Below are 72,089 nucleotides of genomic sequence, written 5' to 3' on the forward strand. Positions count from 1 at the left end.
TGCCTATAGGCCTCAGTCAGACATAAGAGCCGAATGAGGGCTCCTCAAAGACCAGTCTTTAACATTCTGTATGAAGCATTGCTTGAATCTTCAGGAAAAGGGTGTACAAAGTGGGAAATCCTTCTTAGGATTCAGGCACATAAGACATCCTTCCTCTAAGGTCATGCTAAGAGACTATTACATAAATATGCCTCTTCCAAGAGGTCTCTCTTTTCTCAGTTTCTGAATTGGCTGGTGTGGGTATAGGTGTCCCTCACGGACCACTGCATGGCAAGTTTGGCAGAAAGCAGCCCAGCCTCAGTGGTTGCTATGAAGAGTCATCACACGTCTTCATAGGAAAACAGTTTAAAAATAGAGTGGGGAGAATTACAGTGAGTGGTGCACAGAACTATGAGAAAACTTGTTCAGAAGAACCTATGAACTGTCATCTAAAAGTTCTTAAACTTGTAAGTTTTGGAAAGGAGAGGATTGAGGAAAATGTTAGAGATTCTGCGAAACATGTTAGACCACAGCCAACTTTTAAATGCAGTAATATGTGTGGATGTGTATGTATAAACATATGTATGAATGTATTCAGCCAAGTATGTACCCAAAGGAAATGAATAAGTATGTCCAAGAGATTTCTACATTCCCATGTCTACTGCAGTATTTGTCACAAGAGTCAAGATATGAAATCAAGGGACCAGGGTGATGGCTCAGCAGATAACAGTGTTCACTGTGCAAACATGAGGACCTGAGTTCATACCTTAGTACCCAAAGAAAGAAAATACAGTCTGACCTAAGTTACGCATGGGCTATACAAGCTGAACACGCAGGGGCAGAGAGTAAAGTGTAGGTACCGGGGGCTAAAGGTGAGGGTACGTTTGGAATGATTTAGTCAAAGGATATGAAATTCTACTTAGTAGAAACATGCTTGGGAAGTCTGTTGTACAACATGGTGATCATAGTTAATAACAATGTATTTTATTCTTTTTGTTTTGGTTTTTCTTTTCTTAAAACTTTTTATTGGAAACTTCTATACTATAGACAATAAACCATGATAATTCCTCCCCTGCCCCACTTTCCCCTTCACAATTCCACTGCCCATCATATCTCTTTCCTTTTTCTATTAGTCTCTCTTTTATTTTGATGTCATCATCTCCTCCTATTATGAGGGTCTTGTGAAGGTATTGCTAGGCACTGTGAGGTCATGGATATCAAGGCCAATTTCTTTCTGGACAGTGGCATTGTAAGGAGTGGTACCCTTCCTTTGGCTCTTACATTCTTTCTGCCACCTCTTCCATAATGGACCCTGTATTTTACTCTTTAAAATATTTTAAAAAAATATTTTATTTTTATTTACTTATTTGAGAGAGGGAAAGAGACAGAGAGAGAGAAAGAGACACACACACACACACAGAATGGGTGTGCCAGGCTTCCAGCCACTGCAAATGAACTCCAGATATATGCGGCACCTTGTACATCAGGCTTACATGGGTACTGGGGAATCAAACCGAGGTCCTTTGGTTTTGCAGGCAAGTGCCTTAACTGCTAAGCTATCTCTCCGGCCCCTCTTTAAAATATTTTATCTATTTTCAAGCAGAGAGATACAGAAGGAGAGAGAGAGAGAGAGAGAGAGAGAGAGAGAGAACATGGGTGCCCTAGGGCTTCTAGCCACTTAGCCACTGCAAATAAACTACAGATGCACCTTTGTGGATCGGGCTTTATGTAGGTACTGGGGAATCAAACTTGGGTCCTTAGACTTTACAGGCAAGTACCTTAACCACTGAACCATCTCTCTAGCCTTGTATTGTATTCTTAATACATATGAGCAGAGTAGATTTTAAATGTTTTAACTATAAAATGTCTCTGAAATATTACATAAATGGCTTTAGCCATCCCATAACATATGCATATATCAAAACATCATGATGTAGACAATACATACATACAATTTTGTCAATTAAAAATTAAAGAAATATGAAGCTGGGGTTTTAGCTCAGTGGTTGATTTTGGAGATAGCATGCACTAGGCCATGGATTTGGTTCTCATCTTTCATACAGTAGAAACCAAAATTTAGTTTAAATAAAAATATGCCAAACTTTCTAGTATATATAATGGCACTATCTTCCTCTTCGTCAGTGTGATTATTCTAAACTTATTCTGGATGCTGAAACACCACTAGAAGTGGGAAAGGATACAGTGGTGGTGCCCAGGGGGACAGAAAGCAGAAGTGTGTACCGGGAAAACCCAAGCCAAAACAAAAACACTGAAAGAAGCCCAAGGAGAAGACTCATCCGCTCATGTATAAAGGGGAAATTATGGTAATTCTTTGCTGGTATTATGTAACGTATGGAATACCCAAGGGAATCAGTACTTGAGCATGTGGAGGTTCTTTTTGGGTGCCAATATCATGCTTATCCATGTAACAACTTCTTTAGAAGGTAGCGGAGCATCAGAATCAGACAGATATGGCCTCAAATCCTGAAGAGCCTCTACTAGCACTGCAGTGATCATGGATGGGTGACACCAACTTTCTGAACCTCTGTTCTTCATTTTTAAATGTGGCCAATCCTGTATGGGAACGGATGTAATAATGAGAGAGCACCGTGCTGCCATATACAGCCTTTGACTACTTTGTTCACATTCAGTCCAGTTGTTAAATGTGATATGTAAGGCATAGACCTTTGTGGGGTTTGAGTTTGACAGATGGGACCCTGCCCATTGATTTCGTAAAGCAAATGGGATCTGTGAAGCAATATGTAAAATGCATAATGCAAACTAAGCCAACTCCCAAGAGAAGAGGCCACCCTCTGTTTCTTAAGTATTGATGTCACCCAGAAGTCTTGCAACTTCAGCCAAAGAACAGGACCTGTATCACCAATGCCCACCAAAGTCAGTCTAGTAACTGCCCTAAAACAGACAAATACCACACAGAAGCTGAAAATGTGAACAGCCTGTGGTAAATAATAAAGAGAAAAGTAAGAAGGTCATACTTGTCAAAATGTTTACATACGACAAATAACATAAGAGCAGACAACATAAATGATCTGAAAAATGGATAAAAGACCAGAAGCAGTTACCAAAGCAGTTTGCCTTTGCAAAACCCAGCCAGCGTTTCAAGACTATGTGAACAATTTACAAGACACTTGTGGTGTCTTTTTCAGTATTACTGATCTGTTTCTGATGGGACTTGAAGAACAAAAGAATTTGCTAAAGGAAATGAAGGTACAGAGTCCTCCTGTCATCAGTTTGAGGCCAGCGTGGTACATAATGAGTTCTAGGCCAGCCAGTTCTACACAATAGTAAGACTCTGTCTCAAAAGCTGAAATAACAAATAAATAAGCAAAAGACACATCAAAAAAAAAAAATCGAACCTTGGGGCTGGGCGTGGTGGTGCACGCCTTTAATCCCAGCACTCAGGAGGCAGAGGTATGAGGCTCGCCACGAGCTCGAGGCCACCCTGAGACGCATAGTGAATTCCAGGTCAGCCTGAACAAGAATAAGACTCTACCTCGAAAAACCAAAATTTTAAAAAAAAAATAGTTGTCATCTCAAAATGCGAGAGATCAGAATCTCCAGAACCAAGAATGTTAACAGGGTAGAGTAAGAAGAGACATGTTCAAGTACGTAGCTAATGTGTGGAGGTTGTGATCACCTGGGGCAGAAGGATGGAAAGTCATCTACCTGGTGACAACAGATTTGAATTCTTGAACCCCACACTGAAATCTGGGACTTCCATTCCCGGTTATTTATGAAAAGCTCTCTCATGTCGACCATCAAATGTCTGTTCCTGATCTTCTTGTGAACACTCTGGCAGTCACTTGAGTCCTGTGTCATTCTACTCTTCTCTTTTGGAAAGATTACAGCAGTTTTGTTTTTTTTCTCTTTCAAAATCCTCATTACCTTTTGCTTTTCTGGTTGGGAAAGAATACAAACAGGAAAAACAACGAGAATGGGTGGAGTAAAGGGAGGCCCATTAGAACTGCCTGTAATCACAGGTGCCTCATTAGGACTGATTTATGTTTGGCCAAGTTAGAAAATGTTTTAACCAAAACAATCCAGTCCTAATTCTTAGAGCTGTGTAGCCTTTCACCCTCAATCTGACTTCAACCACTAACATGATTTAAACTCTGCAATGCACACATTGCCCCAGGCAAGGATTTAAAGTTAGAGTCAAGTTTGCAGTCTTTTACAAAATATACTTTCTCACCCCCTGTCACTTCTCCAGTTACCAAATCTTTTCCAACCTGTCTGGACCTTCTGGGGCCGGTGCATAAATCAGGAAAGATTTGGTGGAAATGGCTTCCTTTTCTTCAAAGCAATATGTACCCACCTCAATGGAGCGCTAGCAAGCCATAATGGTGCATGTGGTTTCCATTATTCAAGGGAAGCTTGTCCTCACTGCTCCACGGTCTGTGTCCCATGGCATGGCTGCCTCTCCTCTGGGAAGCCCTGTGTAGAGTTCTGAAGCCCCTAGGCTAGAATCAGAAAGGAACCATCTAGTCTCTCAGATGGAGTCTCTTTTTTTATTCTGACAGACACAGATGGCTATGGCGGCTTGGCATGGCTTCTGAAAAAGATTTTTCTGACATTAAATACCACTATCCTTTAGGGATTCCAGACTCCTCTAAGGCTGTTTGTAGCCTGAGCCAGTGTGGTCATGGAAGGTCTGGGAACAAACAAGAGACTGAGATGTGAAACCTTGAAGTAGAAGTGGAGTGTTCATAGTTTTCCTTTATTTGTTCCCTGTCCTATCTTCTCTTTTTCTGTCTAGCCTTCCCCTCTCCACCTTCCTCTCTCCTTCCATCATCTCCCCTTTCCTTCATCAGTATCTTTTGTACTGCTGCACTGAATTTTACTTTTTTAATTTTATAGCACACCCAGATGCCAGGCAGGTGGAAGAGGTTAATAAACAGTCTACATTTTTCAAATGCTCCTTGTTTTCCTGAGCACATATATGTTTTTTATTTTACCGTGGTAAGGAACAGCACTGAGGTTCATAGACAAGTGGATCACTATATGTTTGTTATTCAGAGTCATCTAGCAGGACTTCCAAGGGTGCACTTTCCAAGGACCTCACAATGGGTGCACCAAGAGACATATACATAAGCCCTGTTTTCCAATGAATTACAGTCTATTGGGAGGGGGAAAAGGTAGGGGACCAATGTTTTCTGTGCATCAAATCACCAGTTCATTTCATGAGCATTATTTGAGTAACTGTTACTCTAGGAACTCTGTGAGAGTCCCAAGGTAAGGTTGAAGGCACCAAAACAAAGCATTACTGATTCACTGTGTAGTGTAGGGGCCAGGCATTTTGTATATGTAACTTTATTTGATGCATCCAAGGACTCTCCAAAGTAGGCAATATTATTCCCAGTGTATACATGAGAAAATAAAACCTCAAAGAGGTTACATTACCACAGTTTATTAGGGAAAAGGGTCGGACTTCAAACCAAGTCTGTCTGATTTCAAAGCCTGCATGTTTTCTATGACATCACAAAGTATTTAGAGACAAATGAAGTCCTAAAAGATACCATAGGGAAGGACAACTAGGTTAAGTGACAATGGAGGAATCTGACCAAGGGCAGGCAAGGCCCGTGAGAGTTTTATGAAGGCACTCAGTCTGAAGGATAGACAGCAGGGACATGAGAAGAGAGAGGGGAGATTGTGCACAAAAGGGAAGAGATGGATGGCTGTGGCCCACTTGTGAACAATGTGTAGAAATGGCTTAAATGAAAAGTGATTCTCCCAGGAAGAAAGTAGGAGGGAGCTGCAGAGGAGAGTCTAAAACAAGTTGTGGTATGCCTAGGACACCAGAGTTTGCAGACATCTTAGGGCACAGAGTGTGCCATGTTGACCTATATGATACCAAATATACTCTTCCTCTATGACTACTTACAAGATTTCTATCTTTTGAAGTTATTATCTGTGAAATAGAGAATACTTTTAGATGACTTCAAGAGTCAACAACTAATACAAAAAAACTTTGTAAATTGCTACATAAAAGGGTAAGCATATCATTAGGTTTCCACTCTGTATATGGTTTTTAATACCCACTCAGATTCTTCTTTGAGCAGGCTTCGTGTTCATATAACTGGATACATAAATATTAAGCCAATAAAACTGGTGGAAGAATGTGAGAAATTTATCCACTCCATGAAGTCATTGTTTCATATTTGTCTGAAGCTCCCAGCGGACTCTGAATACCAGATTCTCATTCCCCTCTGCTTTCCACATTGCTTGTTCCCATGAGGCGATCCTTTTGATACCAGCATGGGGTATATGGAATTCTTTGGAGGTGAAAGGTGTTCTTTCTATTACAGTAACTTTTTACTTAACCAGTTCATTTCCACACAAAAAATGGCTATTGATGCAATAAAAGTTGAAGGGGCACAGCAGACCTGTTTTACTCCTCTGGTGGAGTGAAGTTGCTGGGCAAATTTGTTGAGCAGCTGGAATTGTTAAGGTCACACTAACATTGAAAAAAGAAGGTCCTGACACCAACATACCCAAAGATCTGAATAATCTTGGGCTGCTTCCAATTTTGAAATCCATTTCTCTGGGCTTCTCATTTCTTCCTTTCTTTCTCCCACAGTGGTTTCTGACTCCTCCCCAATTCCCTCCTTTTTTAATGAGCCCAATTCTATGTGGATTTTAAAATTTTTCCTGTTATAATGCAAATAGTTCCTACAGTATAACCTTTAGGTCAACTCTACCAAGTATTATATGCTCTGTCTGCTAAGGGGGAAAAAAAAAAAAAAAAGACTCCTTTCTTCTGCCCAGATCTTGTGTAAATGCATGAATTCTCTGATTTACTTGGCTCTGCAAATCCATCCCAAGGTGCTCTGACTGTAGAGATGGAGGAGAATTCATTATACATTCCCTGTTGAAATACTGACCTGCAAATAATGATGGGGAAATCAACCTTGATCACCCATGCTTTTCCTTTAGTCTAATTTCTTCTGAACTTTAGACTGTAACTTGTTTTTTGGCTGGATAACCCCAGGATATACTGGAGTCTGACCAGGCAAGTGGTGAGACCTGGATTTTCACACCATGAAGCTGGTAACAGTTTTGACTTCAATGCCTTGAAAAGTAGGTGATTCCAATTGCCCTGTTTCCTTTCAGGGGGAAAATGCTTTCTTTGCACCTAAACAACCTTCCGGTGGGTGTCTTTGACTGACAAGCACATTGTTATGATTATAACTGGACTTTTTGACTCCTGCAGGGATAGTATTTAAAACTGCCTGAGACTGGCACAAATCAAAATATTCATCAACTTAAATTATGTCAGCTACAATGGAAAAGCCAAAATTGTAGTGTTTTATATCATGTCAGAAGTCCATGAACACAGTTTATAACCACTTAACTCTTTCCCTGCCTAAGGAAAACTCGATACCTGGAGACTTGTTTTTTCAAAGTGATACCTACTCTATAAATATCTTATCTTTTCCTCCTTTTATTATTTTATTTAAATGTTTATTTTTTAAATTCTTTGTTCAGATAGATATTTTGAGATAGATTTATTTTTATTTTCATTTATTTATTTATTTGAGAGCAACAGACAGAGAGGAGAAGGCAGAGAAAGAGAGAGAATGGGTGCGCCAGGGCTTCCAGCCACTGCAAATGAACTCCAGACGCGTGCGCCCCCTTGTGCATCTGGCTAATGTGAGTCCTGGGGAATCAAGCCTCAGAGTCCTTAGGCTTCACAGGCAAGCGCTTAACCACTAAGCAATCTCTCCAGCCCTTGGATAGATTTTTTTCAGATCGATCACTATGTAGCCCACGCTGGTCTTGAACTCACAATTCTCCTGTCTCGGCCTCATCAGTACTGTAGTTACAGATGAATGCCACCATGGCTGTGTTGACAGAAACCCAGCTCTTACCTCTAAGCCAAATATGAGTGACCATGGTCTGGGAACATAGATTCAAGTTGTCCTCAATAACATGTTCTGACATAGAAAGGGGTTACATGAGCTTTTTACAGCCACAGAACAAAAGAAATTCATACATGAATGAATTTACCATATATATTGCTGGGGACAACAGGTAGGCAGAGGGGAAGGGGCTCTCTCCTCCTGACTTCAGATACTCTTTGATAAGAGTCTTGGCTTTAGAGTTGGTGGAAGCTAATTGGCTACCAATTTAATACATCCTAAGATGCTTTAACTTATAGCTCAAAAGATATTATGTCAGGCACAAAAAAGGGATGATAAGTCCAAGATCATTTTGGCTGTCTCCAACATTCCAAACTTCTACCATCAGGACGTCCTGTTCTATGCAATGAGTTCATCAGAATCTTCAACTTCAGTTCACACCAAGTATCTCTCTCCTTTTTATAATGGCCATTGATTGGTTGGACTGACTGATCCAATTAGCTTTTTCCTTTATTCCCCGTTCCCTGTCTGGTCATTCAACGCTGAATTCCAATTGCGTACAGGGCACTATTTTCCCTTGTGGGAAAGAGGAGTTAAATTTGTGAACACAATTTGCTGGTGATCTATTTGAAAAGACATCTCCATAAATAGCTACAAGAAAAGCAGTTTAGCTGCCATGTAGTACTTATGCCATGTGCATAAATTACTAATGTGGTTCACTAAAAAATGGAATCACTTCCTCCTAAGGAATAATAAACTAGACACAGAAGAGGTTTATCTGCTCAGTCTCCCCTTTTTCAAGAAGTTTCTTTTCCTCCACTGGTGGCAGACACTTTGAATTTCTTTTCTGCCAGCGCTTTTTTAGCATCAGCAGTTGACCAGTGACCACACTGGCCCATTCAGAACTGTACACTTAGAATTAGATATCACAGCAATAGACTTTGAACTTCATTGGAGGCCTACAATTTAGGTCTTTCCCACAGAGGCATAGTGAAAGCCAGAGTGCATGCAAAGCCAACATGTAGAGAAGAGCAGAGAACAAAGAAAACATGGACAAGACAAATCTCATGATCGATTAGCACTTTTAAGAAGCAAGAACTCTACTTTTTCCCACTCTTTTCACTAGCACTTGAATTTCACTTTCTCTAGGGAATGAGGCAAACAGGAATAAGTTGATTTCTATTATTTACCTCCAGAGAAACTTATCTACGGCAGAAGGCTATGTAAGAAAAGGAGATGGGTTCATCTCCCTTTAGCAAATAGGAGAAGAGAAACCCTAATGTAGCAGACTAATATTTTGATGTATTAACCAATGTGTTTTTCCCCATGATTTCCTGTTACCCTTGACCCTCCCCCATCTGGGCAGCTAGACCATGAGTCATTCCTTGCCTCAAGGGAGGGTTGTCACAGCAGAACCAGAGAACAAAAGAGACAAATTCTTGGCTTTGGAGTTTGAAAAGCTCAGCTTCAGGCTTCAGACAAAAAAGATTTGGAAGAATATTTGATCAATTTGGCCAATTTTTTTTTTTTCCTCTGCCCACGTAAGATAAAAATTCCCCTGGCTTGGATACAAGAGGCAATTCTAAGGCAAAGCTAGAGGGCTAGGAACTGTGCTAGTCCCTGGGAAGGGGCTCCAGTGCTCTTCAGCCCCTTACTCTGGTTTAAGCCTTAGCAGAAGTGTGGGATTTTGAAGTCCTGAAAATAAACAGACCTGTGTGTTATTTCCTTGTTGGGATCCAGAAGGTAACAGAGAAGCTGTGAGAACCAGGGCACACATGATGACATATAACTATAATCCCAGCACTTGGGAGGGTGAGTCAGGAGAATTCTAAATCCCAGGACACTATGGACTAAGAGACCCTGTCTCAAAACCAATACACAAACAAACAAAAACCAAAATGAACATCCCTAAGTACCACACCCTAACATATGTTGAAGACCTGTGCGATTTTGTGAAAGTAACTCAGTTTTCCTTTGAGTTGCGATCTGGTCTTAGTGGACTTAAAAGTCTCTCCTATCTGTATTGAGTACTTCCCAGGACACCACATGAAGAAGGCAGAAGCAACCTAAGACCTGAGGCTCAGAAAATAGTACCTCAAAAACCAGTGCTCTGACATGCTGAGCCCCTGCAAGCTGCCTGACAATCCAAGCCTCTTGTTTCTTCACTACCCTGCACAAGGAGAGGCTTTCTGCTTTCCCTATCTTCCTGACCAAGTCCCACTAAAAGACAGAGAGAGAGAGAATAGTTATCCTTAATGTCCTTACTGAAATTCTGTTGACCAAACTCCTATTGCCAAAAGGAAGTCAAACATCACATCACATCTAGAATCCAGGAGAGCTTTTGTTCCAGATCACTGCTTGTTCTTTTAGACCCATTTATCATACGAAAAATCACAATATCCCTCAAAATTGTCTATGCTGATCTTCCCTCTTCTCTATGAAGGGAACATTTAGCTTTCAACTATCTGACTGTGGTGGTTTGAATGTGAATGGATGTCCCCCCTAGCCTGAGGTTCTTTTGATTAAGCTTGCAACTTAAGTCTCCAGCAGCCTGCTGGAGGTGTCCCTAGAGAGGTGGACCTAAAGTCCAGCCCTAAGGTATGTTAACAGCAGTTTGAGCTCTGGCTGTTTCTGTTTGCTGGCTGTTTGGTGGTGTCTCTCTACCATGACCTATGAAAGTGAGCCAACTACTTCTGCCACTGATGGTGTCTCCTCTGGATTCTGTAAGCCTGAAATAAACGCTATCCTACCATAAACTGCTTCTGGCCTGGTGTTTGTCCCAGCAAAGAGAAAGTAATTATAGCATATACTATGTCTCTATGTTTTTGTATGAAAAATTTTTGTGTTTCCTGATCATCTGTCTACCTTTAATTTATTTCATATATTAAAATTATTAACCCGGGCATGGTGGTGCACACCTTTATCCCAGCACTTGGGAGGCAGAAATAGGAGGATTGCAGTGAGTTTGAGGCCACCCTAAGCCTACTTAGTGAATTCCAGGCCAGCCTGGGCTAGGGTGTGACCCTACCTCAAAAAAAAAAAAAAAAATACTGACTCTTATCAAGATGTGGTGGCACATGTCTATAAGCCCAACACACAGGAGGCTAAGGCAGGCAGATGGCCCCAAGCTTGAGGCCAGCTGGTTCTGCAAAGCAAGCTCCAGACCAGTCAGGGCTGTTACTGAAGCTTTAAATGGAAAGGCTGAACTTCCCTAAACTGTCTTCAGAAATTTTCCTATAAGCAGGCTTTAAGACAGTGAGAACACCGGCCTGAAAGAGGGGTGGGGCTCAGGGAAGCAACTGCTTTTGACTTCTGTCTAGATGTAGGCTTGCCCTGAGCCATGAGAGACATTTAAAGCACACTGAAAAGCGTTTCATCCAGGTTTTTGACTAGTTATTACTTTACCTTATGGATAACTGTCCCACATATGGTACAATGAGTTGGTTATCAGCTTTGGGGCCTGTCTACCTGAGCAGCACAGTGGTTGGGAAGGGAAACCCTAGACTAAATGATGGCCAAGGTGTTTCTACATCTAAGTGACACTGAGGCATGTCTGTTAGTGAAGGAAAGACACATGTGGTAAAGATGCCAAAGAATGGAAAGTGACTCAGGGTAACTTCAGCTTTTTTTCCCCCAGTTATAAAACCCAGGTCTGAGCAACTAACTATAATTCTAGCAGACAGTAGTTCCATATATATGCTTGTGGATTTGCACATTTGTATCTGAATTGCTTGGTTTTTGCTTGCCTAAGTAATTGAAACTGCCAATTCTGTGGAGTTTTTAATTAAGTGAAGGCTCTGGTGTAAATACACAGCTTCAGAAAGCTGGAAAAAACTAATGGCCATATGTACTACACACATGGTATTACCCAATAACTGAAATAATCGCTCATGAAGTGATTTTTCTAACTGCAATTATTCATTTCCTTCTCTCTGTAATGGCATTACACTGTACCTTGCAGGGCCATTATTTCACTGCTCATATGAACCTTTAGCCTAGGGACTTATCCCTTGAGACATGCTATAATCACTGAGAAATGTTATCCCTGTCACATCGTATTGCTTAATTATGACTCCATTTTGGGCTCTTAGAGTCATTCAGCTTGGAAAGACTCTGATGTGTGATCTTTGAACAAGCATCCATATTGAGATATCCTTCATCTCTCACTGTCCCATGTCCATCTTGGTCTGGCTTAAATAATAACTACTGCCTTGTGGTTTGACAACACATGAAATATATGTAGTGAACTTTTACAATGATGCTATTCTCCATGTAGAAAGATATAATCAAGTTTGTTTTGTTTTGTTTTTGAGAGAGTGAGAGAGAGAAAGAGGCAGATAGAGAGAAAGAATGGATGTGCTAGGGCCTCCAGCCACTGCTAACGAACTCCAGATGCATGTGACACCGTGTACATCTGGCTTATGTGTGTCCTGGGGATTTGAACTGGGGTCCTTTGGCTTTTCATGCAAGTGCCATAATTGCTAAGCCATCTCTCCATCCCTCATCAACTTTCTGTCAGGACAGTCTCAACTTCTTTCAAGACTTGATGGTTTTTTTTGTGAATCCCAGTGGGTCTCTAACCTTAAATCCATGACATCTAAAACTCTCTTTTCCAATTCATTCTGCTTTCGTGGTTAATTTTTAAATTAAAAATCCGTGCATACTGTCTATTCCCAGTATTTCTGTTTTCTTTTGGTCATGTATGTGTTGCTCTCCCAATGTTCAAAATGAAGAAAAAATACAGTGGTTCTTAGACACATTCACAGATTGCCAAATAAATGGATAGAACATTCAACACTACGACTTCTCATGTACTGTATTCCAACTACTTACTTTGTTTTCCATTATAATAGGCTTTGCATCTGCTTTTATTAATATACATCTTATCCCCTCAATTAGTCTGTAAGGGCAAGGAAAAAAATACAGATCATATACCTTTAAGATAGCAGTATCTATGTAAGTAGCCACGTGCAGTTATTTGATCAATTACATAGATGCCATTGCACTTTCAAGACAGCTGTTTGGGATTAGGAGTTTGCAAAAGTAGCCTAACATTCAGGTAAAGGCAGACTGAAGAACAGTGTTCAGCTTCATGTCCCCAGAGAGTAGTACAAGTCAGGCCTGGGGTGGATCTATGTTGAGAAGAGGTATAATTACCATAGACCCGAGTGGCCCCAGGTCTTGTCTAGCAGACTGAGTTATATCTATCAGAGCCTTTTAATATGCTGACTTAGCTCCTTAGAAACCCAAAACCAAAAACATCATTTATAAAGGTCACTGGGAATGGCCTGGGTCAGAATAACTTGAGTCTGTTTTGTGCCATGAAAGAGGAAGTGGTTGAATCCCTATACACTCTCTCTGAGAGTACTATATCGCTAAATCCAAATGAAAGAGAGAGGGCTATCATTGAGTTTTTACTCTATAACTCAAAAGCCAATGCAGCAATAGAATCTCTGTAGGAATTCCAATCAGAACCTTTTTATCATCTGACTTGGAAACCAGCTGTGCTCGTGGTGAGAACACAGATTTCCCATCTGCAAATGCTGTAACTCAGAATGAGTGAGAGGTGAAAATTTTGAAAAGGAACTTGAAGTATTTTCAATGCAATGAGACCCATGCTTTCAGGAAGTCTGCTTTTTTTGAGGGTCTAGTTAAAAAAGAAAAAAAAAGTAGCAAGGAACTAGGGTTTAAGTATTCTTAACTTCTGGAATTTAATTTTAACCAGATAAAAATACTCTCTGCAATAATAAGTGAATGTTACCACAATCTGGTTAATGCTTATCTTTTAACTAGAACAAGCAAGATAATAATTAGCAATTTTTCTTCATAGAAATGAAAAATTATTGCGTATTTGTGAATTTATATATTAAAGCTGTTCAAATGCATTTTATTTTAGAAGATGTATACATCACAGCTATCCTGGAAAAGCCAGTGCATATGGTCCTTATATCAATGATCCTTATTGCTTATCTAGCTTCTCTAGTTCCTCACACACATGGGATACAGCTGCCTTTGTATAAAAGTGATGCAATATAATTTTGTCACTTATGTCATCACCTGAGTACTCAGATACTATCCTAGGACAGCCAAGCAAGATAGTACTTTTACAATATAATGGTTTCAGTGGACCTGTGATAGCAATTTGAAAGCATAACATACATATAAGAACATATACACATACCCTAAATAGCATTATAAAGCAAAATTATTAAGTCAAAAGATGAGGTGAACTTCATGGTCTGAGATATGTAAACAATACATCAGGAGTACAGAATTGTGCCATGTGTGGTATTGCATGCCTTCAATCCCAGCATTTGAGACAATGAGGCAGGAGGATCACAAGTTTAAGGCCAGCTTGAAATATATCGTGAGACCCTGTATGAAAAAATAAATAAACCAGTATTTGACCAATTAGTTCCTACCAAAATTATATCTGGCTCTCATATTCTTCATTGTAAAATGAGATAACTAAATCAGGTAATCTCTGAGGCCTCATTTCTCCACATAGCTTATAAATATTTAGATTAAGAATTAAGGGAGCTGCCTTCCCTCTCTCCTCTCTAACTCTTGTATATTAGTTATCTTTTTCCTCATTTTCTTAGTGGGCACTGACCTGTAACTCCAAGTACCAGCACAGGGCTACCATCCACAATGAGCTTTTGATCAGAGAAACCTACAAGGTTTCCTAAAAGAATGACAGATTTCTGTCAGAGTACTTGATGACCCACCAAAGGTTAGTGGTAAGACCCTATTGCTGAAGACACCACATGCAGCTGACACATAAAATGGAACTGCATGGCTGGAAGCCAGGAGAGAGTCAGTCCCCAGACAGTCAGCGTGTCTAGTGCCACAAGGTGCTACATGGGTGACTGGGGGAAACGACCAATATCTGTCCAAGCAACTCATGGTCTAACCTATTTAGCAACAAATAACCTGCTGTGATGCCCACACAAGTGCAATAGTGGCACACTGCCATGGAGGGGAACCAACTGCTCTTGATTTGGCTAGCTGATCCCCTCAGTGGTATGGGACCCATAGCTGGAGCTGGGAAACAAGGCAGAACCAAATCCAAACATAAGCCCATTCTCCAATATCAAGCTACCATCAATAGTGGGCTACAAGAGGGCCTACACCTATTAAACTCTCTATTAAAAAAAGTAAGGGTTATCTCATTTGTCCTGGTGCTAACTTACTCTCCGTTGGAGAATCTGCTTCTCTTTTACAGATAGATGCAGATCCTAAGGAGAAAGCTACCCCATCATACCTCAAAAGGGCCCCGGCTGAAACTAAGGAAAATTAGCGAAACAAGCAAGGGTGCTGTTTTCCTGATGAAATGGATACCAGCACAAGGGGGAAGGAGACCAACACAGAAAAATCAACTCCTACCAAATCAGAGAGCCAGAGCCTTAGAGGCCCCCAACACCTAATCACTGAAGCAGACCAAAAATGAACCCAACATGGTTCAGGGAAATTTTGCAGAAGAGGGGGCGGAAAGAATGTCACAGCCACATGTTGGGTCATGATATGCAGAGACATTTATCATACCAATAACTATGGGCTAACTCCACAATGCATGACCCATTTACATCAACAAGGAGGGGCCATTGGGGAGGGGGTAGGTCACAGATGAGCCTAATAATGGTACCAAACTGCCTGTATTTGCTGAATAGAAAACTAATAAAAAAATAAAAAGGAAAAAAAAAAAGAATTAAGGGTACTGGAGAATGTCTTAGCAGTTAAGGTGCTTGTCTGCAAAGCCTTTTGATTCCCCAGTACCCATGTAAAGCCAGATTCACTAGGTGGCACTTTCTTTTTTTTTATTTATTTATTTATTTATTTATTTATTTGAGAGCGACAAACACAGAGAGAAAGACAGATAGAGGGAGAGAGAGAGAATGGGCGCGCCAGGGCTTCCAGCCACTGCAAACGAACTCCAGATGCATGCCCCCTTGTGCATCTGAGTAACGTGGATCCTGGAGGATCGAGCCTCGAACCGGGGTCCTTAGGCTTCACAGGCAAGCGCTTAACCGCTAAGCCATCTCTCCAGCCCACTAGGTGGCACTTTCATGTGGAGTTCATTTGCAGTGGCTGGAGGGCCTGCCATACCCAATTTTTCTCTGTCTCTCTTAAATAAATAAATAAATAAACAAACAAACAAACACCAAATAGCAGCTGACAAGGCATGAAGGCATGATGTGGCTGGTAAAATAAGTACGAAGTTCTTGAGGATCATTAAAAAAAAAAAAAAAAAAAAAAGAATTAAGACTATGGGGCTAGAGAGATAGCTCAGTCGTTAAGACACTTGCCTGCAGAGCTTGAGGACCCAAGGTTCAATTCCCCAGTAACCACTTAAAGCCAGAAGCACAAGGTGGTACATGCATCTAGAATTCATTTGCAGTGGCTAGAGGGCCTGGTATGCCAATTCTCTCTCTAAATAAATAAAGACTTCCTAGCTAGGAAGATGTCCTAGCTAGGAATCAGTCTGTCAACTGCCTGCCACACAGGCATGTGGACATGACTTCAGTTCTTCAGCGCCCACATGAAAGCCAGCACAGGGGTACATGCCTATAAATCCTAACACCAGGAAACTGGAGACAAGAGGATTCCTGGGGATTGCTGGCTAATCTAACATAATTCCTTAGCTCCAGGTTCAGTGAGAGATACTGTTTCAGGCATCTGGAGTTCGTTTGCAGTGGCTGGAGGCCCTAGTGTACCCATTCTCTGTCTCTCTTTCTCTCTGTGTCTTTCTCTTTCTCTCTTTCACTTTCAAATAAATAAATAAAAACAAACAAACAAAAAAAAAGTGATTGAGGAAGATACCTGTCATTGACCTCTTGTCTGCATATACATGTATGTAAACCTGCCCACACGCATGAGCCCAAACAGATGAACACAAATACACCACATATACATGCAAAAAAATAAGATCACACATACCTGAATTATCTTTCACAGATGCTCATGCCTACATATACTATCTGTACTACTACAAGGAGACATAAGATGCATTATTAATGTATACTCTGTTTAAGAGTACATATTGGGCTGGGGAAATACCTTAGTGGTCAAAGGCGCTTGCTTGCAAAGCCAGATGGCCTGGGGTCGATTTCCTAGTACCTATGTAAAGCTAGGTGCACCAAGTGGCACATGCATTTGGAGTTTGTTTGAACTGGAAAGAAGCCCTAGCACACCTATTCTTTCTAGCTCCCTCTCTGTGTCCTTGCAAATAAAAAAAATATATATATTTTTAAAAAGAGTACATATAAAACATTTAAAGCTTGTTGTTATTTTAAGGTAAATGAAAGATCACACTATAAACATCAGGCTTATTTATTGCTTAGAAAAATAAAAATGCCTTAGACAATGAAGCTTTCAATTTATATGTGTGTCATTAATAAATAAAAACACTCCTCTAAATACACAATCCTGTTTAGAGAAGTTAATGATAAAAAAGTTATACTTGTAGATCATTATATAAAAGTACAAAGTTCATAATACTAAAGTATCTTCAGATCTGTTTAAAAATAAGAGGATATAATTGTCTTTATTTATTTTATAATAGTTCCTTTTTATAATTAAAAATGTAGCTTTTTAATTTGGAATTTTTGATAAATATGTCATAATTTAAGGTTGTGATGGATTCTGTGACAAAAGTACAATATTTGTATGCACATTTACATGTAACATGATGTAGTGGTCAAGTATTAAGTAACAGATAATTAACAAACTATTGAAGTCATGAGAAATCAGCATTTTTACAACTAAAATGCCTATGACAGGGTAATTAATGTCCAACATATAAAACACTTATTTTACTGATGGCTTTAGGAAGGAAGTACATCAATTGTTTAGAAAATAAAAATTAGCAATGAGATTTTTTGTTATCATTTTTATCCTCATTTTAGAAATGCTTTCATTGTCTAAGTTTCATTCATCAGCCCACTGATTAAAGAAAACAGAATAGTTTAAAAGTAAAATATGATATGGATACACAGTATATGCATGTTAACTTCAACTAACAAATATTCAGGTTTAAACTAAAACCATTTGCATGCAATAAAGACAAAAATCATGTAGGCTTAAGTTGTCTAATTCTTTCTGTAAACTCTGATTTCCTAGTTGTCCTTTCTAACTGTAGTAAGATCTAATTCATGACTTCCCCTGTACTTTCTTCCCATCTCTTCTTTGGTTTATGTAGTTATTTATGTCTTTTCAATGACTGAATAAAACAGTACCTGTATTCTCAACACTTCTTCCAGAAGTTAATCATGTTTAAGTATTGAGTATTTTTCATTTTGTTTTACTGTACTTACTGGTTCAAAAACACCTTAGCCAAGTAGTTTTCTGTCCATCATTTTTGCTTGTTTTGTAGTGCTAAGGATTCAAACCCATGACCTTGAGTCCTTCCTTTCTTTTTTTTTTTTAATTTTTAAATTTTTATTAACATTTTCCATGATTATAAAAAAAGTCTCATGGTAATTCCTTCCTTCCTTTTAAACCACTTATTTTGAACTCAATAATAAGGATTAAAGGAACACTAAGGGAATTAAGTAAAATCAAGGTGAAATATCCCTACAGGTACAAAATTGCCACAATTTCGGAATTGGGAATGACCAAACCTCTTAGCCTTCTATAACTAATCTTGGTTTTAAAGAGGCTTTTATCAGAAAAGGGGACACAATCCGCAGAAAGTTACATAAGTGACAGCCCCTCATGTAGTCAGAGCAGCAGAAATGCTAAGTTTTAGCACTTCTGTCTGGGAAGTCTTGATTAGAGGTCAAGCTACTGGACTTTTCACATGGTTTGTCTACCTTTGGGGGACCAGCTTGTTCTTGAGGCTTTTTGTTGTCTTTGGCACACCCTAATGACATACCGTCCCCACCAAGCTGGAGAGGCCTCTCTACAGCAACCACTTGTTTCCTTGCTTCCGCTTCCTGTTCCTGTTCCTCCAGCAAGTTTACAACCTCCACTGGGAAATCCAAAGTCTCCTCATCAGCTTGTGCATCCAGCTGCTGCATCAGCTCCTCCAGCTTCCTGGCCTTGCGGAGCTCGTTCTGCTGGATGATAGTGCAGAGGTGTTCTGTGAGCTGTTCTTTGGTCTCTGTCTTGCGCTGGAGATCTAGCTTTGCTGTGATGTACTCAGCTTCGGCCCTGTCAAACCGCTTCCTGTCAGGACACATACAAAGATTGGTTCATTAGTTTTTCATGGAAGAAGGTAGTGAAGGGTCCTGAGATCACAACTCCAAAACTGGGGAGGAAGACACGGATACTCCTACTATACATGTTAGGTAACCTGTATTGTGCATGTTGGTACTGTCACAATGACCTTATTCAGAACAGAACAACATTCTTCTACGACGCATACGTTCCAAAGCTGTGCTTGAGTAAGAGCAGGCTAGGAGGGTTATTTCTGGCAAGCTAGCTCTGGCTGAGGGTGGAGGACAGATAGCTCAGGTGTTTGCTGAGTTCTGTCAATTTCAATCTGGCAAACTTCAAGTGATCCATGTGATATCACTGAAGGCACAATTATGAGATGAGATGAAACGAGACAAAGATGAAAACATGTATATCTTGACTAATGAATTACAAAGACACATGGAGGACATGGACAGTGGCTAGGAGGCAAGTGCAAAAAAGGACAATGCACAGCTAACAAGATGATGGTCGTGAGGGCAAGAGTTGAGTATGAAAGGGCAAGTCCAGGCAGGACTTCTCAATGCTGCCTTGACCGCTTGAACCACAGAATCCTTTCTAGTGAGGACATGATGTGGGACTGCATCACTGGCTTGATCCACCAGCTGCCACCCCCTAGCTGTAGCATCTGAATGTCTCTAAATGTCGCCAACATCTTTTGAGGGAATGGATTCACTTCTAATCAAAGATCCCTGGGTCAAGCTGTTCTCACTTTGTGTGAGGCAACAGCAAACTACTGCACAGATTTCATTACAAGGTTTTAGAGCATGGGACTCTAGATGTAGCTAGGAAGCCCACCATCTCTCTATCATGCATGAGGTGCTGAGGGGCAGAGTATCAGTGGAGCAGCCACCGTGGAAACTCCTGTTGCCTTGTTTGCATTAGGTTGGCAAGTTATCTAGGAGAGGGGTTTTTTTTTTTTTTTGTTTTGTTTTGTTTTGTTTTGTTTGGTTTTGTTTTCTTTCCTATAGGAAAAAAGATTGATTCCAACTTGTCAAATAGTTCTTCAACTTAGCTATCACTAACAGTTGAGAAGGTATGTCAGCTTGATGGCCTACTAACTTCATTACAAGCAGTAAGCAGGACTGGGAGATGGCTTAGTGGTTAAAATGTTTGCCTGCAAAGCCTAAAGACCCAAGTTCAATTCTTTAGTTCCCACATAAAACAGACGCACAAGGTGGCACATGCATGTGGAGTTCATTTGCAGTAGCTGGAGGCCCTGGCACACCCATTATCTTTCTATCGGCCCCCCTCTCAAATAGATAACTATTTTTAAAAATAAGCAATTTGTAGTATAAGATATAGAGCAAATGAAGAAAATTGTTATCTCCTAATGCAGAAGTCTCAATTTTGGAAGAAAATATAGTGAAAATCATGAAAGATTTTGACTTTAGAGAACTCATGGTTCAAAACTTTCCTCTGCTGTTCACTGTGTATGCCCATTTTGGTATTTAGATGCAACAAGTCAAGCTAGTTAAGAAAAAGTAAAATACCTTTAGTACAGGACACAAGCAGACCATGTCATGGGAAGGACACCAGAACCACTGATCACTATCTTCAATGCTTAGAAGCCACTTCACCTCTTCTCTAGCTTTCTGAGCACACAGCCTAATATGGCTCACACATCTATTCCAATCAACTTCTCTGTGATCCAACTCTACATTTATGTCCAGAAGGAGAACCTCAGTTGGCCTATCTTCTCTCAGTTTAAACAGAATTTATAATGTTAGTGGCCAGGAGCCATGTTGGAGTTGGTAGGCCATGTATGTTCGAAGCAAGTATGCTACCAGGGTCAGCATCCCCAGTAATATACTTAAGATTCCTATGGAAGGGGTTGAGAAAATAAGCCTCCAAGGACTGAAAACTCCAGCGTAGTAATTCTGGCAGTGATTTTAGGTGATCTTGGTATACTGGTACAACAGGGATGGTGGCAGTGTCTCACAGAGTGGTTTAGGATTCAGGAATATAAGCAGGCCAAATATCTGGCCTAATGCCTGAGAAACAGAACTTCCCTTTCACAGCACCAGAAGAAAAAAAAAATATTATTACCATATGAATAACAGGTATCTAAAAGGAAAATTTAGGTGTCTGGTGTTTATAATTGAAAACTGTTACTTACAGAGAATTCATTTATCATATTTTTTTTTCTTTTTTGTTGTAGAATCTCACTGTAGCCCAGGCTGACCTGGAATTCACTATGTAGTCTCAGGTTGGCCTTGAACTCACAGCCATCCTCCTATCCAAACCTCCCAGGTGCTGGGATTAAAGGTCTGAACCACCATGAATGGCCATATTTCTTTTTAATTTATTTTAATTGTCACCTAGTCAACATCAGTATGAGAGAACTAGTGGTTTTTAAAAAACATTCTTTGTTAAAGGAATTATTCTAAAAAGACTCTCTGCTGGGTGCCTGAGTCACTGATTTCCCCACTCTGTAATATACCCTGTTTATGAATGCTCTTGAACTAAGTCAAGGGCTCTGGCAACATTATAAATATATGAATATCTACCCCACCCCTGACTTCTCCTCAATGCTTGGTCACTCAGCAGAGATTTACATACTGGGCTCATGAATATTGAATTGAAATGATCATTTGCAAACAGTTCTCTATGTTTCTAATGATTTTTCACCACAGATAAATCACTGAAGATTTTGAATTTTGTTTATTTATGTAAAGTCCATCTGGCCAAGAACATGCACATATATTCTCCTACTGAGTGATTTATGTTTGAAATATTGATTAGTTTCACAAACTGCATGGTTACCCTGGGGGTCTGGTGGCTAATTCCAAATCAAAGTATGATGGCATACTTCAGAATAAAATAAAAGCTGTATACATAAAGTGTAAGACATCTTGAACTGGAAATGTAATTATAGAATCATTTTGTTATTTTAAAGGAACAATGAATGATTTAATGAATGCTATATAAAGTCTTTAGAAACTGTCTCATGGTTTTAGTATTTCTGAAGCTTTTCAGAAACTCAGTTTGTAGCTCTTTTTATGCCATCAGTTAAAGAATCTTTAGTTTATGGTTTCTTTTCAGCAGTTTAAACTATCAGTTTGGACTGATGTATGGCTTGGAAGATTTGAAGAACATAAAAAGTATTCAGATTGTTTCTAGAAAATTAAAGTTATACATGGCTAATGACCATACTGAGTCAGTGAACCCTTTTCTAAAGCTAAGCACATCATCTGTTAGTTCTGTTTTGTTCAAAGTAGAATATCTCCTTAAGAATGTATAATACCATCTGTTGCAGTCAGGTTCACATTGCTCATAGAAATCACCCAACCAAGAGCTGCTTGTGGAAAAAAGAGGTTTATTTTGGCTTACAAGCTGGAGGAGAAGCTCCACAATGGCAGGGAAAATGATGGCATGAGCAAGGGGTGGACATCACCCCTGGGCCAACATAAGGTGGACCATAGCAACAGGAAAGTGTGCCAAACACTGGCAAGGAAAAACTGACTATAACACCCATAAGCCCACCCCCAACAATAAACTCCCTCCAGGACATGTTAATTTCGAAATCTCCATCAGCTGAGAACCTAGCATTCAGAACACCTAAGTATACGGGGGACACCTGAATCAAACCACCGCACCATCTTATAAACTGTTCTTAGATTTCTTTTATATGTGTATGGAAGCCAAAGGACAACCTTTAGTGTCATTCTCAGGAATGCTGTCCACTTATTGATAGGGTCTCTCACTGATCTTTAATTTACCAATTAGGCTAGAATGGCTGGCCACTGAGCCCCAGGGATCTTCCTGTCTCAGCTTCCCTAGCACTGGGATTATGAGTGTTCCACCATGCCAGACATTAAAAAAAAAATTATTTATGAGAAAAGATTGAAGGGTGAAGAGAATGAACATGAAAATGAATGGCCATGCCAGGGCCTCTTGCAACTTCAAACGAACTATAGATACATGTGTCACTTTGTCATTCATTGTGTATATTGGAAAAAGAAAACTGACAGAGAAAGACAGACATTTGCTATTGTTAGACAAGTTAAAAGATGAATGTTATAATAATATAAAATTACTTACTTCCTAACTTTTTATTACTTCCAAGGGGTTAGTTATCAAGTTAGATCCTAACAATAATCATGTATAATCTCTGAAGAGAGATGACAGAAGTAGTTTTGAGAGAGGAGTAGGCAAAGTGACTATGGAGCTATAGAATGGGACTTTGCAGACGTAAGCCAAGGGAAAGCTGTAACTACCAGAGGTTAGAAAAGACAAGGCACAGATTGCTAGGGTCTCTGAGAAAGCATGACCCTGGTAACTCCTTTAAGATTTCCAGTCTCCAGAAATATTGAGATCCAGGAAACTATCATACTACAGAGGCACACTGTCTACAGACAAAGTAGTAACACTAACAGGTAAGTACAATCTGACTATGAGTCTTAAGAAAAACCCACCCAAATGAGATTCTTCAAACTCAAGAATCAGTGAATAAAAAATGTTTCTAGGGCTGGGGAGATGATTTAGTGGTTAAGCACTTGCCTGTGAAGCCTAAGGACTCCAGTTCGAGGCTCTATTCCCTGGGACCCACGTTAGCCAGATGCATAAGGGGTGCACACGTCTGTAGTTCGTTTGCAGTGGCTGAAGGCCCTGGTGTGCCCATTCTCTCTATCTGCCTCTTTTTATCTCTGTTGCTCTCAAATAAATACATAAACAACAAAATTTTTTTTTAAAAGTTTCTAAGGACAAAAAGGAAATAAATTTCCTCACATAACTAATAATTTCAAGAGGAAAAACTTCAAAGAATCTCACTATTTTGTGTTCCTACAAGGTACAAGTGCTTTCGCTCATCCATGTTTCCACTCATCAAGCTATTTTCCATAATCTTACTTTTAAAATTTATTAAAAATTATTTTAAAATATTCGTTCTTATGGATGGTGAATATGTGTGTTTGTACACATGTGCAAATATGGGAATGTCCATTGAACTTATATGATAATGAGAGATAAGTATTTTTTCCTGGTATATTAAGAGTTTCAAAACAGTTTTATAAGCAGGCATTCCCAATGTTTTCTGCATTTTAAGTCAGCAAGAATGTGCTGTTGACATGCCACTAAGAGCAGTGGCAGTTCACTCAAGCTGACAGAGGTATGACTAGCCTAACACTGCTCTATATATGTCAATTTCAGAGAAAATTCTGGCTCTTCACTGTACAGGAACTTCATGTAGATAAGACCACACTGAGAACTATGTTTAAAAAGTCTCAAGGCAATCTCTCACAGGGGATGACTGCCTGGAAAATTACCTTGTAGTAAAATTGTGGGCATTTTATTACTGTTATTTGCAGTGCTGGTGATGGAACCCAGAGCCTTGCACATGCTAGGTAGGTGTTTTATCACTGAGCCACATCTCCTGCTCCACAACATTTAAGTTATTAATTTATAATGTCTCAGCAATCAAAATGCAAATTAGAAAATGTCTTAATCTTATGCATGAAAAAGACACAATCTCAGTTCTATCACAACTGGCCAAGGTTTCTTTCAATTACCTGAAGACTTTAAGCTTTTCATAACAACCTGACCCATGCTACATCCACTGATGTACAGCTGTATCAATATCAGCATCATGAAAAACTGACATCTTTAGCTCACTAAGGATATAAAAATATATGATGTAAAACATTTTACTATGTATCTTCCCCAAAATTTCATTATTAGTAGTTACCTTCCTGTGTTTCTCTAAAAGCTGAAACTAGGGCTGGAGAGATGGCCTAATGACTAAGGACCCAGGTTTGGCTGCCCAGATCCCACATAAGCCAGATGTACAAGGTGGCACATGTGTCTGGAGTTCTCTTGCAGTGGTTAGAGACCCTAGTATGCCGAGTCTCTCTCTACATAAACAAAAATAAAGGCTAAAACTGACATTTCTTATATAATATTCAATGTAAAAATTGTACCTTCTCCAATCTCCACCAGAATTAAAATATAATCAGATTATTTTTGTTAGATCCAGCACTATGCCTGATGTCATATTCATATAAATTCTACAAAGGTATAAAAATGGTGGCCAACTCATGTTATGAAAAATAAAATTGTTACAAGTAAAGGCTAAGTTTAATTATAACAAAATCTTGGTTACTTCTTTAATGATTACATTAATAGAAATCTGGAGCCTTTAGTTATCAGCTACTGATGGCATTAATTTAAGCTGTCCATTAATGAAAGCAACTGATCGCACATGGTAGCACAATTACCAGAATCACGACAACCACAAACCTCTTTCTTAAACAATAAGCAGTGAGTTAAACATTATCATCAAGCATTTCCACTTTATTAAATTGTTATATAAACATTCTGATGTTGTGGCTTGCCCTAGATTAATGAGGCATTCTGATTGATTTCCAGTGTTACAGAGAAACATGCAAAACTGAGTCATTAGCACAGCATTCCCCTGTGAAAAAAAGACAAACCAGGATGATTAAAGCAATGCTGAAGGGACTAAAGCCCCTGAAATTGGCCCCCATTTTTGCCCTTTTATCTGCTTGCAAAGCCCATGTAATTCTTTACATGTGTTTGATCACTTTAAAAATATTCCATGATGATTTTGTTCTTTAAAAAATGCCAATGGCTCAAACTTAAGGCAGCCTATGATATCAAACCATTTTGTACAAAGTGTAATCAAATTAAAATAAAACTTTGAAATTTTTAGAGGGGCCTTCACTTTAAAATATTCATAATCATTTTTTCTTTTTAAAATTATTATTATCATTATTATTTATTTAGTGTTTTTTTTTTTTTTTTTTTGAGGTAGGTTCTTACTCTAGCCCAGGTTCATCTGGAAATCACTATGTAGTCTTAAGCTGGCCCTGAACTCACAGTGATCCTTCTACCTCTGCCTCCTGAGCGCTGGGATTAAAGGTGTGTACCACAAAGCCCTTCCAGTTTTTCATTTTTTTTAAAAAATGTTTTATTTATTTATTTGAGAGCGACAGACACAGAGAGAAAGACAGATAGAGGGAGAGAGAGAATGGGCGCGCCAGGGCTTCCAGCCTCTGCAAACGAACTCCAGACGCTTGCGCCCCCTTGTGCATCTGGCTAACGTGGGACCTGGGGAACCGAGCCTCGAACCAGGGTCCTTAGGCTTCACAGGCAAGCGCTTAACCGCTAAGCCATCTCTCCAGCCCCAGTTTTTCATTTTTTAAAAATTATTTTTGACAAAGTCTTACCATATAATTCAGGTTATCCATGACTTTACAGCGATCCTACTTCAGCCACTTAAGTGCTAGGACTAAAACACATTTCTCACCATGCCTGACTTACATTCCAAAACTTTAAAGACAAATACACTAGATATTCTTACTTTGGTAAAAACTAAAGTGAAAATTTGGCTCCAGTTCCATAAAGGCTTTATCAAATAACCAAAAGGTGTAATGGTAGGAGCATACACAGTTCAATATAATAGAAGGATCACTTGCAGCTTTGTGGCAAGTCACATAGTCACTTAGTATGCTAGATCCAGAAAGACTGAACGTGCCAAGTATTAGATAACTGAAGGGTCATCAAGACAAAAATGGCCTGCAAAGCTAAAGGACCCAGGTTCAACCCCCTAGGACCTACATAAGCTAGATGCACAAGGTGGCACATGTATTTGGAGCTTGTAGCAGCTACAGGACCTGACATGCCCCTTCTCTCTCTGCCTCTTTCTCTATCCTAAATAAATAAAAATCAAGAAAAAGAAAGTCCAAAATGTAAATAAATCATTCAGGAGATGTTTTTAATAGGCATTTACAGGAGGCTAGTAACTAGTAGGGCACACTCAGCCACTTGAATTAGCACAAGAGAGGAATACAATTCTTAATGGGCTGTTATGAGACTTTAATGATGACAAGCATAAAATCTACCACTTAGCTAATAATAAACAATTAGACCTGGCTGCTTGCTTAGAGGTCAGTTTCTGACTCACCTTGCATATGAGTAGTCTAGGCTAGCCTGATCAATTCGGTTTCTGAGGATTCCAATGTCAGCTGACACCATGTCATCTAAAGCCTGCAACTCCTTCTGGATCCGCTTCAGCTTTATGGTTTCGGCCTGAGTTCTTTTAGATCTAGATTATCAGGAACATGAGAGGGGATTGAAAAGACAAAATTTTAACCACATTTCCATACACGATGTAAGTGAAAAGAAAGATAACTGTATGTATAACTACAGTTTATAACTTTTTCCTCTTATTTTAATAAATTTTCTATCACCTTAATATCATTTTCATAAACAAGATTAAAAAATAAGGGCTGGGGCTTGAGAGATGGCTTAGCGGTTAAGTGCTTGTCTGTGAAGCCTAAGGATCCTGGTTCGAGGCTCGAGTCCCCAGGACCCACGTTAGCCAGGCGCACAAGGGTGTATATGTGTCTGGAGTTTGTAAGCAGTAGCTGGAGGCCCTGGCTCGCCCATTCTCTCTCTGTCTCTCTGCTTCTTTCTCTCTCTCTGTCTGTTGCTCTCAAATAAATAAAAATAAACAACAACAACAAAAAATAAGGGCTGGATGGGCTGGAGGGATGGCTTAGCAGTTAAGGCATTTGCCTGAAAAGCCAAAGGACCAAGGTTCTATTCCCCAGGACCTAGGTTAGCCAGATGCACAAGGGGGTGCATGCATCTGGAATTCATTTGCAGTGGCTGGAAGCCTTGGCATGCCTATTCTCTCTCCATCTTTCTCTGTCACATAAATAAATAAAATAAAATATTTTTTAACAAGGGCTGGAGAGATGGCTTAGTGTTTAAGGTCCTTGCCAGGAAAGCCAAAGGACCCAGGTTCAATTCCCTAGTACCCACATAGAATCAGATGCACAAGGTGGCACATGCAACTGGAGTTCATTTGCAGTGGCTAGAGGACCTGGCACACCCATTATCTTTCTCTATTGGTCTCTTTCTCTCTCTCTCTTTAATATATATATATATATATATATATATATATATATATATATATATATATATATATAATTTATTTGAGAACGACAGACACAGAGAGAAAGACAGATAGAGGGAGAGAGAGAGAATGGGCGCACCAGGGCCTCCAGCCTCTGCAAACGAACTCCAGACGCGTGCGCCCCCTTGTGCATCTGGATAGTGTGGAACCTGGGGAACCGAGCCTCGAACCGGGGTCCTTAGGCTTCACAGGCAAGCGCTTAACCGCTAAGCCATCTCTCCAGCCTAAATATATATATTTTAAAGACAAAACAATTCCCAATAAAAAGTTCATTTACAGGCGTATATTCATTCTGTATAGGCAAAGAGCACTGAAAAAAAGAATCTAACTACCTTTACAATAAAGCACCCAACACAGCTTTCTAAAGTTCTAAGATCACATTCTTCCTAAACCTTTTTTCATTTCTGAGTGATTTTCCTGAGATGAAGCAAATTATTTCATTAAAAAAATTTCCTTCCTTATGTCTGAAAATATCCCCTTGTTTTCATATTTCTTATGACCCACCTTTCCATGCTTTTATACTTTTCATTCTTGATTCTAGGAACAACTGTATACAGTTCCTCAGTATTATGTGTGGGATTCAAAAACCCTTTTTCCTTACTTTGAAAGCACATGAGCTTCAACATTACAGTCCCCTCACAACCTTCAAGTACAATACATACTTTAGAAACAGAGTAACAAACACAAAAAGAAAACCTTTAATCATGAATTAATCCTTTCAAAATTTTACACATTCTCCAGGGAGTAGAAACTCCCACATGAAAGCACCATATTGGAATTTACTTTCTCTTGGTTTCTACTGTGTTATGGATTCATCTCTCCTACCTGTCTACAAAGGCACACTAACCAGACAGCTCTTTTAGTTCATGGACTTTGCTACCCTTCATTAATAACTCCATCATATTGCATTTCCCTACATTCCTATCCAGATGCATCTTAATTTAATAGCAGTTAGAGAAGAACTAAGCTTATAATACATTCTTTTCAAGACAGAGGACAATGTAGTCCAGGCTGGCCTAAAACTAACAATTCTCCTGCCTCAGCCTCTTGAGTGCCAAGATTATAGGTGTATGCCACAATAGCAAGCTGCTTTTGTAAAACCCCTAGGAAACATTCTCCTTACTTGGGAAGAAAAGGTTACTATACTTTTGAGAATAATCACTTGTGGGGGGAAAAGAGGAATCTATTCTTTTATAGTTTGTTCTCTTTCTTGAAACATAAGAGTGAGCTGCATACGTCCTATGTTTCATGAAAACAGCTGCTCCAGTTGAAGGGAAAAAATAAATGTCAGTGACATGCATCTCTTTGGTATATAAAATTGTGAATTACTCTTACATCTACCTTCCTCTTACCTCTTCTGCCCTTACATCAACTCAAGCCTCAAGCCATAACAGTCTTGCAGGACTTTTCTAACTGTATCTCTGGCTGGCCTTAGACTCCCTGTATAAACTAAGGTGGCCTTGAACTTATAACAATCTGCCTGCCTCAGCCTCTGGAGCACTGAGAATACAAGTGTACACCGCCATGTCTGGTTGGAGATAATAAAAAGAAAATGCCATTGCGTATTTTCTTGCACTTTGGTCACATTATATACAGCCACGACTTTATGGACTTAGGTTAGTTTCTTAAGTTTGCAAGAGAACAGGAACTACAAACTGAAAGGGAAAGAAGAGTGGTGAAGGGGAAAGAATGGCTCAAATGGGAATGTTGCTGTTTGGGATGAGTACAATACAGTCCAAGAAAAGGGATCACTGCTACACTAACACTGACAGTTGTGAGATAAATCACATTTCAGACAGGACAAGTAATGACTATCCTGAGTCGCCAATATCCTATGGGGTAAATTATTTAAGAAACATGTCAATAAGAAACACAATTAAGATCGGTGACAGTACAAGTCACTGTGTAGAATAACCTTACTCCTCCGTAGGCTGGGTGACTACACTTCTCCACAGCTGAATTCAGAGCGCATCTGCAGCTCATTTACCCACTCTGGTAGCTACTACAGCTTCTTTTGTGACTGTGCAATGACTGCACTGATGGGGGTTCTCGGACTGCAATTGCCTCTATAAATTCATCATGACCTATCTTTAAAATCTTCCTAAGCCTAGAATCTTAGTCTCGCATAATTTGTTTTATTAGTCTTAAGTGATGGTTTCAAAGAAGATATCAGCTTAGTAGATCAGGGATGGGAAAATAAACATCAACACAATAGAAATGATTGCAGATCATAAATCATCTGCCACCACTATGATGCCTCACCTTTCTGCAATTGCTTTAGTCAAGAAAGCTTTCTTACGCTTATTTTTCTCTTCCATTAGTCGCTGTTCTTGTTGCAGGACTTCCCAACGAGATTTTTCTTGCCTAGGGAACAAAAAAGATATAAAATTTTTTTATGAAAGAGACTGCTACCCTACCCCACACCTTACTAGTCTGCCTCCTATATATAAAATTTAATCAGGCAGATTACATATATTTTCCTTCAAAAATGCTCTTAAAGAAACCCATCTGCAGCTCATTATTCTGTTCTAATAGGAACAAAGACCATGACCTGAAGTAAAGAGGCTTACATAAACCGGACCTTTGAAACCCATTAAATGTATATAATCTAGAAACCCACAAACTAGAAGTTGAGTATATGGCAATTGTTTTTATGAGCACAAAGATATGTGTAAGTGAATCATGCATTATGCAAAATAGAGCTTAAAATAAATTGGTCTGTAGCTGATGTCATGTTATATTTTCCAAGTTTTCTCTAGAGTGAAGTCTCCACTACCTTAACATCCACAAGACAACACTCAATGTTTGCTTTATATAGTCTTTCAATTTCCTCATTTTTTTCTTCCTACAAATCTTAAATGTTGTTTTCAATAGAGTAAAGTACTATGAGTTAAGCCAAATGGAATAGGACTAAAACAAAACTTCAAAGATCTGAACACATGTAATCTTCCAATCTGACTAGTTCTGAAAAGGAAGTTCATTAAAATTTCCATAAAGTCATGAAGTTGAAGATCAACCTCAAAACAAGGTAACAGCAACACTACTGATTCCCATTACTGGTCCTGTGTCCAGCCAGTGTATACACAACTCTATTGAAAACCTACTCGCCACTCCTACAGGTCTTCTTTTCTCTCCATTTGTACAGCTTCATAGGGCTGTACACTAGCATTGATCATTTCTCATATTTAACTTATCAATCTCTTCAGCCAGCACTTTAGGTCCAGCTCACTTTCAAGTCTCTCACAAATTGTCTGACACCTGTCACTTCTCTAACCACTACTCGGATCAGGACATGTCTCCCTCTAAGGCCTTGGTATTACACGGCAAGAGGAAGCAGGCACTCTCTTCCTTCCTTCCTTCATTCTTTCCTTCTTTACTATTCTTTAGCATACCTTTGCCTCTTTCAGAAAAGCAAGATGTTATCACAGAGCATGCTCTAGGGTACAGCTCCCCTTTACCTTGAGTATGACCTCAAAATTTCCCCTTTTCATCAATGCCTCCTGAAATTACCTGTCCCATATGAATGTTCTCCCAAGTGAAAATAGGATAATTCTAATAATAGCCAATCAAAATGTCCAACTCAACCATCAATTCAAAAACACAATGGGCTATAAAGTGAGACCAAGTTAGAAAACAAAACAAAAACTAAGCAAACAAATTGTCCAGCTCAAAATAATTCATGTTGGGCTGGAGAGATTGCTTAGTGGTTAGGGTGCTTGCCTACAAACCTTAAGGACTCATGTTCAACTTCCAGGTTCCACATAAGCCAGACACACAGTGATGCAAGACCACAAGGCTGCACATGCACACAAGGAGGCACATGTGTCTGGAGTTCGACTGCAGTGTCTGGAGCCCCTGGCGGTGCCAATTCTCTCTCTCTCACACACTCACATAAAAAAACAAAAAAGACTTGCCTGCCAAAATAAATAAATAAGTAACTCATCTCCTCACCACTGTTTTTACACTGTTGTTGGTAAAATACACATTTTCTTATTTTTTGCAGGTGTATGTGTGGTATGCATGGGTGTATGTATTTATGTGTGTCTGTGGGCACCATGTGTGTATGAGCATATGGAAGTCAGAGGTAAATTTCAGGTGTCTTTCATAATCACTCTTCACTTTATTCTTTGAGACACAGTCTCTCACTGATCCTAGAGCTAGATGCAGCTAGAATAGCTAGCCAGTGAGTCCCAGGGATATCCTGTCTCCACTTTCCTCATGCTGGGATTACAGGGAACAGGCCACCACACCCTGTATTTTACATGGGCACTGGAGATCTGAACACAGGTAGTCATGTTTGGAGGACAACCACATTATTCACTGAGGTATCTCTCTAGCCTTGCTTAAAAAATTTCAAATGTGCACATTCTTTCATTTTTTTGTTTCATAATTTATGTAGTTTTATATATCTTGTCAAAATGAATCCTTAGTCATAGACCTCTAATAGAAAATATTTTTAGCTCATTGTACTTCTGTAGACCAACAGAGATTGGAAATATATTAGAGATTAGGAAAATGTATTTTGAAAAAAAAAACATAAAAACAAGAAAAGCAAAAGCCAATGCCATTCTTTTCCCTCATCACTAAGAATTCCCAAGTCAGCAAATGGTAATTTCTGTAAGAGTATGGGTAAGTTAGTTTTAGTACAAGCATATTTCAACTCTATTACTTACTAGCTGCATATACTTACATACATACATGCTTTAGAAAGATAATAATTTGAGATAGGATCTTGTTATATAGTCCAGGCTCTCCTAACATTCATTACGTAGCTCTAGCTAGTCATAAACTTAAGAGACTCTTTCCTCCACCTCCCAATTACTGGGATTACAGGAATATGCCACCATGTTAATCATGTAACCAGTAACAATGTAACCAGTATTAAATAGATAATTTCTTTACTGAGTCCTGGATAACCCACTGATAATGTGAAAATAACAAACATGCATTGTAAGGCTGTCATGAAGACAAAATGACATATAGAAAATGTCTAATAATGCTTAGCTTACAATATATTTATGTAGTAACTTATTTTCAAAAGTTGGCTGATCGTATTTCTAGGTTTGAATATGGAACAAAGAAAATGTTAAAACATCAACAAAGTATAGTTTCTCAAAGCCCAATGGAGGGAAACAGTAAAATATAAAGTCTCATAGACTTACTAACAATTCCACTTTCTTTGTTTCCAATATGCAATCTGGCTTTGGAGGCAGAATCTCATTTCTGTGACCATCATGGGAATTCTCAAGTCCTTGTTCCCTTGGTTGACTGTCAGTGCCCTGTGGCTTTGCAGTAGGAGAGGGCAGTGCGAGAGGACTAGAAGCAGTAATGGAACAGCGGTGTTGTTCAATGCTAAAGCTCTGTTTTGGTGCAGAAAGCTGCTGCCCAGGAGGTAATGAGGATGGCTCATCTTGAAGTCCAAGTTTTTGGCTTTGCTCCAGAAGGGCTTTTTCTCGCTGAAGTTGTTGTCGGGTTTTCTTCACAGGGAGACGGCGCTGAGGTCCAAATGAATCTATAGGAGAGAGGATGAATGAAAATTTCTCCATGTGATCAGCAAATAACTACAATTTATAAAAAAAATAAAAATAAAGCACTGGCATTTAACTTTGGTAAGACTTCTAGAGGCCCTAGCTGACCAATTCGATATCTTCAAAGTTCCAGGAAGCTATTTTCTCACAATTTGACAGCTCTCTTAATTCTATTAATATATGAATAAAGACTAATCTAGTTCTCAACTTATCTTTATAGTACAGAAATTCTGTTTTATTATGATTTAGGCATGAGGATACAGGACAAGGTTTCCTTTTCAACTTGATTTGATAGCTGTCAAAAATGACTAGTTTTGATTAAACTACATTGACAAATGAATTCTCTACAATGTTATTTGATTTATGGTTTTATGTGCTCTCCAGGTACATTCTGATTAGTTTTAAATGTGGTATCTTCTTAAGTTTTAAGTTTTTAGGAAAATGCTAGCTTATTTAAAATTATCAAAGGTCTATTAGTCTTATGAATAGTTAAGATCTAACCAACTTATTCAAACTAATTTTAATAGCATAAAGCAGCAACAAAGAAAGATAATATAACTAGAAGGAGTTTAAGAAACCAAACATGCCTACATTAGACATAACCCTCATTTCTGGGACATAGAAGTTTCCTGTACTCCAAATTATGAATTAATTATATAAAGTGAAAATCTTTAACGAGTGGAAGCACTTAATTACCAATTACAATTTACAATCTTCTTTTTCTCCTACCATAGAGAACTCCTACATGACAACATCAAATGACAGTGTAGAGCAAATGTGCTTATATAAATGCTACCTGAAAAGCCATGTTACAGCCACTACAGTGGAAAAAAAATCATCATTATTTTAAACAAGTGATAAATTTAAAGTTATTTGTTGCTTCAGCTTAACTTAGCTTAAATGATTTTATAATTACCAGTTTTTCTGAAATTCTCCATTCATCTGATCTTCCTTGATCATATTATCTTGCTACCCTACTTATTTAAGTTTTTTGTTTCATTCCTTTGACATTCTTTATAGATTTCTTAACTTCGGAAACCTCTTTTATATGATTTTGGTCTTATATAAATTTAATCAGACTGTATATATTCACTACGTAAATGAATATATGCCTATTTATGTGTCTACATATACTGCCAGAAATATATACGTATATACTAGGCAAATATAGTACAGTTATTTATCCACTTCCCTGTTAATAGTCATTTGGTTGTTTCTCTCTTTTTTATTATTATAAACAAAATGGTCAAGGCCATTCTTGACTTTGTGCCCAAATGTGCACTGTAGAGCACAATGCACTTATTTTAACTGGCAACTAAAGCAATTTAAGGAAGGGTTTATTTGGTTCACAGTTTGATAGTACAAATCCATCATGGTGAGAAAGGTAGAAACAGGAGCATAAGGCAGTTGGTCACACTGCACCCACACTCAGGAAACACTCAGGATCCTCAGCTTTCTTTCTCCTTTTCATGTAGTTGGGGACCTCAGATGCTACATACTTTTGGGGTAGGTCTCCTCACCTCAATTAACTTAATCGAAAAAAAAAATCCCCAATTATGTACCTAGAGGTTTCTCTTTCATGTGATTTTGTATCTTGTCAAGTTGATATTAACAACCATATGTCCACTTTGTCAATTTCACACCCAAACATATCACTCTTAAGACATATCTTGCACCCTTTGTCTCCAGGGCCAACTCATAATGCAAAAATACATCCAATTTAATTTTAAAAGTTCTATAGTCTTTAAAAGTTCCAACATTTTACAAGTCCAAAGTCTCTTCAGTGATTCTAGGCAATATTGTTATGGCTATCTCCTATATAAAATCAAGCATTGGTAGTGTAAACATCCCCATCCCCAAAGGAAAGGACGGGGCCTACCAGAGAAGAAGACCAAAGCAATACTAAGCCAACAGGGAAAACAAATCCTACAGATCCATTCCTGGCACCAGGGAATCATGAGGACTCCAAAGGGCTTGGGATATCCCATACCTCCAGATCTGCTGCCTGTGGCATACATTCTCTAATGGGCCAGTACCACTCCATGCCTACACATTTCCAGTCTTAGCATCTCCAACATGATTGGGGTTTCTGCTGTAAGGTAGGCTTCATCTTCCCAGTTTCACACAATGGCCTCTCACTACCTCCCTGTAGGGACTCTGACATTGCCACACATTGTCTGGCCTTAGGCCAGGAATTGATACAAGCCTCCGTTGAGCCCCTTTCTCTTGCACCTTTCATGCCTACAAATCCAGGACCACATGAACAAAGCTACCAAGTTCGGCTGCAAGACTGAGATGTTGCCTGGCCCCCTTAGACCACAGCTATATCAACCTCTTTGTGCTGAGCCTGGAGAAACATTTCCCCAAGCAGCTCCTTTTGAACAGCAAACCCATTCAATAGCATATTCAATTCTAGCTCTCTCCTTTCAAATGGATTTGCATTTCTATAAGATTGGAGCCTTCAATGGGTATGATTTTGCCCTGAGTGTACCTTTCCTATTGTCCCAGTAGAGAGCCCAAGGATTTTTCTTCAACAGTGCTAATCTGTTTAATAATTATAGCTGCTTTCTCACTTTTCTCTTTGTCACCAACATTAAACTTGCTTGCACTCTTTTCCTTGTCAAAATGTACATTTTTCATATCTTTGTGCTCACTCTAGATCTGAATGGGAGCAGTGAGCACCAGGCATGCCACAGCCTGAATGCAATAGTGTCTTGAAATTTCTTCCACTGACAAATTCATCCTTTACTTCTGAATTCAGCCTCAATAAAGTTCTCAAAACACATGAAGAGTGAAGACAGAATCTTTGCCAGAATGTAATTCAAGTGGCCTGCAGCCCAGATCTTAGAATTCTTATTCTCTTCTGAAACCTCATGAGCTGGGCTTCCACTGTGCATGTCCCCATTTGCATTCTGGTCTTTCAAATACTTACCAGAACATTCTCTTAGGCTCTGCTTAAAACAATGTAGGACTTCTTTTGTGTATAGCTGCCTGTGAACTCTTCCCCTTTCTTCCTGAAAACCAGTTACAAAATCCCAAAAGCCCCTTGGTCCAGTTTATCACAGCAATAGCTCCATTTTTTGATGTCTAATTTTAATATCCATTACTTTTCTCATTGCTGTGAAAAAAGTATCTAACACAAGCAACCTCTGGAGAGGAAGGTTTATCGGCGTACAGTTTGACGGTACAGTCTGTCACGGCAGGGAAGGCATGGTAACAGGAGCATAAAGCAGTTGATATCATGGTATCCACATCAGAAAAATGAGATCAGTGAATGCTGATGCTCATCTTGCTTTGTCCTTTCATGCAGGCTAGGACCTCAGCCCATGGGACTATATCTATATCACACACGATTAGGGTAGGTCTTTCCATCTCAATTAAGTCATCTAGAAAAATCTCTCACCAGCATACCTAAAAGCTTGTCTTCTAGGTAATTCTAGATCATGTAAAGTTGGCAAGCAATATGATCAACCATTACCAGATTATTTAATTGTATTTTAAAGGTCAGAGAACTTCTGAGAGGAGCCTTAAGATTATAGACTAAATTCCTAAAATTTTACAAATAGGAAAGCCAGTGTTTAAGACCTGGGTTTTTATGCCAATCTCTGTGTTGAACTATAATTATACAAAGATGTTTTCTCTGTCAAGGTAGTCATACATATGCAAAAGTGATGTGGTGCCCATACTCAATGTCTCATTATCTAATCATAATTCTTGAAGTTCAAGTCCTTATCACCCTCTAGCTATTCCAAATTAGAGGTAATTAAAGTATACTTTTTATATAACAAATATATTAACTCCTACATTAAACCTTCTTTGCCCTGGTAAACTCATCTCTGCTAACATACAATTTCAATTTCTGTGCTCTATCTTTTTTTTTTTAATTTTTATTTATTTATTTATTTATTTGAGAGCGACAGGCACAGAGAGAAAGACAGATAGAGGGAGAGAGAGAATGGGCGCGCCAGGGCTTCCAGCCTCTGCAAACAAACTCCGGACGCGTGCGCCCCCTTGTGCATCTGGCTAACGTGGGACCTGGGGAACCGAGCCTCGAACCGGGGTCCTTAGGCTTCACAGGCAAGCGCTTAACCGCTAAGCCATCTCTCCAGCCCTCTGTGCTCTATCTTATACCCATACTCTATTATGGCATTATTTCATGGTCTGTCTCATTACACTACACAGTTTTTGAAGGCAAGGCAGGGATGATGTCTTGTTCATCTTTATATCCCTAATGCAAAAGTTGCATTGTATGAAAGGAGAGAAGGTAGACACTCCTGTAGACACAGATGGAGAGGCCCTAGGGCCTCACATGACAACCCACCTAATGCAGAAGCTGATACTTAGAATTTGAAAGTCAGACCTGAAGCAAAGGTACCTGTACTCTAAAATTTACATATGTGAATAGATGCGGAAATCACATAGCAAAAGAACCTGGAGACAATTAGGTAGATAGAATCAGTTTAACATCCTATAGTATAATCTGTACGATATAGTTTTTAGGGGCCTCTGCACCAGTCAAAATTTGTCCAGTCTAATATCTACCCTGTCTCTGTGTTACTAACTTGCTTCTTGTTGCATTTGTCAGCCTTAGATAATTCTCATATCTAGACTAAAACTGCATGATACCTGAACTGCATCCAAATTTCTTACAAAATAATAAAAGACATGAAAGAATTTAATTTTATCCCAAAACAAGGCATTTCAGCCACAGTATACCAAAAGTGGCAGAAACTTCTTACAGAAGTGATGTGCCCTACAGGGATCACCACATAGATCTTTACGAAATTTCAACCATACACTGCACATTACATGGCTATAGTTTCCCACTCACTATCAGCAGAGTTAATTCAACCAGGTTTTTTTTTTTGTTTTCCAGTCAACCAGATATTTTTAAAAAGCCTATTCAGTGACTATTCCATAAAGCTAGAAGGCCATATGATTTTGACTGTGCCTGAAGTTTGCAGAGATGTGTGTGTGTGTGTGTGTGTGTGTGCGCGCGTACACACACACACACCCTATTTTTCTCCTTTAACCTCTCAAAGACCCTTTCAGTTTGCTGGCTCCCAAGAACTGAAAATAATCACCTGGTACCCCAATGTGAATGGACTACTGCATATGTATTATAAAAACACCATTTTTTTTTGCATTTATTCACCCTTGTGATCACTTCCTTCCAATAAAAATATTCTATAAATTCACCACAACCATAATCCTGTGTGTGCTGGGCTCGCCATCATTCACTAACCCAATCCTGCAACCATTTATTTATGGAGCAAGCGCCCCTGCTGTAGCAAACCACCCAGGCAGTAGGTTCACTTTCTCTTCCAAGTCCCAATGCTTTCAATAGAAAAAAAACAAAACAAAACAAAAAACAAACAAACAACAACAAAAAAACCAGGTCAAATCCCTTCAGGGATCCTAAAGAACTCAAGGCTCCTGAGGTCATCCTCCTGTGGAGCCCCATCACCCCGGCCCATCCACAACGCGAGCAGAGCGTCTTCCACGCCCCCTTCACCCTCACTGCAGGCCCGGCGTGCTTCCTCAGACTCAGCGACCAAATTCTGCACGTACATCCCGTTACCTTTATTCTGCCTCAGTTTCCTCAGCTCCTCCTCAGAGAAGCCCGCCCAATCCTGAGCCATCCGCCCCGGCTACCTGCACCCTAACAGTGCCCAAGTCTCAGAGCCCGGACTGCCAACACGACTCCCTACACGCATACACACACATCCGGGTTCCTGCTTGGACTGACTAACCAGCCAATCAGCGGGAAGAATTCCGGACGCGAGCCCCCCCCCCCCCCCACCTCCCTCCGGCCGGGGCTCAGGCTCCCCGTGTGGCTGGCTCTGGCAGTGCCTGAGCAAAAACACTGGCGGACGGTCAGTTCCCCTGACTCGCGTTTGCCCTCGCTCCTCCCGTCACTGCGAGAGGAAGGAGGACAGGGGAGATGTGGAAAAGAGGCAGCGAGGCCGTGACTGCGACGGAAAGTTGAGGGCCAGACGGCCTGTGGGTCCTGGGCGCAGCCTGTACCTGTGGTCCAGGCCCATCTATCTCCCTGGGGCGGAGGCCTGCTAAGCTATGGGTTGGTTGGAGGCTGAGCTGCGCTGGGAGCATCCTTCCGAATAGCCCATGGAAATAATCAGATTTGGGCTTTGAAAGAATGGGGCTGGAGAATAACAAGGGAACACAATAGCGTCTCCAGGGGTTCCTTTTGCAGCCCACCTGTTTTGTTTCTTTTTGGAAATGCTTCTCACTGTGAAGGAAAAGTTCGCAATAAACAGCTGCACTTACTTCAAACACTGTACAAGGCTGACTGATAGAACTTCCGTGATTGTGGAGAGATGGGATGGTGCAGATTCAGAGCCAAATTATCTTCAGGTATATTTAGCCCCCTTAATAGCTATTTATTGCCCCAACTCTGTGTCTGACCTAATACCCTGTGATTATCAGATGATCAAGTGAGAACTTTGTGAAATGTACTAGTAGACCATCAGCCTCCACCAACCCAAATGTCATCAGGTAACGTCTGAATAGCCGAGATTTCCACCAATGTATGTCAAAAATGCCTTGGTTTAAAACTTTCTTTTATTCTGTAACTATAAAAACTTGATGAAATTATGAACTCGTTGGAACATGGAAATTGATATAACCCAAATCTGTGTTCCCAGATCATATTTGACTCCAGAAGAGACACTCTTGCTGCCTTTGAAGTGAGAGTTGTGTATTTTGTGCCTACCTTACTAATACTTAACCTTACTTCAAAGGGATTTTGCTGAATTAGCACTCAGGAGCCTTCTGCCACAGCCTCTCAAGGGCAGAAAGTACATATCTGCGTCACTGTGCCATGCTCTGAAGTCCGAGTGCGTTAGTTTTTCTGTTGTAAACACTATTTCTTTGAGCTTCAATTTCATCATTTTAAGTAGCATTTATAAAGTTAAAAGATATAAACATAGTTGAAATATGCATAGGTCAAGGTGATTAAAAAGAAATCCTGTTCAATATTTTTATATTTTTCTGTTCACTATTTTGGGTAACAATGGCTAAATCTCATTATCGTACTCTAAATTTGAAAATCCTGTGTTGTCTTGGGCGTGCCAGTACTATTTTTAAAGAAATTGAATAAAGCAATAAACTAGAAAATAAAACATACCAAGAAAAGGATTGAAAGAGTACTTCAGGTTTAAGTTAGAGTTCATAGAGGAAAGGTTATTTTTGCAATCTTCCTGGGAATGGTTGCACTTTGAAAGTTCAAGTGTATTCTAAAATTGTGGATACCGCAGAAGATTACTTTAAATATGAGTTCATTTTTCAATACTTTTAAAAGGTAAAACGCCAACCAAAAGGATTAGTTTCATTTGGGTTGTGAACATAGAGAAGATAGGCAAAATACATTAAAAGTATACAGTATCTAGCTCCAGAAGAGTAGATAGAATCAATGGCAATTTTGTAGCTCATCTAATAACAATGTTGAACAATTTGTGTGCTCTGTGTTAGATTTCATAGATTTTCTTTGGCTCACAAGATGAATTTCAAGATTTACCAGTAATCTTAATAGAGATGGTAATTACAGCATTTTAAAAGGTTTTGCCTTGGCCCTTGAAAGAGAATCAAGGCATGAGCAAGACATAATGAAATCCATCTGTATAAAATTATAATTTCCAATTTGCAGTGTTCTAAATATCCTGGTTGTTGTTTTTATTGGCCTTTCCCCTTGGTAGTTTTTTTTTTTTCAAATGATGTAGAATATTTTAATGAGAGCTTATCTTTAAGGTCTTTGCCCTGTGGGAGTCCTGTGTACTCTGGGTGTAGAGATCAATGTCTACATACTGGTTTTGCAATTAAATCAGATTGAAGGTAATTTTTCAGCTTGTAATATAAATAAAGGTCCTGTTTCCACTGATAATCCAGATTGTGCCAGTTTTGTTTTTCTTATTTTTAGTTTTATTTTTTGTTTTTATTGGCATTTATAACAAGTTTTCTTAATCCTTTTCCAGAGCAATAGGCTGATTTTTTCTAATCTTCATATGATCTTATTTTTTTAGGCTTTTAACCTTAAATTTTATCTTCAAATATATGTATGAATCTTAATCTCTGGTATCTGCATCCTGTAATGTCTGCCCCTTGCATCCTTTTAAGTTCTGTGATACACTGTTTTCATTTAAATAAAAGAAATAAAAGTTATGTATTATTCAGCATTTTTATGTGTTTATGGAAAGGGGACTGTCTGTGACAACTTAGACTATAATATTGTCTCCAGTTGTTTCTCCAAAAGAACACCCAGTCTTAAAAATAAGAATTCAGGGTCAAGCATGAATGCTTAGGCTTATAATTCCAGTGCTCAGGAGGCTGAAGCAATAGTATTGACATGAGTTCAAGACTAGGTTACATAGTGAATTCCAGACTAGCCTGGGATTCAAAGTGAGACCTACTGTCAAAACAAAAATAAATAAATAAATAAATATATATATATATATATATATATATATATATATATAATAATTTTAAAAATCCAATGTGTTTTCAGCCAATTAAAACTACAAAATAGCTCCCCATCTGTCTTGAATAAAACTCCAGTTTCTCCATGATAATACAATCTGACTTCTGGTAGAACCAGAATGTCTCCAGTTTTGGACTTGGATTGCCACTTCATTGTAACTCTCTGTGACCCAGCACTTCCCTCCCAATTATCACTTTCCTGGAATGACCCAAGCCATTTGTCTTATTATCACTTCCCTGAAGTGGCAAGGTGTACCACCCTGCAACCAAAGAATTCCAATGACTCCACAACCCCTTAAGTATCCCCAGTCTGTAAGGCAAGTAGCTTCTGACCTGCCTGGCCAGAGCCCTTCTTAGGTTTTCCCAAATACAGCCTATCTTTGCTATTGAGCTCGTCTCTCATTTCTTTTCTGTTTTCTTTCCTAACTACCTCTGCCTACCTCTCTTATAATAGGCTCCTTTTCACTTTCCTCCACTCTCCCTCAGTGATAGCCAAATTGGATTTCTATTGGGTTTTAAAGTTTGCTGGCTCTCATCCCTCCACCTTTTGCCTGTCTACCCTGACCTTTCCAAATGCCCTTTCTAAGGCTGTGTTCTTCCCCTTCCCCTTTTCCATCTGGCTCTTCCTGCTTCAGATTCTTTTTTTTTGAAACAGGGTTACACTCTAGCCCAGGCTGACCTGGAACTCTGTAGCCCAGGCTGGCCTCAAGCTTGTAGTGATCCTCCTACCTCAGCTTCCAGAATGATGGAAATAAAGGCATGTGCCACAATGGCTGGCTGGCTGGCTTCAGGTTTTTGCCTCAGAGTACACACAGACTTCTTATAACCAGACTTTGTAAGTAACACCCTCTACTTTCTATATTCTTTATAACTTTTACAACCCTGCTTATAATTCCTAAATTATTGAGTTTTGTTTACCTCTTTATTTTGTCTTTCTCCCTGTTACATAATAGTTACAAAATATTATCACTGCATCTTTTAGTAACCCAGTATAAAGCACATTGTGTACAAATGAAAATACTTATTTACTCAATAAGTATTGAAAGAAACTTTTTCTGAGTTTAGTAATGAATTAAGGGGTAGAGAGATGGCTTACTGGTTAAGGTATCTGCCTGCAAAGCCAAAGGACCTAGGTTCAATTCCCCAGAACCCACATAAACCAGATGCACACAGTAGTGCATGTATCTGGAGCTTGTTTGCAGTGGCTAGAGGTCCTGGTGTGCCTATTCTCTCTATATATCTCTCAAATAAGTAAATAATGCACACACATATTTAAAACAATTCTACATTGAATACATTTTGAGATTTATTTCTGGAATGTATGTCTATGATATGAAATACTGACACTATTGGCCACATCTATTTTTCATTCTTCTTGCAGGTATTAACTCATTATTTGATAAAAACATTTCAAAAGTTAAGAAAAGTTCAGATGACGTTACTTTAACATCACTGACTGCAATATTTGACAGAAACAACATAAAATGGGAAAAGTTTATTTTGGATCATGCTTTCTTCCTTGTATTTTTGCATGTGTATGCATGTTTATATGCATGGGGACACACATGTGTCTGTGGGTCACTTACACATGTGTGCATGGGGAAGCCAGGGATTTACATGTGGTGCCTTCTTCAATTGCTCTCTACCTATCATTTGAGACAGGATCTCTCACCAAACCTGCAGCTCATTGCTTTGGCTAGACTAGGTAGACAGTGAGTCTCAGGCACTCCCTCCCTGTCTTTAGCTCTCCAGTGTTGGGATTTCAGACATGCACCACCATGTCTGGCAACTGCAGAGGAACAGGTCTCCCAGAGGCTAATTACTGTTGCAAAGGTTACTAGACCATCATGATACAAAAGGCAAGGCAAAGAAACTCAGTTCATGGTATCTGGAGCATGTAGCAGAAGATGTTAATACCATGAAGGATGAGGAAGTAGGAAGTATAATAGGAACCAGTGTAACTTTTAAAGGCCCAACTCTAGTGACTTCTTTTCAACAGCTAGGCTCTACCTCCTTGGAAAATAGTGCCTCCTCCTGGGAAGCAAGTATTCAAAACACAACCTGTGGTAGACATTTCAGATTGCAGCTATAACAAGCCTGAGGATAGTAATTTCAATTTTCAGCATATAGATCTTGTACCTCTGTCAGACTAATCTGTAAGTAGTCAATATTATACTATTATATACAGCATTATTTAATTTTTAGCATACAAGTAATTAGGTTTCTTTATGGTGTTTTTCAAACAAATTACTTTGTTTCCATTCCCCCATCATGCCCCTCCCATGCCCTCTCCTTGTCATCAGTAGCCCTGCTTCTGATATTACAGGGGTCTTTTGTCCACCTCACCCTTTCTCAATACCTCTTGCTTCCTTTTTATGTCCTTTCATCTAGATTCATAGTTCATACCCACTTTGATGACCCCTAATTACATACATAGAGATATTAAAAGTTAAGATCTGCATATGAGAGACAACTTGCATGTATGTTTTTCACTGGGTGGATTACTTCATTTATTGTAATATTTTCCAGTTTCCCTCCATTTTCCCATAAATGTCATAACTTCTATTTTATTTGAAAGACAGAGAGAGAGAGAGAGAGAGAGAGAGAGAGAGAGAGAGAGAGAGGCAGATAGAGAAAGAGAATGGGTGCACCAGGGCCTCTAGCCACTGCAAACAAACTCCAGATTCATGTGCCACCTTGTGTATCTGGCTTTACCAGGGTACTGTGGAACTGAACCCCCACTTTGGCTTTGCCAGCAAGCACCTTAACTGCTAAGCCATCTCTCAATAACTTTTCTCTCTCTCTCTCTCTCTCTCTCTCTCTCTTTGCGGTTGAATTAAAATCTATTGTGTATCTGTACCACATTTTCATTATCCAGTGTTTTGTGTTGACAGACATCTTGGTTAATTCCACCTCTGAGTTATTGTGCTTCTGCACTATCTGGCATCTAGAGGGTCTGCGTATTGGTAGCTAAAGTCAGTAATGTGAATGCTCTGTGCCTCAGTAAGAACCCTGCACACTTCAGTGCCAGGTGAAATTTCCTGGGAGACAATAGTTACATGTCTTGCCGTATGCTGCTGCTGGTAAAAGTGCTGTCCATGTACATGCATTAAGGGGGAAAAGTGGAGGCTGGAGAGATGGCTTAGTGGTTAAGGCACTTGCCTGCAAAGCCCAACATCCCAGATTTGATTTCCTAATACTCACGTAAAGCACTCTGGCATGCCATTCTCCCTCCCTCCTTCCTTGCCTCCTTTCCTCTCTCTGTCTCTGTCTCTTTCTCTCTCTACTTGCAAATAAATAATTAAAAAAGAGAAAGAGGTGAAAGCTCACTCCTGATTTTTCCTGGATCCCCTAAGTGCCTTTTACCCTTTATGATTTTAATCTATATCCATTCATTGTAAGAAGCTACTGTTTACATGTGGCCAACTTTCTTTTTTCTGTGTCGTTTCTAGTAAATCATCAAACGTGGAGGTGTCTGGGAACTCCCCACACGTCATTTTAACATATGTTGGCTTGGTTGTTGATATTACTTCTCTTTTTCCTTATGCACTGCTTACTTGTGTTTTGTCAATCTTTCTTTTCTGAGCATTCTCATCAGTGAATTATCAGTTTTGTTAATTGTTCTCCAATTATAAGGCTTTGGTTTTAATGACTTTTTAATATTGGTTATTATTTTCTATTTTGTTGCTGTCTACTCTGTTCTTTACTATTTTATTTCTCCTGCTTATTTTAAAATTCTGCTTCATCCCTTCTCTCCCTCTCTTTACTTCTGTCCTCCCCTTGTTTTCTTTCTTCATTATTCCCTTGTCTTTCCTTCCTTCCTTTCTCCCCAACCCCAACTTTTCTAAGTACTTATTTAGTGTAATAAAACTTCCCTCATGTACTACTGTAGGAACATCCTATAAATTTTGATATGTTGCAGTTTTATTTTCTTTCAATTCATAATATTTATTTTATTTTTAAAAATATCTTATTTCTTTATTTATGAAAAAGAGAAAGAGAGAGCAGGTAGACAGAATGGGTACACCAGGTCCTCCAGCCACTGCAAACGAACTCCAGACACATGTGCCACCTTGTGCAACTGGCTTATGTGGGTACTGGAGAATTGAACTTGGGTCTATAGGCTTTGCAAACAAGTGTCTTAAGCACTAAGCCATCTCTCCAGCCCCAAAATATATTTTTAAAATTCCTTCTTTGATTCTCTTTTTGAGTTGCAGATTATTTAAAATTCTGCTAGTTTCCAAGTCTTCTGAAGATTTTTTTTTCCTTGAGGCCTCTTATGAACTCCTGTTGTGATTACACCAGAAGTTTGTATAAACTCAAATCTTTAAATGTGTTGAGTCTTTTTTATTGCCACACAATATAACCTCTCTTGGAAAATGATCTGTGTACAAATGAAAAGAACAGAACATGTATTCTGTTATTACTGGATGGAATGTTCTATCAATGCCAATTATGCCAATTTTGGTTGATTGTATTTTTAAGTCCTCCATGTTGTTACTGCTGTTTGATCTACTTGCTCTACTATTTATCATGAGGTGGAAATTGAAGTATACTACTATAGTTATAGGTTTTTTTCATTTCTCCTTGAAATTCTAATGTTTTGGCTTCATGTGTTTTTAAGCTGTGTTTTGAATTATATATTTAAAATTATTTTATTTTATTTATCAATTTTATATTTTTTGGTTTTTCAAGGTAGGGTCTCGCGCTAGCCCATGCTGACCTGGAATTCATTATGTAGTTTCAGGGTGGCCTTGAGCTCATGGCAGTCCTCCTATCTCTGCCTCCCAAGTGCTGGGATTAAAGGCATGCACCACCACAACTGGCCGGATTGTATATCTTTATTCTTTCATACATTTATTCTACTGGAACTTGGAAACTATGTTGCTTGACATTACTATTGTCACACAGTCATTCTAGGTTTCTTGTGGTGAATATGCACATAAGTACATCTTTTTCCTTTGTAAAATGATTTAGTTCATTTGTCAATTTATTAGCTATATTCTTTATTACTTTGGTGATTGGTTTTAGGTCATAATATACATCCTTAACTATCATAGTCTATCTTTAGGTAGTAAAATACCACATATAGTATAAGAACCTTAGCAATTTCTTCCCATCTAGTCTTTATATTGTTGTTTCATGCATTCTTATTTATACATGTGCTATAAAACCTACAGTGCAACATTATTAGTTTTGCTTATCCTTTATCTTTCAAAGAAAATTAAATAAGAAAATTTTATCTATTTATTAATTGTGTAAATTACTAATTTAATTGTGTAAGTCCAGGTCATATATTATCTTTCCTCTGCCTGAAGATTGGGATTGTGAGAGCAGCAGTCAGTTATTGGAGGGGAGATTGACAATGTCTCTGGGTACTAGCATGACTCTTAATATTTCCTAAACTGTCCTTACTTTTTTTCAACTTTCCTTAATCCATTCTTCACACTGTATGGAGATGGCCTAACAGTTTCTCTTTTAATTAACCATTGTTCCCATGGCATTGGATATTGGGAAACATGGTGTTTATTTCTAAGACTCACTTAAAAATAAAATGGTACAAGTGAGCTAATAGCTTGCTTTTCCCTTTAGGAAACACTCAGAGCTCTTTCCACCAACTCTCAGATGTGTATTTAGTCTCTTAGAACTTTTGTTTATCCCTGGTTACATAACTATTAGGCAGCAGTGAGGGGTAGGTATGTGACAAAATACTTTTGTTTACCCCTGAATAATAAATAACTAGAACAATGCTTGCTTAGTATGTATGTATGGATTTACAGATGGTTGGATCAATGAAAAAAAATGCCAATAATAAACAAACAAACGGAGACTGACAGGACACAATAAGTGGTAAATAGTCTATTAGGTATGAAGAAAACATCTAATGCACAGCCAATTTAGTCTTGACAATGTGATCTTTTGGCTTTGGGATATGTTTTATGGTTATAATGTTTTGTCATCAGAATTCATCATTCTTAAAATAAAGAAATCATACTGGCTCCAAGAAAATACTACCAAACTGATTTTTCTCTCTCATATATTATCATCTCCAGGATATTTTAAATGTGTTTCCCAATGAAGAAGCAATTCCATTTAATTGCAATAGTATTTCCAGCACTTAAAAAAAATAAAACACATAAAAAGCATTAACTAGAACTGCTGTGCAAAATAACTCTCCTTTTTAACAGTTTCCATCAGTCTGCAATTTAATTACATGGTATTCTGCCAGCTTTCTTCAGAAATAATTGACTGAATGAAGTCATTTCACTGGATATTTACAAACACTAGACTTATAAAGGGGGTATCTGTCAATTCCCTGTTGGCTTAGAAATGGTGAGCTGCCCTGGCAATGCACAACCATTATTTTGGGCTAAGCATATTTTCATAGTCACCAATACAGCAAGATGAATGAAAGAAAACAAGGACAATAAAAATTTTGGCTTTTATGCCCAATCTAATTTTTGTAACTTTATAAATTTTGCTATGAAAAATGACAACATCCAGTCTGAATTGATCCAAGACACAAAATGGTTGGATAGTGATGTGCATGTGTATGTGTTTTAATGTCTTGTCCAACTATAAATAGTCTGGAAGAAGTTTACAAAACTCTGGGCATCAGCAGTCAGAACTTAAACATTGGCTTGTCAGTCATGAGCAAAATGAATAATGGAAGTCAGTCTGCTAATGTTATTGATTTTCTATTCTATAACAAAGTTTTTATTTTGGATTAAATAATAGGATTTGATTTTGAATTTATTATATCAAATGGAAAGCAGACATGATGAAGATTAGGCTGGCAATCTATAGGAAATTCCAAAATATAAGATCAATATAGATGAGATTTTGAAAGAATTGAAGTAGAATGCCAAGTTATGGTAGTGTAGATTCATGTTTTGAAATGTCAATCCACTCTACTTAGAAAAAAACTTGATGCAAAATCTTCAGATGGTCTTTGCAAGAAATTCCAACTATAGTAAAATTTATGACATGATATGTGTTGAATGTTATGGATAGTTTAAAATTTTGAGATACAGAGACAATGAAAGTAAGATTATTTAGAATAAGGTACTCATCAACAGCAGGCTGAGGCAAAGGGATCACTGTGAGTTTGAGACCAGCCTGAGACTGCATAGAATAAGGTACTCATTTAAAAATGACAGAATACTAGAAGTCATAAACATCTTTAGAAGATTAAGAAGATATTAGTTAAATAGAATATAATTATAAAGAGTACAGAATAAATGAACCTAGAGTTATTTAATAGAATCTAAATTTTAGCTATACAGGAGCTCTTAAAACTGAACCTAGAATAATATAAAACATTAGTTTGCACTATCATCGATATTTTAAGTTTGACCATTTTAATCACAATTTATAATTTTGGTTAAAATGAAATTTCATCTTATATTCAGGCACAGGTTGAAGAATATGAAAACTATAGTTTTAAACTCCTTCTTTAAGAAAAAGGAAAAAAATGTTCTAAACACACAATTATAGGGATTTGAAGCCTCCAGCAATGTGAGGTCCCCAGGTTCTTGCTTTTATAACTCTAGACCAATCTGCCTCTGGTCAGCAATATGTAGAGTAAAAAGATTCATTCTATGTAAAGAGTAGCTAAACAAATAGATTGGGATTAAAGACCTGTCTTCTAGCCTAGGCTGATTCACTTAGCAGTCTATTTATCTAGTGCAACATTATAAAGACATTATAGACATGGCTGTCAACACAAAGGCCCTGTGCTTAAGGAAGGAAGTATCTTATGCCCAGTCTTAATGTGGGAAATACTCTGCACTCTATCCTGGTAATGGATGCAGTAGACTTATCTATATTAATAACCATGAAAGATCTGACTGTTAAGAAGCAAACAGATCACACACAGCTTAATTTTTTTCATTCCAGGTTTTACACTGTCCTCTTTAAGTGAAGCACTCAGTAGCATTACTTGAAAGACATTTTCATGCATGTTATTATGAGCATGATCCCTTTCATCCTCCTTGATTATTAGGGCTGATCTCAAATATTCCTCTTTGGCCAACTAGAGACTTCATTCATATTTGTACACTAATGCACTTTGCACTCAGTAGGCAGCTCTTACTAAATGGCAGATAGATACCAAGCAGAAATAGGCAGTGGGGTATGAATACTGCTTAAGTGTGTGGTAGAGCTGACCCTTTACATTGCAGGGTGGCTCTTATCACCCCTGGGAAGACTTCTTTGTAAGCATTCTCCTGCTTTATAAATGAGCTCGCTGCCCTGTTGGTGGGATAGCCTCCTGCTCTGCTCATTTCCAGCACTCACCCTCTACCCTTGAGTGGTGAACCACCCAAGCAGCATGTACTGGGGTTGGAGGACCAAGTTCTACCCTTCAAAATATTTCCAAATGTAGAGGCTTGAAAGGACTCCTCTTGCTAAGTATCACACGGAATTTAAACTTTTAATACCAACTCACCACACCTTTTTAAGGATAATTACCTCTTAACCAAACATTTCTGAGTTACTTATAAATTGGCCCCTGCAGTCATTTTAACCATGTTAGTAGTTCTTCTCTGAACTTGTTCCAAGTTATCCATAATTCTGGTTAACAAGGTACTCTGCAGGGAATGTAGTGTCCAGGTGCAATAATCTTGCTAGTATATTTGGTATAGTGGGAGGGAGCAAGAGAAAGATGACAGCCATCCAATATCCCTTAAATTCTCATAAATGTGTGGCAATTTTCCAACCAACAAAGTGAGCTCACAGTAAATGAATGGGTGAGTGGACTGGAAACAGCCCTTTCCTGAATATAGGTGGAAGAAAAGCCAGTGGCCATAGGATTGCAAGCAAGTAATGAGGTTATGTGTGAAGAAATCAGTCACATAGAATAATGTTATAAATGTATCTGACAATAACAAAACACTCTAAAATATAGGGTGATTCTATCTTGTCAGGTAAGGAAAGGCCATGGTTTACGGTCTAGGATTGTTCTAACTTTACCCATCATTTACACTGCATTTGTCTAGGATCATTGAATCATCATTTATCAGTTCCCCTTTTCCTAGTTTTGATCAGCCTGAGTGGAAATCTCATTAGATATAGAAATCATTTGAAATGTGTGACTTCTTCTGGATGAAGCATATGTGTCAATGAAGGAGTTGAAATTCTACTCCAAGTGTGCAGTATTAAGCACTGGAATTTTCACTTGACCCTAAACACTCAAGCAAATAAAACAGAATCAAATACTTCCACTGCCATATCTTGTTTCTAACACTGGCTCAGGAAGAAGATGCACAAGTCTTAGATTTACTGGCTGTATAATTTATGCCCCAAATTAGGCACTCCCCACTTATTCTTTTATTCAAAAATAATAAAATTGCATAGGGATCAGCATCTGGTATTATAGTAAAATAAATTATATCAGTTTGTTGGAATTCTGTGAGACCTTAACAAGGATTCTGGTAAAATATTGTTAAGATTAAAAAAAGCCAATGGTGGACTGGAGAAATGGCTTGGTGGTTAAGGCACTTGCCTGCAAAGCCAAAATACCTAGGTTCCATTCCCCAGGAGCAACATAAGCCAGACACACAAGATGGCACATGCATCTGGAGTTCGTTTGCAGCGGCTAGAGGCCCTGGCACGCCCATTTTCTATCTGCCCCCCACCTCTCTATACATATATATATACATATATATATATATATACACACACACACACACACACGTGTGTGTATTAAAAGAAAGCCAATGGTAACTGTCTGATAATGATAAAGTATATGATTACTTGATATTTGTAAAATTAAAACAAATGTTAAACAATCTGATTGACAGGTTATTTAAATGTGTACATAACAGACCACCAAAAAAATGCAAGTTGCTTATGCATGGATCCATATACCTTTTTGATCACCAATATTTTATCCATACTAAAATGCATGACTGGTGCTATAAAATGAAGATAAGTATGAAAGACAAGGCAAAGGAATACAGTAGTCAATAACAATTATGCATACTACTGGAGCATTTTAAAGATACTTTTTAGAATTTGGATTCTGAAAAGATTTTTAAGGTTTAAGAGTTTCACTGAGATGCTGTTATTCCTTCACATCCTTAAAAGGTCACTTGCTACTAGCATTCCCCATTCAGCATACCTTACCAGGGATCACGGACAGTTAATATTGAAGCTGGGATTTGTTTCACGTTCTATGCTCCCATATTGTGCTTTTTCTTCACTGTCACGGGATGATTGTATGGTTAATAAATCTACACTCTGGCTGGGGAGATAGTTCAGTGGCTTAAGATGTTTGTTTGCACAGCCTGCTACCCAGAGTTCAGTTCCCACCACCCATGTAAAGCTAGGTGCCAAATGTAGCCCATGTGTCTGACATTTGTTTGTAGTGGTAAGAGACCCTAGTATGCCCTTACACACACACACACACACACACACACACACACACACACACACACACATAAATAAATAAATAAACAAACAAACAAATAATTTAAAAAGAACCCTACAATCAAGACTTGGGGGGGGGTAGAAATATTGAATTGAAAAATTTGCCAGTTTGCCTTTTTTCCTCTTGTCTGACAAGTTTCTGTATGCACTCCATCTAGCTGGAAGCTGAGCTTTGGAGCTCAGCTTCTCCTTTGAACACAGCTGGACTCTCAGGTAGTTTGGTCTTTGGGGACTGATATACCTAAAATAAGTATGAATAGTTAAATCTGACCACGTGTGAAATGGCAGTTGCCTTTTAATTTTAATGGAATATTTTAAAGCATTTTTATGGAAAAGCTCTTAAATTTCTTTTTTTTTCACTCTGTTAATGAAAGGGGAAAATGTGTGACTGTAGCTGTTATTTTTTATAATAAATTTAAAGCAGTTCCTGCAAATCTTAACAAGTAAAATCAAATATTTAATGCTTTGGGGCAAAAATACCTTTATAAAATTTACAGAGCAAAATAAAATATTCAGAGTTTAAACTTTTTTGGATAAAACAGACTGAATTTCCAAGAGCACTTACATCATATGTCACTATTTCCAAGTTAATTTGCCATGCAGAACCATGAAGCCACATCCCTACCACACCACAGTAGTTACTATTAAAACAGAATATATTTCTCAAGTTGTTGTAGATAGAACAGAAAAATGTGGTTCACAAATATGATGACTGCATGTAAAAACACATATATATTTGACATATGCACATTGAGATACGCTTGCTCTTGATGCCGACTACATCTACTAAAGGTGATATGAGCCCTAAGTCCACACTTTACAAAGACTGGTTCTTCTGAACTGGAAGCAGTAATGATACACTAATCATTTTGTCAGAGGTCTCCCAGGAAGAAAACAATACACCTGATTTGCTAATGTCCGTATGGCAGATGGGAAATAAAATGTTAAATGCATGCATGTTTCTATCCAGTCTCAGTAGTCCAGTGAAGATGGACTATCTTCTGCTTGCTAAAGTAATATGAAAGCTGGTACTCCTGAGTTTTAGAGGTTGTAAGGACTGAGTTTCAGGAGAACAGAGCTGACTCAGCTGGGTAGGATGGACAAGTATTCTTATTTTGGGAGTAGTACACCTGGGAATATTTTTGATTGTTCTTTTTTTGTTACAGTTCTAGAGATAAACTAAGGGCTAATATATGTAGATGAATAGATAAGTGTGTGCCACAGTTGTTGTTACATTCTTTCATCTTGTGACATTATTCCTACTTTTTAATCTTCAGGGTTTTCAAAATATCCCCAAAGAAAGAATTGTGCTGATTTGAATTATGGTGCACCAGCAAGGCTATTAGCATATAACCAATGTCAACCATTTTATCAACATTAAGATTCTATGCATTTCTTCAGGTTCCCAGAGGAAATTCTTTTTTAAAAAAATTATTTTTGTTCATTTTTATTTACTTATTTGAGAGTGACAGAGAGATAAAGAGGCAGAAAGATAGATAGATAGAGAGAGAGAAAGAGGCAGATAGAGAGAATGGGCACGACAGGGCTTCCAGCCACTGCAAACGAACTCCACATGCATGCGCTCCCTTGTGCATCTGGCTAATGTGGCTCCTGGAGAATCGAGCCTCGAACTGGGCTCCTTAGGCTTCACAGGCAAGCGCTTAACCACTAAGCAATCTCTCCAGCCCTTCCCAGAGGAAATTCTTTATAATGCAACACCATCAACTTTTAGGATTGTTTGGAATCCTTTTCATTCATTTGAGTACATTTCTTTTCTTTTATATCACTGTGCTTCTGATTCCTGGTTCATTAACAGCTCATTTCTTAGAAATTCAAGTAATTTATATTCAATTGTCAATTGCTATTTGAACTTAAAAGCAGGCCTTATCTTTTCTTTGCTCTCTTTTCAATACTGTATTTTATCTTCAATTAAAATTTCATTTTGATAAAATACATTAGTTTTCATTTTTTTCAGAAAAGTCATAGGTGTTAACCTTTTAGACCTTATATATTATTATTAGTTCTGCATTTTAAAGGGTAGTTTTAGCTTGTTATATAAGTTGTCCATTGTTGACTTAATTATTGCTCCAAGGGTTTTTTTTGTATCTTTTGTTGTAGATGAAATCTGATGCTGTTTTAATTTTTCTTTCTATTTGGTTGTACTCATCTCTTTCATACTTATTATTGGGATTAATATGTTCTAATAGAATGTGTACAGTAATTCATACAGTGTTGGAAATGGATCTTTCCAACATGGAAAGACTTTATCTTAGGGACTTTTTGTTGCTCTTTTTAGGCATTATTTTTCTGCCATTTTTTATTTTCTTGAACTTCTATTATACAGTTGACATAACTTTTAGATACATTTTACATTTTTTTCTTTAATTTTCCATCTCTATCTTTTTACTGAATTGTCGATGACCCTTCCAACTACTAATTTAATTTTCAGTCATACTCATTCTATAATTCATGCCATGTTTCAGTAATCTTTTTGATTGCCAAAACCTCTCCTTTTTAAAAATCACATCTTGTTTTGGTTAATATATATTTTTAGTAGAAATATTTTTATTTTGAAAGTATCTTCAGTTTATATTTGCATTTTTTATATTTTCTTCATTGATTAATTCTATTGTGGAGTTTATTAGTCATAAAATAATTTGGTTGGCCATCATAATATTGATATTTCCACTCCCTTTTTATAGTTATGGTAGAAGTCTATATCAGAAGGCTTTAGTCTGGAGATATGATTCATTTTAGAATGCATGCCTAACATTCATGAAGACCTGATTTTGAGCCTTAGCCATGCAAACAGAAAGTTATTTACTTAAGGGACACAGATCATTTAGGAGTATCTGAATAGGATTTAAGGAGTCTGAGCATTAAGATGGAAATTTAATTTTCCTTCCAGCTTTAAAGTGGAATTTGGTCATTCCACAAGTGCTAACAGAATCTACAGCTTTAGCACTGATACTCACACCTATTCTCAAACCACAATTATGTGTATGTACATAGGGACTAAAATTATTACTGCTTCAAAATTTTGGCACTATTAGACCTGCTTCTTAGGCTTGTTATCTTATGCATCAATAAAAAGGGCAAGTATTTTATGATAATTAAACCTATTCTGATGGCCTTACTTCAATATAATTATCTTCCTTTTTAATCATTTCAGAAAAAAAAATGTATTATGTATTTCAAAGCCTTATTCTACAGTGGGATACATAGTCTTCAACAGAAGCCCAAGAGAATCCATGGTCTAAAAGAGACAAAGCCCCCCAGTGTAAACAGGCTACTTTTACTTCTTGGTGGAACATATGCCACCATTATGGGCAGTGGTACCTAGTCCTTATCCTACCTCTTTTGACTGTGCATAGGAGAATGCTCCAAAACTCTGGTGCAGTTTGACTGTGGTTACTACCTAATTTCTTATGCAGGAATTCCCAACACTTAGGACAACATATATAACTCTTATTGATTAGAACTCCTCTATGTGTTTTTGTTTGTTTGATTTTGGTTTAGTGGTGGAACTCATGTTTTCTGCAATAGTTCAGCATATGGAAATTTTCTCAGCTACTCTGCTGCCCCAATTATCTCTCTTCCATGAGCCCCTTCCTCCCAGCCCCTGCTACCACAGCTTCAACTCATTGTTTCAGGAGAGTCTCCCCTTTGTTTTTAATTGGGTTTGTTACTTTGTTTCTGTTTTGATGTATTTTGTTTGTTTGTTTGTCTGTTTCCATCTCTTTTGGAATTGGGAAATTTGATCACATCTACTAGAAAATTATTTCTATTGATAGACATTGTGCTTTCTTTTCAAGCTTGCTTGTGAATTTAGTCTTACTACTGTGTTTCTGTGATTTGGGGAGGCAGAAAAAAATAATTATGTTCAGCTTGCCTTCTTGAGCCAGCTATATTTTTAGTTTAGTAAGTTATTTGAGGAACTCTGTTATATATTCAGTAAATGTACGTGTATGTTGTATCCCTGTCTATATTCTTGCCTGTATCTAGAAATTCCTACATTGGAGCTTTAGTAATATACACTCAGAGTAAGTCTAACTTGTAAAGACAATACAATTGTATACGTTAGGTTTTCTAACATGCAAAAAGCACAAATGATTTGAAAATAACATACATATTTTGAGTTATTTTAGTTGGTACAAAGTTATTTTTTCATTAGTTAAGAGATTTATGCATGGATTTTAAGAATATTTTTAGCTTACTAGTATTTTATTAGGTTGATATATATTTTATTTTATAATTAGTTCATGATGGAAACCCTTCTTTCAATTTAATTTTATTATTATGAAGAATAACTTTTTGATTAACATGAAAGATAATTTTATATGAGAAAGAAAATGGAGAATTGAAAAAGCTGTTGGAATCTTCCCAAACTAAAAATTGTAGCTCTGTCTCAGGTTATCTTTAAACAAATGTGTCAAGAGCTGACTCTCATCTGTGTTCACATTTTGTCGGTAAGGCAGCAGCACTGAGTTTATTGCTTCCTATTGTCAGGTAATCAGTGCAGCTCGTAAGAGTGTGACCATGACTGGAAGTGGGGAAAGTAAAGTCGGGCCAGATTTATTCCAGATTGGAATTTTTGTTTAAACCTGCACTTTCATTCCAGGGTACTTGATTAAGATTGTGCAAGTAAGAAGAAGAAGGCATTCAGTGGAGGGAGTATTGAGAAGGGGAAAAGGGAGAATGGTGGCAGGGGTTTATGATCATGGTGTATTGTATAATACACACACACACACACACACACCTACACACACACACACACACATGTTGTCAATAATATTTTCAAAACCAAAACATGAAATAAGTACATACATACAAAAAAAGATTGTGCAAGAATCAAAATACAACAGTCTTGGCCTAGTAGGAAAAGCAAGAGGATCCAATGTTTGAGGCACGGAAATGAAAGAGGCTAAGAAATAGTTGTTGGTACATTCCATTGAAGGGTTGTGGGGGTTTAGAGGAAATTCCTATAAAGAATAATCTGGTTGTCATGGAAGCCATAGAGAAGAAAAATTGTGGAAAAAAATTGCATGGGTGTGGACAGTAAGATACGATGTTGTCTTTTCTCAGATCGAGGCTGAGTATGTGGGTTTTGATTCTCAGGTCACCTCGATAGTGTGACCCTGTATTTGCTTTATAGTCTGATCTCATCTGGATCCTACTGATTCTCTCCTACTCTTCATAAAACATCTTAGAATAACATTTCACATGATGTGGGAATACTGATAGTGTAAATCGCCCACTCTGAAGCTCTTGGATCATGATGTGATGACCCACCTTAAGCATTCTGGCTCTTTGAATGACAAAGAGAGTTTTGCTAAGAAGAACCAGTCACCAAACTGAGAGGTGGTAACATGTGAGTTATTTCTTTCCAGAGTCACAGATGAGGTGATCATAATAGGCTTTTAAAGAATGAATGTTCCAAAGTATTCTCCTAGACTGTTTAGCTCAGTGCAACAAAATATCATACATCAGGTGTCTAACTGACAAAAATTTACATCTTCCCATTCTGGAGGCTGAAAGTCGAAGATCAGGTTGCCAACATGGTTGAGATTTTGGTGGGGTCCTCTTCCTGCCTTATAAATAGTTGTCTTTTAGAAAGAAGGGGAAGATCCCATCACAAGATCGAAGCTCATGAGCTATTCCTCCCCTAAACACCCATATCTGAACACAGTCACATTTAGTATTAGAGCGTCACCTTATGAATTCTGAGGGACATAGGGATTCAGCCCAAAGCAGATGGATTTATGTTATTTTTCCTTCCAGCCAGACCCCAGAGAACAGCTAACACAATGCAAGTAAGTGAACTCATTTCTCTAGGGAAAACATGCCCTTACCCATCTTCTTCCTCCAAATACATATCACTTTCCCACCCCTACAAATAAGATCAACATTTCCTTTTTAGTAAAAGTTGTACCAATGTTTCTGTTAGCATGCCATTTTCTTTTATTATGGGATTTCAGGAAGGACACAATAAACTGAATACCAGAGCATGTCAGCATGTCAAATTATTCTGTGTCTACTTAGAGTCAGGAACTATACATACATATATATCAGAAAGCTAAAGTGGATGATTAAGAGGGGGAATAAACATTTCAGTCTTTTTCACTGATACTTCAAGTTCTCTTTTGTTTTCAGAAACTTCTGAGGCTACTCAGAAGGCCACTGTGTGTGTGTGTGTGTGTGTGTGTGTGTGTGTGTGTGTGTGTGTGTGTGTGTGACTCAAAGCAACTTTCCTGTCAACCACACATCTAATCTCTGTCACTAGAAAGCTATGTGCTGGCAAACTGGCCTCAACAGTTCAAGGTTGGCGAACCCCAGCCAAAGCCCCAGGGTGGGACAGAACCTAGGCGCCAAGCAGTATCCCCCAACTGCTAATTTGGTGGACACACAGAGCCCTGTTCTGTAACCTCCCCCTAGGTTGTGTTTGAGTGGAACCCATTAACATTTAAAAATATTTGCAGAAATCAGAGGGGGGAAAGGTATTTCTGGAGGGCCAGTACGCAATGAACTCTAGTGTGTGCCAAAGTTTGCTGGCATGGCTCAGGCTTTGATAAAGAACATCTGGGTGATGGCTGCTGCTGCATATGGATGGGGCAGAGGGCAGGAAACAAAGGGGGCTTGTGAGAGAATGCTTGGGGAGGAATGCTTTCCGTGAAGGAGGCCTTACTTGGTGCCTATCCTGTGCTTAGCTGGAGGAGGGGGGCAAAAATGGGAGGTTGTGCCCTCAGTTATCTTGGCCATGAATGCTGCAGACTGACAACAGCAGAGGACTCACCAGTTGGTCTGCAGGGACTTCTGTTTCCACTGCTGAACAGACAAGTGCATAAAGGTCCGATACAGACAAACAGCGCCTTAATGCTGATCCTTCTCTTGGAATGCCTTTTTCAGGGACAAGGAACTGGTTCATGGCTTACAGAGGAAGGAGGGTTCTACTTTCAGTGGAGACAGATTTGTCATTGCCACTCCCAGTCATATGGAAACAAGATAAAATGAGTCACATAGCAGGACCAGGTACATTTAAGACACAAAAAGTGCTTTTATTAACTGAAGGTTAATGTCAGACTGCTGAAAATCTGTCATTAGTAGAATTTTGTATTGGATTCTGACTTATGCATGCCTCCTGTCACCCAGATTGCATGTGAATCTAAGAAAAATCCCTATTCTGGCATTTACTAAATCATGCCAATACTGATATCCAGGAGCAACAAGCACAGTCCTTTGTAAGAACGAATAAACTGCTGTGCCCTTTGCACAGCTAGTGAATGTGGATATAAGCAAGTCCACATATCCTCACATAAAAACTCCATTTACAATCTCCTCCTTCCCACTTCCCTTTGCTCTCCAGCTCATTGCTCACCTCCTGACCCAGCTCCAACAAATTAGTTCCCCATTTTAAATACTGCTAAGACTTCTCCAGGGATTCACCCAAGAACCCAGACATTAACACTTGAAGTAGCCATAGGATTGTGATGGCAGCAGAGCTAAACCAACTGACCTAAGCACACCAAGCTTGCAAAATCTCCAGCCTCACTTCATCCATTCAATCAACATTTATGAGATGCCTATTTGGTCATGGGCTCTGGGGACATGATAGTGAACAAAACAATCCCTGCTTTCTAATACTAGAGACCTCCAAGACGCACTTAATATTTCAAATAGTAGATTCTGATTATTCTGGAATAAAATTACCTTTGTTGATCTGACTTCTATTTAAATGGATCCTTCTATTTCAGACCTTTCACTCCATTTAAAAACTTTTGTTACTAAGGTTGCCTGTTCTGGTTTCTACAACTGGTAGTAAAATGACAAAGTTTCTCCAAGGCCTTGAATTTCAGACGCTTTGATATTTGTGATGTGTTTGTGTACAGGTGTGAAGATTCTAAAATAGACCAATTAGTCTTACAGGTTACCTTTGGTGAAAGCAATTTAAAAGGTAGTGTGGGCTCTAAATTGGTTTCGAATATGAGTGTACCTCAATTTTAATTTTTTCTGTTCATGCTCCTACTTGCTTTTTAAAAAATATTTTAAGAACTTTCTATACTTTTAACTTGTTCTAAGAATTTTTACTTTCCTTCTCTTTCCCTCAAGCAATAGACCAGGTATATCTAGCTGCCAAGTCTATGGTGAGGTATTCTAAGAGAGGTTTTTTATAAGTAAAATCAGTAGAGGTTTCTTTACTTATCAAGTATTATTTCTACAGAGAATTATAATAAATGATCAACCTTCTTGCTTAAGAAACAACAGACCTCGGGCTGGAGGGATGGCTTAGCAGGTAAGGCACTTGACTGCAAAGCCAAAGGACCCAGGTTGATTCCCCAGGACCCATATCAGCCAGATGCACAAGGGGGTGCATGCGTCTGGAGTTTGTTTGCAGGGGCTGGAGGCCCTGGCACACCCATCTTCTCTCTCTCTGCCTCTCCTTCTTCCTCTGTCAAATAAATAAATAAATATACAATATTTTAAAAAGAAATAACAGACCTCTTTTTATCTATTAAAGCCAAGAAGTTAACCTTCAAAATTTTGGTCATGATCAAAGCTATGATCACAGAAAAATAAATGCACATCAACATTAACTTTTGCCTTCATCCTTATGTAAGATAATAAGAAATCATAACACAGGTGATTAACTCTATTTCCTCTTGAGATTAACATGTTTTGTGAGATTATTGTCCTTTGGCCAAATATCATCATTGCTAATTTATTTCTGATTTTAAGTGTCTTATGCATAATAAATATTTAAATGTTAGGCAGAACTTGTACTCCTGAAACGAAAATAGAGAAAGGAATGAGGAAATGAAATATAGTCATGTCAATAGATAGTAATTATTACCCCAATCCTGGAAACATTCTCATATTGACTCAGTTTATATTGATTATAAGAAAACCAACATGTATTTTTCACATTTCAGGTTTTGGATCCACTAATGTTCTACAGAGACTAAAATGCTCAAAATGATTCATTAGGTTCCAAAGCAAATGTAAAATGTAAAATTGCTATTAAATGAAAGTGTGTCTCTGATTGAAGCGTTACAATATTCTATTTGTTTTGCCTTTTCCTCACAAAGTGTAATGAGTCATGTCAAATCAATTCTCTATTCAAGAGTAGTGCTAGTGATTTGAGCCCTGTCATAAATTTATTTCTTAATTTGTCTTCCATCACCAGTGGATGCCAGAAAAACAGAGGAAACTGTCTTGGCTCACAAGGCAACTGAAATCACAAAATCATCCAGTGGTCACACTTAATGAACACTATGGTTTATTGTAATAACTGCAGCCATACAGATGTTTGTTTTTAATGAAATGTTCTGAGTTTGATGTCAGGCATCTACTGCCAATATAGCATTTCAGGAGTTAAGTGAATTCCATTATTACCTAGTCCTAAACTTTCCACTGGGATCTGCATGTAGAAAAAAAAAAAGTGGTGTTTACCAGTCAGACAAGAGGGAAGACAAGACAGCTGCTGAGGAGGATGCAAAGGCTCTCTGTTTTCCTTGACTGATTTTATAGCCTCATTTGAGCCCATCTGTGCATGAACTCAGCTATCTTGTTCAGCACTGAATCTGCAGAGCAGTTCTGCCTTTAAGTTTCAGTCTGTTAGATCCAGCCTTGCTATGTACACAGTGAGGCTTTATCAATACGAGAAAACCTTGTATTTTTTATCATTTTTTTTATTGCTGGGGATTGAATTTAGGGTCATGCACATACTAGGTAAGTTCTCTGCTACTGAGCTACATTCCCAGTCCAAAAGTGTCTTTAGGTATCCTTTATTCAAAGAAATTTAACATGTTTACTGAGCTACAAAGGCACCTCACTTACATAACTCTGCACATGGCCTCCAGTGCTGTTATTTACATCCACCACTTGGCCATGAACCCATCTTCATTTGAGCTGCTTTATCAACCAAGCTGTGTAATTTGTAAGATCCAAAGTCCTTGTCAAAGTCCACTCATCAACCAACCATAGCCTAAGACTGACGTGATTCTAGTGTCTCAAGTGGGTTTGTTCCCATTGTTAAAGTGGAATGGTTCTATTGATGTCATCTCAAGTGTCAGCTTAGTAACTTGACAAATTTATTTTGATTTGATAATTGATGTGGAAGAGAGAGCACTGTGGGATTAGAACTCCCATGTTAGCAGCTCTCAAGTCTTTGGTTCTTATCCATGTTAGCAAGGAGTTGAGAATGCAGACTCAAGAAAAGGGTACATGATAAGATTTATTATAAGGAAAGTTAAGGTAGAGGAAAAACAATGTAGAAAAATGCCCAAGCACAAAGAAATTATCTCCCTTCCTGGGTGGACTAGGAAGTATGAGGGAGGACCAAAAGATCCCCCTCACATAGGGAAGGAGTAAAGAAGAGACTTAGAAGGGTCTCATACTTGGGCTCAGGTCTAATTATATGAGTCAGGCCAATTGGAAGGTTTTAGTTGTTATCAGGAATTAAAGGTCATGAATGTTCTTGATGGTAGTAAAGGCTCTGTGTGTTAATATACACTGACTGGAATTCCTTAGTAAAGGAAATTAAATGGAAAGACCAATCTCATTTCTTACAGGTATTATTTCCTGTGTAATAGTATCAGTTCACCATTTCTTCTGGAAGAATTTGGCCTGCAACTTTCAAAATTGTTATTGCTCTAGACATAAGTGGTAACATTAGGTTGGCAATGTGGACCAATTTATTTTCTTCATGGCATTGGTGCCAGTATGGTTAGATTTCACTATATATATCAACTGAAGTTCTGCCATGTTTGAAATGAGCAAAGGCGTGATTTTTATAAGTGAAATGATGAATATATGTGAAAATACAAAACAGCATAAATGTTGATATTTGTATGCTGGCTAACAACAAAGCCATTCAAGTAATATTGAAATAAATAAAAACATCACATTTTTAATGACCAACAGTTTATTAAGTCAGCTATCATATGCATATTTTTCTGCTTAAAATTAGATTGCAAACAGAACAATATTGGGTTATATATATATGGAGCAGATTCTAATTTAGAAGAAAAAATTTCTAATGCTAAACTGAATAATTTCACTGAGGTATTTTTTTTTAATTTTTTAAAAATTTTTTATTTATTTATTTGAGAGTGACAGACACAGAGAGAAAGACAGATAGAGGGAGATAGAGAGAATGGGCGTGCCAGGGCTTTCAGCCTCTGCAAACGAACTCCAGATGCGTGCGCCCCCTTGTGCATCTGGCTAACGTGGGACCTGGGGAACCAAGCCTCGAACCGGGGTCCTTAGGCTTCACAGGCAAGCGCTTAACCGCTAAGCCATCTCTCCAGCCCTCACTGAGGTATTTAATAATGAATTTGTCTACAATTATTGATGGTGTTTTGTTTTGTTTTTAAACCAAGTGTCAATTTCACTGAGTTTTAAGTAAGTGTAGGTTTTCATTGAATGATTAACCAGACATTGACTGGTCCCATCTATTTTGAAATTTAGTTTGATGATGTAGGAAAGGATAGTTTCAGTTGGCTTTCCTTACTAAAATAAAGAAATCAGGAAAATACATTGTATAATGATTAGTAGTTATTTGTTGGTTTCCAAAGTCTGGACATACAGGATTTTTGTTTTTCTAATTTGCCTTATGTCATTAAATTCCTCCTAGATGCAATCATTAGACTATGGCTATGGCACATATGGACATTGCTTTTCCACTAAGAAATGACATATTGTGTTGAGAATACAGTATAGACTTCTTGGGTTAGCTTTGCTGAGTGGCTTCCTTATAATACACAATGGGGTTATTCTGAGTTTATGGAAACAAATTATATTTCATTTTATTTTATTAGTATACATGTCTATGCTAGAACTGAGAAAGACACAAAGTTTGTGCCCATCTCCAAACTCCAGAAACATAACATCTAGTAGAAATACTTCATTTTTAGATAGTATTATTTGCCTTTTGCAATGAACAAAAATACCATGTCTTCATTTTATTTGTATATCCATGAAATAGAACAGATGTGAAAATTTGATCATAAAGAATTTATAGAATCAACTTGGTATACAATAGCCAATTGGCACAGGAGTCAGGACAAGATTTAGTCTCCTAATCTCTAAAGTAGAGATCACTGGAAGTGTTCTAATTCTAATTAACATGTTACTAGTCCTACAAACTTGAATCAAGCACCACAGTTTTGTCAGCTGTATAATGGTATCACAGAGAGATCTTTAATATTCCTTCTAGTTCTAAGTCCTCAGACTATTCCCTTCAGAGAAGGGGAATGACAACCTGAAAGAATGATCCTATAACTATGCCATATTTCTCAACTGTTTCTTCCTGTGTTAGCATGCTTTTGCTTCTCTTTATAAATCCTGAGAGAACTGAAGTACTTTTTGAAAGATGTCTATTTTATCCTCTATTCCTAAGTTAAGTCATTGCCAGCACTTTTGCTACCTTCTTTAGTACTTTCAGTTCTATGATTCCTAGTTTTGGATCTCTTCTTAGAAAATATACTTAGCTCTTTGATCATCCTAAAGTCTTTGTGTTAGAAAACTCTGACATCCAGTCACAGCAGAGAGTATTCTCTAAGGATCCATTGTAAGGACTTAATGTCACTTGCATGATCTCATTAAGACTATGCTGTGTACAAACTATGATGTGTTGGGAACTATAGACATATTCAAGTTCAAATCTGAGGAAATATGGTCCACTCTGAAATTAAATCTTTCCACACACTGTTCATATCACTTCCAACCATCAATTCTTTTCCAGAAACATTATTCAGAAATATTTGTGCTTCCATTGAATGGTCATTTTTCTCACAGTACCTATTAACAGCTAAGTAACAATCAAAAATCAATTACTTGGCGACTATTGCAAGTAACTCCTATTTGTTGCTACCCTGGTATTTTTGGATGATTTCCTGTTTGATGAACAAACAAGAGTTTTAATTTTCAGTTCTCTGTTGAGTTTCCTCTGAGTAAGAGGGTGAAGTGGTTTGTGGCTGCCTTAAAGCCAGACAACCCTTTTTCAACTTGCAATAAATGTACAGGAAGGTATGTGTTTCCAGGAAAGACTAATTTCATTGACATTAAAAGCAAATTGCAAAGGAGATTGGCCAATTGCTATTACAAACTTGAGAAGTCCAGGAAATTTCTCTATTATTGACTACTCTGTATTTATTCTTGATCCTAAAATTTCGGTGCTAGACAAATGTCTGCAGCATTTAAATCAGTTAAAATAAGTACCTGGCATTTAAAATTCCTTCAGTTATACTCTTAAAGTTTTATAAACTGACCTCTTTGTTTACTAATGCTCAGAGGCAATGAATGTAGTAGACAAGGCACTGAGCCCATCTGTCCACATATGGTAATAGGATTTTGTGTTTCTTTTGGTGGTGTGTGTGGTCTGTGTCCATGTGTATGTACATGTGAATGGAAGTAGGAGAAGGAAAACTATAAAGAGCATCTCTGAAAGTGTTGCATGGTGTTTGAAGGGGTGTCCTCAGCCTGGACGGGACATAAGTCCCTCTGAGAAAACATTTTTCCTGTATTGAGTTCTTGGACTCCTTCTGAGAGACATTTATTTATTTATTTATTTTTATTAATTAGTTTTGTATTTAGCAAATACAGTCAGTTTGGTACCATTATTAGGCTCATCCGTGACCTACTCCATCCCTTGGCCCCTCCTCGTTGAGGTATATGGGTTGTGCATTGTGGAGTTAGCCCACACTTATGGGTAGGATAAATGTCTCTGCATATCATGACTGACATGTGGCTCTGACATTCTTTCCACCCACTCCTCTGCAAAATTTCCCTGAGCCATGTTGGGTTCATTTTTGGTCTGCTTCAATGATAAGGTGTTGCGGCCTCTGGGTCTCTGGCTCTCTGATTTGGTAGGAGTTGATTTTTCTCTGTGTTGATCTCCTTCACCCTTGTGCTGGTACCCAGTTCACCAGGAAAACAGTGCCCTTGCTTGTTTTGCCAATTTTTCTTAGTTTCAGCCAGGGCCCTTTTGAGATATGATGGGGTGGCTCTCTCCTTAGGATCTACATCTATCTGAAAAAGAGCAGATTCTCCAACAGAGAGTAAGTTAGCACCAGGAAAGATGAGATAACCCTTACTTTTTTATAAAGAATTTAATAGGTGTAGGCCCTCTTGTAGCCCACTATTGATGGTAGCTTGATATTGGAGAATGGGCTTATGTTTGGATATGGTTCTGACTTGTTTCCCAGCTCCAGCTATAGGTCCCATACTGCTGAGGGGATCAGTTAGCCAAATCAAGAGCAGTTGTTTCCCCACCATGGCTGTGTGCCATTATTGCACTTGTGTGAGCATCACGACAGGTTATTTGCTTCTAAGTAGGTTAGACCATGAGTTGCTTGGACAGATATTGGTCATTTTCCCCCAGTTGCCCATGTAGCACCTTCTGGCACTAAACACTCTGACTGTCTGGGGACTGACTCTCTTCCAGCTTCCAGCCATGACGTTCCATTTTACCTGTTGACCACATAAGGTGTCTTCAGCAGTAGGGTCTTACCACTAACCTTTGGTGGCTCATCAAGTACTGTGTCAGAAATCTGTCTTTCTTTAAGGAAACCTTGTAGGTCTCTCTTATCAAAAGCTCACTGTGGATGATAGTCACATGCTGGTACTGGGAGTTACAGGTCAGTGCTGAGAGACTTTTTGATGAGTCTACTTGATTCCAGCTAACAGTTAACTTCAAGATTCAGATCAGAAGCCATCTCTTCTGTCAAACTTTCTTTGACATTTCCAAACACCAGGCAGAACAAATAGCTTTTTTCTCTGTACTTAGTGCATTTTACATGGTGGTGAAAAACAATACAGTGGCTAGTTATACATCTTGCTTTCCAGCTAGATGAGGATTTATTAGAGTAAATCAATTCTTTTTGGATACTCTTACCTTTTGAGTGCTGGGGATTGAACCCATAGCCTTGTATAAGGAAGGCAAGTGCCTTGACACTGAGCTATATCCCCAGCTAAATAATTTATCACATAGCCAGTATAACAACTAAGAAAAATCCTCAACTTTGGAGTCACACATGGTTGCAAATTATTTTCATTGAGGTGAGATATGATGTCCTAAAAAAAAAAAAAAAAAACTATTCAAAGCTTAGTTACCTCATATATGAAGTAGAAATAATAATGCCTAAAACCATTATATGTTTTTGAGAAACACAAAAAGGTTCTCAGAAAATTTATTTTCATCTCTTTTATTTAAGTCCTAGTTAGTACCAGAAAATTCAATATTCTTTTGTTTAACCTGGAATATTCTGGTAACCTAAAATCCATACCTCTTATTCCAGGAGAAGTCGGTCCTTCTCAGTAATGTTGGTCTGATTGTGGGGAGGAGAGCTGAAGTCAGCCATAGTTCATCCCTGAGAATGGTCATTTAGAGTTAGAGTTAGAGTCAGAGTCATAAGAATGATGTCTTTTCTAGTAGAAGTTTAATTCAGATGATCTCATTCATTCAACAGATAGTTTTTGTGTAGTTATTACTCATACTCTTTACAATTGTACCAGATGCTATGAAGGTTACAAACTAGTGAATGATGAAGATTTTGAAGTTAAGTAAATACAGAATTTACAACCATATAAAATATTGTGAAGAAAAAATTAAAGCTGAGATCCTAAGTTCTTTCCTCAATCTAACCTCTATAATTCAGTATTTAAAGTTGCAGTGAAGTTCAAAATTAATCTCAAACTGCAAACGAAAATTTCAAGGTCCATCTACTTAAAGCCTCTTTCCTTCTGATGGGTCCATCTAGCCAGTGATATCCCCTGGTGACACTTCATCTATGTAATTATTTCCCTAACTTGGAATACTCTTCATCTCTGCTCATCACTCTGGGTCCATTTCCACATTTATAAAGTGAGCTACCAAGACTAGGATATTTTGGTTCACTTAACCTCACCAGTGAAGAAGGGCAGACTGTTTTCCCTATATATATTTTTAATTTCTCTATGTTTTCTTCATCACCATAATTTACTATTTTTAGCTTCCCCTGGTATCACAGTTCTAAAGAGAAGAAGCCAGATGCATGATATACATTACATGAAAAGTGAAATGTTTTGAAAAGGCTTTGAAGTGTTGAATAGAAATATTGTATTAAGAACATTCCACCAAATGGAAGAAATCTGGAAAGTGGATGAGCTGTGGATGTGCAGATGGTGTTACTAGCCATGAGTCAAATAGAGAACACAGCCTATGTGCACAGATCAATATGTCATGTGTCTCTATACATTGGTATGTACCAAGAAGTTGTCAGCAGTTGTTACCCCTGTGTGTTTTGCCTACAAGGAGAATGGTTAAATTATCCATGGCCACACAGCATAGATATTTCAGTTTAGTCTGTACCAATATTCACAAATCACTTTGCAATATCTCTATGATAAAGGATACTTCCATAAACTGACATACAATATGTATATTTGATGGTGAACTGGTGGGATGGCAGAGAGGATGATCCTAGCATTTTAGTTCATTTAAAAGGCTCCTTTATTCAATTCACAGTCTACAAACTAGATTTGTGTGTTGCATATCATCCCACAACATATTAAAATTAGAATGCAAGCAATTTGCTTTACCTCAGCCACCACTAATGCTAAAGAACAACAGGGGGTCATTTAGGTGACTGGGCATGAGCTAGTCAGTCATTGGAGTGTTTCAGAGAGGTGTTATTTCTCAGAGATAAGGGAACAAAGAAGTCTTAATATCCGGCTCAGCCAGGGCAGGAAATTGCCTACTTCCTGAGCCAGTGTGGTAGAGGCTATGGGATGGGAGCCAGATATTGGTGGGAGGAGGGCAAGTCAGTGCTGGAGACCTCAGGATTTTATTGTAGGGCACATGGACTTTATAGCAGAATGTAATTTTTTTGGTCTTCTACATAAGAAGATGCTTAGCCAAGCATTAATGACACTAAAGTATTCTTATAAATGTCATAGATGGTCATTAACTTCATAGATGGTCATTTATTCTCTGATGTTTTTGCTTTCCATTCTTGACTCTCCCGTCTGTGGTATGTGCCAACATTTTAATTTCAAAGGCTATCAATTATCCTGTTAATTCTAAATTCTATTTTAAAAGTGTAAAATACCAGGCTGACCTTGCATCTTTCATCCTAATTACATACATGTGCTTTCATAGACCTCTATCAAATCCCAATGACATTAACAAACCAGTTTGCAAAGCTCTTAACCTCTTCTGTTTTTCTTTTCCTCATTTGTAAATCAAGAGTGTCAAAAGAGATGATCTCAAAGCTTTGTGCTCTAAATAAAAGTGGCAGAAATTCCACCAAATACAACATTATATAAGTATAAAAAAAGCTTTGGAATCTGAGGAGTAAGGTTTTATCTCTGTACTTACGAGTATGATGTTGGGGACAACTCTAAAATTGGTTTCACTATTTCTAACTGGAATAGGCCTATATTATAGAGCTCTTGCATAATTAAATTAATAGGGCATTAAAGTGCTTGGTAGATGTGTATTAGGTAGCTTTCCCTTCTCTCTTTTCTACTAGGTAGTGATATGTAGACTTAGTAAACATTGCTGCTCTTATTAAAAACATAACTTGGGCTCATGTGTTGAAAGAGCAGAGAAAAACATTAACTCAGAGAAGGATTAAAAGATGGATTGAATTTTGATAAATGAAAAATTAAGCTAAATATATTCATATTCTATATAAGGAAGAATATAATAAACATATATCTATAATAAGAAAAAGTCTGTATGGGGAATGACACGATGCTATTGAAATATTGAATGTATTGTCCAGCAGTAAACAAAAAACATATTTTATTAGTAAATCTATTAATATTTATCCAAATGCTCATGTGTTTTATATAGTAATTGTTATCTCTTTTTATTCTAAAAACATATCTTGGGGCTGGAGAGATGGCTTAGTGGTGAGAGACTTTTTGGTGGATATAGCCACCTGCTGTGTTCTGTCCCTCGAGTTTCCAGGCAAGTAGCCTTTCCTCTACTGCCTACTAGTATACTCCTATTGCTTACTGCCACTTGTAGACAACCCAAGTTGTTCCAAGTGAGAACACACAAATGCCAGAGAATATGCACTGCTAGTCTTTCTATGCTTGTGTGAGTTCCCTTAGTATGATTTTTTTTTCCCAAATCCATCAATTTTCTTGCAAATTTTATTATTTCATTTTTCCTCACCATGAGTAGAATGTGCCAAATCTTCAGTAACTATTCATCTGTTGCTGGGTGTCTGGACTGATTCCCATTCCTAGCTACTGTGAATAGAAAAGTAACAAACATGGCTGGGCAAGTACCTCTGTAGTATAGAGTCTTTAGGATATATGTCCAGGAGTGGTATAGCTAGCCCAAATGGTAGGTCTATTTATAGCTTCTGCTTTCTTAATTCTTTCACTTTAAAATTTTATTGTATCTCATACCAGGCTAGTTATATCAACTCTGTTTTGGGTAGAGTTTATGTGGCTTGTCTTTTTTCAAATTTGTTTACTTTTAAATATTGTATATGTTTCATCCATTTACATATAATCCTATTACTAGTCTAGATGCCTTCAAGTCTACCATCTTACTGATTTGAGCTTCTAGTACTTGGCCTACTTGATGGTTGACTGTGAAATAAAAGTTTTTCTTTCTTCTCTTTTTTATTTTTCCAAAATCCCAGTGACACAGTATTGTGTGTATGTTTTGTTATGTCGTTTTGTTGATAGAGATCAAACCCACAACCTTGCACATATGAAAGCACAGAGTGCTCCAGGCAGCAAAGCATGCTCAATCACGAACACTTTCTTTGCTTATTTCCCAATAATTTTGGAAGTTTAGAACAGCATAATTGCAATACTTGCAACTCCCTCTTCCCAGTTTTGCTATTGTCATGTGCTTCTATATATGATAAGCTGAAAAGATATTGTCATTGTTTAACTAGTCAATCTTCTTTAATACTTATTTATGTACTTAACTACTAATTCTTGTTTTTCTATCTTTTATCATTTTCCTTCAGCCTCAAAATGTGTGTGTGTGTGTATGTGTGTGTGTGTGTGTTGGGGATCAGACCCAGGACCTTACACATGTTAAAGTACTAACCCCAATCCCAATATTTCTTTTTCAGTGTGGGTTGGAGAGTCATAAATGGTTTTGTATATGTGTATTTTCTTCTGACACGTCACTAGCTTTATGTTAGTTATTTATTTATCAAACATGAATTTGTTTGCCTTGTTCAATGCCAGCTGATTTCCATTATAAGCCTTCATAAATTTACTGAGAAGACCTTTCTACTAGACAACTGTTACATGTTTTATGTCTATATTGTTTTTTCTTCTTCCCTGTCTTTGATTTTGGCCATGACATGTTAGGTAGACAGGGAAGACAAACAAATGAATGAGATATATGAAAATATTGGGGCATGTGTAAGTGCTACCTCAAAGTTGTTGGAGTGATTACTACTAGAGCTCTCTTTTTAGGACATCAATATGCTTGTCAAGTTTACTGTTTTTTTTTTAAGGTTTTAACTTTTATTTATTCATTAGAGACAGAGAGAGGGAAAGAAAGTGACAGAAAGAATGGGCACATTAGGACCTGTAGCCACTGCAACAAAACCCCAGACACATGTACTACCATGTACATCTGGCTTATGTGGGACCTGGAGAATCAAACCTGTGTCCTTACCC

The 72,089-nt window shown here is 38.1% G+C and overlaps 1 protein-coding gene and 1 pseudogene across 2 annotated transcripts; one reads left to right on the top strand and one right to left on the bottom strand.

Moving 5' to 3' along the window:
- Positions 1–17,424: 17,424 nt before the first annotated feature.
- Positions 17,425–39,244, bottom strand: Gorab (golgin, RAB6 interacting). 2 transcript variants are annotated; one of them, XM_045142451.1, is made up of 5 exons: positions 35,512–35,832; positions 33,160–33,505; positions 30,256–30,357; positions 26,977–27,117; positions 17,425–19,025 (listed from the first exon to the last, which is right to left on the bottom strand). In XM_045142451.1, exons 1-5 carry the CDS (start codon positions 35,537–35,539, stop codon positions 18,596–18,598), a joined length of 1,047 nt encoding a protein of 348 aa, XP_044998386.1. In that variant the 5' UTR covers positions 35,540–35,832; the 3' UTR covers positions 17,425–18,595. The 2 variants fall into 2 exon arrangements, with proteins under 2 accessions (XP_044998386.1, XP_004658949.2); XM_004658892.3 differs by lacking the exon at positions 35,512–35,832 and adding an exon at positions 39,103–39,244 and having other exon boundaries at positions 17,426–19,025.
- Positions 37,764–37,872, top strand: LOC123457941 (annotated as a pseudogene).
- Positions 39,245–72,089: the final 32,845 nt, after the last annotated feature.

This window comes from Jaculus jaculus, chromosome 1 (genome assembly GCF_020740685.1).
Source record: "Jaculus jaculus isolate mJacJac1 chromosome 1, mJacJac1.mat.Y.cur, whole genome shotgun sequence".
Taxonomy (NCBI): Eukaryota; Metazoa; Chordata; class Mammalia; order Rodentia; family Dipodidae; genus Jaculus; species Jaculus jaculus.

Excerpts from the sequence above, each read along its gene's own strand:
- Gorab (XM_004658892.3), bottom strand. The coding sequence starts at position 39,163 with ATGGCTCAGGATTGGGCGGGCTTCTCTGAGGAGGAGCTGAGGAAACTG. Across the intron at positions 30,358-33,159 it reads GAAACAAAGAAAGTGGAATT|GCAAGAAAAATCTCGTTGGG; the intron begins GTTAGTAAGTCT and ends TTTGTTCCCTAG. Across the intron at positions 27,118-30,255 it reads ACTAAAGCAATTGCAGAAAG|ATCTAAAAGAACTCAGGCCG; the intron begins GTGAGGCATCAT and ends CTGATAATCTAG.